The sequence below is a fragment of the Martes martes genome (genome assembly GCF_963455335.1).
Source record: "Martes martes genome assembly, chromosome: 10".
NCBI lineage: Eukaryota > Metazoa > Chordata > Mammalia > Carnivora > Mustelidae > Martes > Martes martes.
The window spans coordinates 61,224,667-61,295,845 of record NC_137898.1 but is presented as its reverse complement, the minus strand read 5'-3'; the positions used below and the strand labels follow the sequence as shown (position 1 = coordinate 61,295,845).

The following is a 71,179-nucleotide window of genomic DNA, read 5'->3' as shown; positions in this document are numbered from 1 at the left end:
TAAAATCTTTAAAAAAAGAGAGATGGAGAGGGAGAGTGCATGTGCACACAAGTCAGAGGGGCAGGGAGAAGGAAAGAGAATAATCTCAAATGGATTCTCCTGAGTGCGGAGTCTGACACAGGGCTGATCTCACCACCCCAAGATCAGGACCTGAGCTGAAACCAAGATTCAGATGCTCAACCAACCACCAAAGCGCCCCTATACTACTGAAAATTCCAATGTCAACTTTTTCATTCTCCATGTGTTCCTCTAGCTGTATAATCTAAGTACACAACTAGTATATAATTCAAGACATCAGAAAAATTTAACTCTTCCTGAGACATTATTGATGTCATTATATATATAACATATATATATATAACTATAACAAAGTATAAAACCTAAAATGTTTTAATTCCTCCCTTAACATAGACCTGTCTTTAATTTATCTAAAATACCCCCTAGTTTCTTGCTGCACTCATTCAAGTACATCAAAAATGACAAATATTCCTCCTCTTCCCCTACCCAGTGGTAATAAGTCTGACAGGTAAAAACACAAAGATATCAAAAGCACACATTTGGAAACAATGAAAACCTTTTTTTTTTTTTTCATTTTACCATATACTTCAGGCCCAACTTATTAGTTTCAATTCTGCTCTTGCTCTATTTCCAGTCAGTTTCACTTCTGAATTTTCTGCCACAAAGTTAAGAATTGTGACCCTGTGGAGAAATTTTAAAGTAAACACTAAATAAGAACATAGCTTTTCCTTTCAAAGGAGAAAACATTTTCACAGGAAAAACAAAGAAACAAACAAAAATTCTTACATTCCTAATGGCATGTTGTCACATAAAAATGATTTAAGGTTGTTGATTTTTTTTTCAAGTTTCTGAAGCTTCCTCATACAGTTTTGTTTACAAGAGCCAAAGCAGCCCAAAAATTGCTATCATTCTATCTTATACGTATTGGATGTTTTAAATCTGAGTCACAAGTAAGTGGCTCAATAAATATTTGCGGAAGGAATGAATGTGATAGCACAGTGCGTGCTGCATGAAGCATACATTCCCAGTAAGACACAACTTTCTCTCTGCCTTCAGTGGCCTTACCGACAAAACAGACTTTTTTGAAAATATAATAAAAAGATAATTAAATCAGATTAGCAAAAGTAAGGTATCTAATAAACATATAAGGGGAAAATATATATCATGTACAGCTAAATTAAGCTTTATAAAGCTTTTTGGTGTTACGCTATCATTTTTTTTCTTGTATGTGTTTCAATCCCATTTCCTTCTCTTTAGGCTGTAAAGTTGTTTAAAGGAAATTTTCATATAGAAATAAAATTTAAAAATAAAAATACAGGCACGCCTGGGTGGCTCAGTCAGGTGAACATCCGACTCTTGGTTTCAGCTCAGGCCATGATTTCAGGTGACTGAGATCCAGCCCTGCACTGGGCTCCACACTCAGCGGGGAGTCTGCTTGCGATGTTCTCTCTCCCTCTCCCCTCCCCCACCCCCCCCACCACAAGCACAGCCACTCACTCCCTAAAATAAATAAATAAATCCTTAAAAAATAAGTAAATAATGTACCAATAAATAAAAATATACAGCTCCTACTACATCAGCAGCAGTGCTTGTACGTGCTGTGGGAAATAAACTACACAAACCATGATGGTCCCGAACCTTAAGGTAACTTAAAACTTCTCTGCTTCTCCAGCAATTTGCAAAGAGTAGCTGCCCACGGCAACTCAGGATCAAAGACCTTGACTGCAGTCCCTGCGTTGGCACTGTGTGACTTTGAAAAAGTTACCCAGACCTTAGATTCCTCATCTGTAAAAGAAAGTGGTTACTGATATAAACCTCCCATGCAGAATTCCAAAAATTTATGTAGATATTCTGCCGTCAAGGAGAGGGAACAGGAATCCCCACTCCGTAAGTGTGGGCTGTGCATACTGACTACCTTCCAAAGAGGACAGCACAGAAGGGTGGGTGGGAAAGAGTAAACTTATAGCAGAGAAACCCCGGTCTAATCATAGAGGAAAAAAAAAAAAAAACATAAGACTAATTCCAACACAGGTACAGCCCACAAAATACCTAACCAGTACTCAAAACTGCCACAGTCATCAAGAGGAAGGAAAATCTGAAGAACTGTCACAGCCAAGAGACTAAGGAGATAGGACAAATATAATGTGCTTTCAGGATGGTATCCTGGCACAGAAAAAAGGTCATTGTCAGATGAATGGATATACAAACACAGAGGATCCCTGCTGACTCAGTCGGTTGAGCACGGACTCTTGATCTCGGGGTTCTGAGTTCGAGTCCAATGCAGGGCATACAGTTTACTTAAAAAAAGAAATGCAGCATATACATACAATAGAGTATTATTTAGCCATATAAGGAATGAAATTCTGATACATGATCCAACACAGAAAAACAATGAAAACATTATGCTGAAAATAAGCCATACACAAAAGGACGAATATTATATCATTCCACTTATATCAAGTACTTAGAACAAGCAAATTCATAAGGACAGAGGGCAGAACAGAGTTTACCTGGGGTTGGAGGAAGAGGAAAATGGGGAATTACTGTTTAATGGGTACAGTATCTGTTTGGGATGATGAAAATGTCTGGAAATAGATACTGATAATGACTGCACACAGAACACTGAGAATATACTTAATGCCCCTGAGTTGTACACTTAAAAATTATTAAAATTGCAAATTTTATGTTATGTGTATTTTACCCCAACTTTTTTAACTAAGGAAATCTGAATAAACTGTGGACTTAGTTAATAATAATACATCAATATTGGTTCATGAATCACAACAAATGTATCATACTACTGAAAGACATTAAGAATGGGGGAAATGGGTGTAGAGTATATGGGAGTTTTCTGTACTATCTTTTCATCTCAATTTTTCTGTATATCTAAAACTATTCTGAAAAATAAGGTCTACATAAAAAATTTCAGGGGACAGGGCACCTGGGTGGCTCATTGGGTTAAAGCCTCTGCCTTCAGCTCAGGTCATGATCCCAGGGTCCTGGGATCAAGCCCCGCATCGGGCTCTCTGCTCAGCAGGGAGCCTGCTTCCCCCCTCTCTCTCTGCCTGCCTCTCTGCCTACTTGTGATCTCTATCAAATAAATAAATAAAATCTTAAAAAAAAAATTCAGGGGAGATAAAGGCTAATAGCACTTAATACAGTCCACCTGTTCCAAAAATAGGACAAGAGGGGTGCTTGGGTGGCTCAGTTGGTTAAGAGGCTGCCTTCTGCTCAGGTCATGATCCCAGGGTCCTGGGATGGAGCCCTACATCAACTCCCACACAAGGGAGCCTTTTTCTCCCTCTCCTCTACCACTGCCTCTGCCTGTGCTCTCCCACTCTCTCTCTCTCTGTCAAATAAATAAATAAATCTCTTAATTAAAAAAAAAAAGAACAAAAAACAAAAGCAGGACAAGAAAAATGCTCAAGTCGATGAAAAACATGAGCAAGCAATCAGAAAAATTAATGCCAAGGATATAAATAAACCTGCAATTTACAAAAGAAATTAAAATGCTACATAAAGCTATGCAAAGATGAAATTCATAGGTTTGTGTAAGGACAAATGAGATCATGTACTTAACGTAATGTTTTATATACCATAAATTAAAATACAACTAATAAGTAAGTAAAGAAATACAAATTTAAATAACAGAAATATATACATATATACACATATGAAGGTTATACATATTCATATATTTATAACTTATGTGATTATATTCTATATATATTAACACATACAGATAACATCTGTATACATAAAACCATTTTTTAAAACACTGAGAAAACTTTTGAGCCCGAAGTTGACAAAATATGGAGAAAGACCTTCTGTCATAATTTGGTAGTAGTACTGTAGTGGGTATGTCCTTTTAGGGAAACACTCTGCTGGTACCTTCTAAAGTTAAAAAAAAAAAATTGTATCAATCTAAGTTTACATATATCTCCTTTGAGTGAGTGATTTCACTGCTCAAAATTCATCCTACAGAATTATCAGCACAAGTGTAGAAAGATAACCATACATGGATATTTACTGCAACAATGTAAAAGAGAAAACTGGAAATAATCCAAAAGGCTACCAAGAGTTAAACAAAGGTAACTGAACATTATTAGGCAAAATGTGGTAGATGTATATACCCTGAACATGGATAACTGTCTGAAAGAATAATAAATTGTAAATCTAAAAAAAAATTGTTAAGGAGGGGAATAAACCAGTTTAGGACTATTTAATCTGGGGTCTTCCATGTACACATGGCTCAAGAGAACCAAAACTGCATGTAAAATTGTCTATGTATGTAAATGCATTTTCTAAGGAAAGTGTCTGTAGCTTTTATCAAATTCTTAAAGGAATATGTAGCCCCCTGGAAAGGCTCACTAAACAATCAGGAAAAAGCATCCAGCTCTGAGTATCTAAGAAATGTAATTAAGTCATACTCAAGTGAGGAAGACTTTGGGGAGGAAAGAAATGCTCTCACTTAAACTTTTAAGGATATATTAAATGCCTCTACCACAAAAAACAACATTTTATTTCAAAACTGCTAAATCTAAGGGTGTGAAGGAAGTTATTCATCAGATGAGCTTATATTCACTAATTATAAACCTAAACCAAAAATTAAAGATCAAAAACAGTCTTCAAAATGTGTGACTAGTTCATGCTTAAATTACAGTTAAAGTAAGATCATACAGAAGCAATAGGAGCCAAAGATGAAGTGGGAGTACCATTTGACACAGTCAGGTTGGTAATTATGGACCAGTTACTCATACAAACAAAGATTCAGGAGTTACGCAGCCTTAAATAAACTTTATTTTTTATCTTTTTTTAAAGATTTTATTTATTTGTCAGAGAAAGAGAGAGATTGAGAGAGAGAGAGAGAGAGAGCGCACGTACAAGCAGGGGGAGCAGCAGAGGCCCAGAGAGAGAAGGCGGCTCCCCGCTGAGCAAGGAGACCAAAGGGGGACTTGATCCCAGAATCCTAAGATCATGACCTGAGGGGAAGGCAAATGCTTAACTGACTGAGCTACCTAGGCTTCCCTAAACTTTATTTCTTAAGAACAAGTCGATTAAAATAAGACAAAAGTAAGTTAGGTCTTCTACATAGTTTTGTGAACTTTCTTTGAGCAGAATAAATAAGTCTTTTCCCCAGGAGGCAGTTTAGGAGGAAGATTCCAATAGCTTTAGAACTAATTTAATAAATTAACATTTTAAACATTATAGCCACTAGAATGAATGGTACTTAATGAAGACTGAAATAAATGAGTAGAAAATAGCAGGAATACTCTATATCCTAAAATGAAAATATATCTTAGAACAGTGGTTCTCAACCAGGAGTAACTATGACCCCCTAAGGGACATTTGACACCACCTGAAAATATTTTTGACTGTCAGAACTGGATGGGTACTCCTGGTATATCGTGGGTAGAAGCTATGGATGTGGCTCAACATCTCACAGACTCACCCACCCACTCAAATGTTGACAATGCCAAGAAGTGGGCTGAAGGAACCACTGAATCTGTGCTTTGAGATAATCAACTTTACAACAGAAATCCTAAAACAAGGTTTACTTATTTGTTTTGAAACACTGACACCCTATCAAATAGCATAGATCTTATTAAAATGACCTAATTCTCAAAGGTTATTTAAAAGAAAGATATTAATTGAATTTCCAATTTATCTAAACCTTTTAAATGACGTAAAAGCCATAGGCAAGAAAAAAAAAAAAGAACAATGAATTAATGCTAAAAGAAAAAAGTTTTATACACACATGCATCCTATGATGCTCACAAACAATACTGAGCAAAGGAAACCAGACACAAAAAGCTGTATTTTGCATGATTCCATTTATACACGGTTCAAGAATAGGCAAAAACTGATCTCTTGTTAGAAATCAGAATTGTGGTTCCTCTGGAGAGAAAGAAAAGGTAGAGATGGGAGAGAACATAAGGGGGGCTGCTGGAATGCTAATAATTTTGTATTTCTTAATCTGGGTAATGGTTATATAACTGTGTTCACTCTGGGACAATCATCATGCCGTGTACTAAGCAATCCAAGTGCAGTTTATACAGTTAACACTTGCACCAAAAAATGTTTATTTTTTCACAAAAATGTTTATTTTTTAAATGTTATTTATTCATACCCTAAAAAGCTGAACACTTTGACCCACAGAGCTAAATGAATGTCAATTGCAAAAGTAAAAGTATTTTAGTTACATAGGCTACCTTCCAAGAATTCAAGAAGGATGACACCCCCAGAAAGCTGTAAATACCATACTCAGAGCTCATACAGCCTTCAGTTGAACGCTTAAGCCACCATATATCCCTCCGCACAAATCCAAAAATCTGACAAAGGCTTACAAATGCAGTTAAATTTATTCCATGGACAGTTTGAATTATTGCTCCTAATTTTAAACTGTGAACTGTTATTAGAGAATGCATTCTATGAAACAAACGATGCTCTCTTTCTTAATCCCGCATTTTCCCAAAACTCCCCCAAACTAAACCCCTCTTGGCCCTCACCTCCTTAGGATTTCTCCAGGCTGCTTGCAACAGTGCCCATCATCGTCTCTTTCAGTATCCATCCTTACAATCCACCTCTCCCAACACATGAAAATTCATGCTCATTCCAGAGGCTGGTCTCCCATACCAGACTCCTACTCCCTCCCAGGACCTCATAAATACAATCCACACTTCACTACCCTCAAACTCCTAATATTCTCCAACAACTAGCTTCCCAACAGCACCATAAAACTAGGGCACACGCAAACCCCTTCTTTAAATCCTCTTCTACCACATAAAAAAGGCCTGCTTCTTCACACAATTCAGCTCACTGGCCACTGTAGCTACCATCCCCGGTCCAGCTCTCTGCTTTAGGATCCCCTCTACTGCATTCACATCCATCCCATTTCCCACCCACTTCCTGCCCCAAACGCTGCTTTCTTATTGAAAAACCTTTCCTAAGTACTAAAGCAAGGATATAAAGTTTAAGGAAGGATAAAGGAAGGGGCTCCATTCTGCATGAAGGTAGCTGCTCCAGGGTCAAACACACCAACCATGGGCATGGGCTACAGGGTCAGAGGCAGGAGTGTGAAACCCAGCCACAGTCCTTCCTAACTAACTGCAAGGCTCTGGGCGATTTTACATCTTTAAGCCTCAGTCTGCTGAACTACAAAATGGGAAATCATAAAAATAGCGATCTCACAGAGTTGTCAGAATGAAATAAACTACCGGCTGTCGAGCACTTTGCACAAATCCTACGCTGTAAACTCTCAGTGGCTGATGGTTCCTCCTAGGTCCTCTCCTTGGAGGAATATAAGAGGGTGATAGGTACTTCAAGGGCAAGGGAGTGGTGGAGGGAAGAAGTACCGTACACACATATGGCTGATACAAAGAATTGTGTCAGATCCCCAGTGTTCTCTATTATCCCCTTACAATGTGGACCCCGAGAAGCCCTCAAAGCCCCCGCTAAAGGATTGGGGAAGACACAAATAGATACATCAAATCCTGCTTTCACGGAGAGTTATTTGAGGGAATGAAGTAGGAAAGTGCCGCCCCTAAATTGCTCTAATGCGATCCTTGGCGGGGGAGGGGGGGCTGAGAATTAGGACGAAAACCCCAAAGTCCCAAAGGATTTCTCCTGGGAAGCTGAGGGGAGTACTTCATAACAAGGAGATTAAAACTAAACGCTAGAAACCATAGACTCCTCAAGTTCTCCCCTAAGAAAGAGTACTAACTGGTTTCTCCGCAAATGGCTTGAGAAAGGAAATGCGCTTTCCGCGTCTCTCATGGGACACCCGGGCTTCCCCGGGTCCCTTCCCCGGAGGGATAAGGAGGACGGTCCGCGCAGGGGAATCCCCAGCCTCCCCCCACCCCCGGCGGGGGAGAGGCGGACTCAGGCCGGGGCCCCCAGGGAGTTCCACTGGGACTCTTCCAGTCTCTTTGCAGCCGGTCTCCCGTAACGGGATCTCTCCGGGGGCTCGGGGACCTCCCAGAGCTTCGGCCATCGCTGGCTCCCTCCCCTCACAAGCTTTAGGTCCTCGGTCCCCCGAGCTCTCCCCGGGCACTTCTCCGGGTCTCCTGGCTGGCACAGGGTCCCCCCGCCGCCCACGGGCTCTCCTCCTCGACCTCCTCCGCCCCCCCCCCCCGCCCCGCCGAGCGCCGCGAGCCTGCGGGGTTACCTGCTGAGAGGGCAGCTCCACATGCAGGGCCCGCGCGGCAGAACCGGGAGGCAGCGAAGCGGCCGGGCCCGGGGGCGGCTGGGGGACCGGGCCCCCGACCGACGCCGAGGCGCTCATCTTGACCCAGGGGCCGCCAAGCGGCGGGGCCCGCGTTCCTCCGGCATCCGCCACCACCACCTATCCTCGACCCGCCGAGTCCCTGCAGCCCAGAAACCCGCCACCGGAGAGGCAGAAGTGTTCTACCCAACCTCCGGCCGCCACCGCCGCTGGCTAAGGAAGAGCCATATTACCGCAGTGCAACCCCACCACCCCGCCGAGACCTGGCTTGTTCATTGGTTCGGCTGCTACGGGGGCGGGACCCAAAGCCAGACAAGGGACGTACTATTGGGTAAAAGGTCTGTCCATCGTCGGCCGGAATGGGCTCGGGGCGGAGGGACCCGGGGATGGCCTAAATCGCGTCTGTCAAACCCGGGAGAAACCTGGGGCGTTGCTTCTTTTTTTCCCCAGTCTAATTGGTTCTCTCAGTACTATAGGGCGGGGTCTCCTGGCCGATCCGCAAAGGCCATTGCTCTAGGTGGGTGTCAGTTGTCAGTAAGGGGACAGAGGGGCGGGGTCTGATTAGGTAGAGAGCGCGCCTGGGCTCTGTTGTCACGTGCAGGAGGCAGGAGAGTCACCTGATTAGTGAGAGTCAGTCTTCCGAGCCACTTCCGCCCGAACGTAGTTGCCATGGTAACCGGCCTCAGTCGGAGGGCGGGGACCCGTTTGGCGCCAGCTGGGTGGTGATGGCTGATCTAATGTTGCAGGCTGCCTGAGCAGCCTTTTCCTGAGGGGCTCCCAGCAACATGCGGGGATTGAAAAGGAATATTTTGTGGTTCGACAGAAGGCATGCACGGAGACCAGAAACCTGTCGGGCAGTCCCACCTGCTCTTCGGCGACCAATGCCAACCCACAAGTCCACGCCCCTCTTCACACTGCTCTAACTAGTGCGCTGAGCTGCAAGGTGTACCAGGCACCCAGGACGCAGTTTCACCTCTTGCTTATGCTGTCCTTAGAAAGCCTTTGCCGCTTTTTTCCTCCCTAGTGTTTACTTACCATCAAATCTCATCCGGGGGTGGGGTCCCTTCTTCCCTGATCTATTCTAGGACCCTGAGTTAGGAACATTGCCTCTACCATATTTCTGATTATTTTATGGCATTGTCTTTCAATAAGTGTGTAATACACACACACGTATTGAATTCCTCAAATAAAGGATCTTGTCATTCATATCTGGACTTCCAGGACCTGCTGGATAATCAATACATGTTTGCTTTTTAAGTGAAGACCCAGCTCAATTGCCACCTCTTCCATGAAGACTTCCTTGACCATAATATAGCATATATAGCAAATGCATCTATAATAAATAGCACTGAATCATTCTGCAGGATATCAATCTGCCTCCCCCCCCACCCCCAGACTGTGAATTTCTCCACCACCTGGACTGACAGAGCTGAAAGAACACAATGTTTTAGAATCAGACACAACAGGAATCAGGCAGTTTGGGAATCTTGGCTCTGCCACTTTCTAGCTATGTGTTCCTGGGCAAACCAGTTTCCCTCTCTCAGCTTTGGTTTTCCCATCTGTAAAATAATTATAAGGTTGTGTAGGGATTAAGTAAATCAACATAAGTAAAGTGCCAGGGAAAGCCTCACATATAATAATTGCACTAAAAATAGTTGAATAAAAGGTAAGCATACTATCTTTCCAAGGTGTTCAGAACCCTGAAGACACTTTGGATCTGACCCCAGGGCTAGCTAACATGGATGTCACCCTGTCCTCTTTTCTGAGACATCGAGTGGTTCCTCATGGGTGTGTGGTCAGGTGTTTGTTGAGAAGGGATTAGTTAAGAAATCCCAAATCTCATGTTGTTCAATTCATGTCGTGCCAAGATCTGGTGGAATTTCACAGAAAACACTTTTCTGTTTCCAAGCTGTATTAGTTCCCTGAGGCTGCTGTATTACATTACCACAAACTAGGTAGCTTATAGCAACAGCAACAGAAATTTGTTCTTTAACAGTTCTGGAGGCCAGTAGCCCAAAGTGAAGGTGTTGGCAGGGCCTCACTCTCTCAGCAGGCTCTCAGGGAGAACATTTCCTTGCCTCTCTCATCTTCTGGTGGCTTCAGGTAGTCCTTATCCTGGGGCTGCATAATTCCAGTCTCTCCCTCCATCTTTTCATGGTCTTTTCTTCTTGTTGTGTATTTTTTTCTTTTTCTTACCAGAACACTCGTCTTTGGACTTAGGGCCCACCCAGACAACCCAGATCTCATTTTGAGATCCTTAACTACAAAGACTCTTTATCCAAGTAAGACGACATTCCCAGGTTCCAGGGATTAGAGTATGAACTCAGTCGAGGGGGAGCGGGATATCATTCAACCCACTACATAAGTTAAGAAAATAGACCTCTAGAGACAGAACCCAGAATCACTTCATTCCCCTTTGGTGGGCAGCTCTGGATATTAGCTAACTTTATTAGTTTGTTCATTTAACAAATGTTCATTGACACAGAGATGTCAAGCCCTTTGATGGGTGCTGGGAAATCAGACCCAGACTCATCCCCGGAGGAGCTGCCCTCTTTATCGGGTAGTCCAGTAAGAAAACAAAGAGTGAAAATCCAGTTGCTCAGTCTGAGGAAAGTTCAGGAGCTGTGGAAGCCAGAGGAGAGAGTCCGATTTCAGTCACAGTAGAGGTGACATTTAAACTGGGTATTGAAGGACCAATAAGAGTTTACCAGGCAGGAAGGGAGGAAAGGATGTTTTAGCAGAGACAGCAGGACCCATTCTTTCTACAAGTTTCTAATGAGATTCAACACTGTACCAGGCTGATTACTAGACACTGGAAATACACAGTTCAACTAAACAACCCTTCTCAGACTTTTCCAGTCACATGCCACTAATACCAGGAGAGCTGGAATGCTCACCCCTAGGGACAGGAAAGAGAACCGAAATAAGTGCAAAATATTCAAGGTATTGAGCGTAAAATGTTTTGTACCGTGCCTTGGGGACGGTAAGTGTTCATTAAATTCTAGCATTATTTTTATATGTCCTATTTCATTCTAAAAAGTCTTGTATTATCTTAGATCCTTTTCCATAATATAGTTATATTTTTTCAATGTAAAAATATTTCTAATCACTTTGAATTAAAATACTATAATATGTATACAGTGCTATACACCCCCTAAGGAGACTTTATCCAAGTGTGGGAAACATGGATTCTAGGCGGCCAAATACAATATGCATGCAATGATAGAAGAAAGATCAAGGTCAAATGGTAATGGAATGACTGACTCTACAGGAGCTGGTGGGCAAAGTCAGAGAAGGCCTCACAAAAGTCTTTAAAAAATGATTAAGAGCATGATAGATGAACACGAAGGGTTAGATCTGTTTGGTTCAGGGATGACTGGTGTTTTAAAAGCTAACTAGAGCCATGTTGGATATTAAAACCAAGCATTGTTTACAGGGTCAAAAATCTGAAGCCACTCCAATCCATTTTACCTCTTCTTCTTCCTCCCCCCTCATTTTCTAGATCTCACGAGTGTGATGCATTAAGTAAGAGCAAGACAGGCCAGGTTGGTCTTTCAGTGTCTCAAATTTAATTAAATTAGATCTATCCCGTTCCGTTCAACAGTGTCCTCTTTCTTCCGCTTACTTACTCACTAAGTCAAACAGCATTCAGACCTGTACCAGGTACCCAGCCAGGGCACTACATTTACAGAAATCATGCAGATGGAATCCCTGATTGCAAGGAGGTCATGGATAATTTCACTACAACGTGGCCAATGCAGTCACTGGGACAATATATAAAGTATAATAGGAGCACGGAAGAGGGAGTTGCTAACGGCTGTGTGTTGTACCAGAAGGCTTTCCAGAGAAGAAAGAGTATTCTAGGCAGAACCATGAGTTTTGCATGAGCAAAGACCCCGAGGCAGAAGACATGACATTAGCATTGTTCAAGGTGTTTGAAGCAAAGGTTGCACGGGAGCAACAGGCAAAGAGGTCAAAAAAGGAAGAGGGGGCCTGGTAAGAGAACCTGGCTGCTAGGCGGAAGAACTCAGGCTTCATTTTAGGCAATAGGAAGTCAGTTAGAAAGAGCCTCAGGCAGCCCTGGAGCGGCAGCTTTCAAGAGGTAGGATTTAAAGAGCCAGACTCTTGCAGAAAACCAGGTGAGAATCGTAAAACAAGGAGACAATTCCGCAAAGAGCCTACGCCCAACAAAGGTGGATCCCTGGGCTGCGTTTCTCCTTCTCTCAACCCTTTCTCTTTCTCCTCAACCCTTCAAGGTCCTTTTTTTGAAAAAGGCTTCCTAGAGGTGAGCTAATGGCTACCTTCTCTGGGCTTCCACTCTGGCTGCCTGACCTCTCTTTAGTACCTGTATCCACGTGCCTAGTCATATGGTTCGTGTTAGTCTCACCCACTCTACTTTGAACTCTTGCTTTTCATTTCATGCCAATCCCACAGAAAGCAGGCTGCAGGAGCTTCAACGCATCAATGAATGAAATCAGTGAATGAGTAGATGAACGCTGGAGGAAGGGAATGTTTAGACGACACTGGAACCTCCATGCCTCTTCCACTGGACACAGCCCCAGAAAGAGGAGGTGAGCTTGTCCAGGGTCACACAAAGTTTGTAGCAAAGCTGAGACAAACACTTAGGCTTCTTGCCCGTGGGAGCAGCACTCCTTACTCAATTCCAGTGGTTTTCACACTATCGTGGACTATAAATGGGCCAACGTGGGCACCTGAGCTTATGAATTCACGGGCCAGCCAGGGAGACAAGCGTTAGACAGAAGGACATCTAACCCATGGGGCTGGTTTAGTGGGAGCCCCCAGAGAAAGCTTTCCTTGGGGACTGCCTTTTACAATGAGGTCTTAAGGGTGAGGAGGGGGTAACCGGACAAAGGGGGCTAGTGAGAGCCAGAGGAAAATTCGGGCAGAAGAAAGAGCTGAAGAAGGAGCCTGGAGCATTGAAGGAACTGAAAGAGAAAGCCAGGCGGGAGTAGGCAGGAGAGGCAGCCGGCATGGAGGAGGAGGAGGGGGAGGAGAACAGTGTTTGAAAGAAATTGATATTTCAAAAATAAAATGAAAGACTTCCTTCAATCTCTCTTACAGTTTTAGTGTTGCTTTCATTTGTCATTTCATAGAGCGGCAGCTGCATTGTTTTTTCAGGGCGTAGAGCTTCTGCAGTTTTAGTCCAGCTCTGATGGCACAGAATGAAGTGTGGGTCCAGCTCCCGCCAGGGACGGTTGCCCCTGGGGAGTCTGACCTTGAAGTGTATGGACCACACACCACAGAAGGGTTTAAGTAGGGGAGCTACATGATCTGATTCAGGTTTTAAAAATGTCACTCTGGGGGTGCCGGGTGGCTCAGTTGGTTAGGCGGCTGCCTTCGGCTCAGGTTGTGATCCCAGGGTCTTGGGATCAAGCCGTGTATCAGGCTCCCTGCTCAGCAGAGAGCCTGCTTCTCCCTCTCTCTGCCTGCTGCTCTACCTAATTGTGCTCTCTCTCTCTGTCAAATAAATAAATAAAATCTTTATTTAACACTCTGGGAGCGCATGACTGGCTCAGTCTGTTAAGCATCCGACTCTTGATCTCCGCTCAGGTCTCGATCTCAGGGTACTAAGTATAAGCCCTGTGTTGGCCCCATGTTGGTCATGGAGTCTGCTTAAAATAAATAAATAAAAATGTCACTCTGGCAGTTGTGTCACAAGCAGATGCAAGGGTGGAGGGAGTGGTGAAAATGGCAATGAGAAATTGTGACATTCCTTCATTGAGTTAGAGGACTGTTAGAATACAGAAATGTGGCTGAGTTCCTGGGAAGAGAGCAGATCAACGGATACACGATTTCCCTCGTTCCCTGCCGGAAGCAGGCGTGATTTCACAGGGTTCCTGAGAAGGAGCATGCTGGATGCAGGGTGGGGTGTCTGAGAGCTCCAAGCCAGGGGTCAGAAAAAACATGGGTCTGGGCCCACAGCTAACTGGCTGCAGGATTTGAGGCAAATTCATTCCCCTCCCTCACAGATTTCCCTGGGGCCTAGAAAGAACTAACATTTGACTAGTACCCTATATACATTACTATGGACAATCCCCACAGGACCCTGTGAAGGTATTGTTGTCCCAGTTTCACAGAAGCTTAAAAAGCAGCTCTGGAAATGGAAATGAGCTGCCCAAAGCCCCATGGTTCTTAGTGGCAGATTGACTTGTGAACCCAGGTCTCTTGCTTCCTGGGGGGGGGGGGGTGTCTGTCCCCCCATAACACACTGCCAGCATTAAGTAAACTACACTATATAAGACTAAATTTTCCCGAAAGAACAAGAATCTTACTTCCATCGAGAACAAAGGATAGACGCAAAAAATCCAAAGGCTAAAACTCTCCACACAGTTTTTCTCTCTTGTTCTCTTCCTAAAGGATGTAGTTCAAAAGCCCTTAGGGTGGGGCTGAGGAGGAGATCAGCAAGGGGGAGGGGTTAGCATGGAGGCCCAGGGCAGGGAGTCAGTCAGAGCAAGGTGAGGAGGGTGTCCACACAGGACCAGCAGTGGGTGCAGAAGAGATCCTAGCACAAGGCTAGGAATTGACCAGAGCCGGTGAACAGGATATCCACAGTGAGGCCTGTCTAAAGCAAGATGTCAGAGCTGAAACACGGCTAAGTGAGGACTGGCTCCATAATTAGTGGGCCCTGGTGCGAAATGAAAATGCAGAGTCCCGTGTTCAAAATTATTAAGAATTCCAAAAAGCAACAGCATCAAGGGGCCCTTCTAAGCCTTAGGCCTGGGGCAACTGCATAGGTCGCATTGGTGAAGCTGGCCTTGATGAAAAAGGCTTCGGTATTAGGTTCAGGGTTGGAGGAGAAAGTGATGACAATGGAAGATTGGTTATGTACAGAGGGATTGGTCAAATAAATAAATATATTAAGGATAATGGGAGTCAGTTTCTATCAGGAAAAGGAGTTACAAATATAAGAGAGGAAACTCGGATGAACTCTGTGATGATAGCCCGTAATTGCCCAGATCTTGGTTTCTAAATATCATCCTCCACTAAGAGGAATCAAGATTCTCCAAAGAAATGGCTGACTCTCAGGATTGGGCCAGAAAAAGTACAAGATGATCGATTGTAGGACACCTAGTTGTGCTGGAAAGTAAGGAAGTACTCCTTCCCCCTGCCCCCCCAAAAAAAGAGGGAGATGTGTCAAAAGGACACAGAAGCCAGTTTGATGAGTCTCCCACTGGCCAAATCTGGAGCAGTTTGAACATCAAGATAAATAACAATAGAATAATGGATAGCCCACTGAAAAAAATAGGGACCCATGATTCTTAACTGATATAAAAAGACTGGGAAAGAGAGATTTTCAAAGTATGGAGAAAGAGTAACTTCACAATATGAAAGCTTGACAGTTCCCACCTTAATCAAGTGATCAAATGAGCATCACCCCATAGGACAGACTGAAATCATGACTACCTGCTGGGAGGCGGTAGGAAGAGCCCATCATTACATCTGCGATATTTCAGCTAAACATGGGTGGTTGGAATCGATCACAAGGAAAAGCTAGATATAACAAAACATGTTCTACTGAAGACTAGACTCATAATCTCTAAGGCTGTCAAGGTCATGAGAGTCAAGGAGAGACAGAGGAACTGTCTCGGAGAAAAGGAGTGTGATACTGTGATTTATAGTAAGTAATAGTAGAATAGTAAGTAACCCTGGGATCATGACCTGAGCTGAAGGCAGACGCTTAACTGACTGAGCCACCCAGGTGCCTGGGATTTGATCTTTGTTCACTGTTCCTGGCACACAGCTCTTAAAACTCCTGTAATTTCCTATATGAGCCATAGGAATGCAAGTTGGTGCAGCCACTTTGGAAAACAGGGTGGAGATTCCTTAAGAAATTAAAAATAGAGCTACCCTATGACCCTGCAATTGCACTACTGGGTATTTAGCCCAAAGATACAGACAAAGTGAAAAGAAGGGCCATCTGTACCCCAATGTTCATAGCAGCAATGGCGACAGTCGCCAAACTGTGGAAAGAACCAAGATGCCCTTCAACAGACAAATGGATAAAGAAGATATGGTCCATATATACAATGGAGTATTATGCCTCCATCAGAAAGGATGAATACCCAACTTTTTTATCAACATGGACGGGAGTGGAGGAGATTATGCTGAGTGGAATAAGTCAAGCAGAGTTAGTTATCATATGGCTTCACTTACTTGTGGAGCATAAGGAATAACACTGAGGACACTGGGAGATGGAGAGGAGAAGTGAGTTGGGGGAAATCAGAGAGGGAGACAAACTATGAGAGACTGTGAACTCTGAGAAACAAACAGTTTTGGAGGGGAAGGAGGTGGGGGGTTGGGTGAGCCTGGTGGTGGGTATTAGGGAGGGCATGTATTGCATGGAGCACTGGGTGTGGTGCATAAACAATGAATTTTGGAACACACACACACAAATAAGAGCCATACGGGCATTTTTTGTTTGTTTATTTTTTAAAATTTGAGAGAGAGAGCAGGAGGTAGCATACGGACGTCTTCGTTATATTTCGTTTTGTCCTCAGTTCCTGAAAGCTTCAGGGAGGGAAATGAGTATCTTTTGTTTCTGTAACAAGTCACTTTCAACTACATCTGAGTTTATGTTCATGAGGTGACATTTGGAAAGCCCCAGATAACTTAAGGACGGGGGCTGGTTGCCAGGGAAACTAACCCTGATTAGAAGGTTGAAACCTTCAGCACCCTCCCTCTGTATAAGGTTGGGACTGGGAAGCAGTCTTACTCCAATGTTATCTACCCTACATTTTACTGCCTTTAGTGAAACAGTATTATAGCATTTTTTTTTTTTTTTAAAGCAAGCTCTACGCCCAATGCAGAGCTTGAACTCATGACCTGGAGATCAAGAGTCACATGCTCCACTGACTGAGTCAGCCTGAGGCCCCAAATTTTATTTGTATGGTTAAGTCATATTTATTTTCAGAATATGTTTTAATGTGTAGGATTACACATTAACAATACACCTCTGTTTTTAGAGGATAAATATTTCATATCAGTTTTCATCAAAACTAATTAGAAATCTCAAAAATCGTTGCTATTTTAGCCTTGAGAAAAGGAACTTTCTAAATGTGTGCCAGTGGAACTCAATGTTATGTAAAAAATGTAGATAAAATTGTGTGTCTGCATGACACAAATGTTAGATGAAGATACACAAAGCAATACTCCCTAAGCAGGAAGTGGTGAAAAATATCTTGAAAAAGAGTTTACAAGGAAAGAGAAACAGGATTGTGAAAAAAAGAAGTTTGCAATACATATGGGAGAGAGATTGGTTATAAAAATTATGGGTGAAGCCGAGGGATGGGAGGAATTCCTAATTTTTCTCCTAGCAATCCTATTCATTACCATTACAGGGGAATTTTTTTTTTTAAGATTTTTTATTTATTTATTTGACAGACAGAGATCACAAGTGGGCAGAGAGGCAGGCAGAGAGAGAGGAAGGGAAGCAGGCTTCCCACTGAGCAGAGAGCCCGATGCGGGACTCGATCCCAGGACTCTGGGATCATGACCTGAGCCGAAGGCAGAGGCTTTAACCCACTGAGCCACCCAGGCGCCCCTACAGGGGAATTTCTTCCACCTCTCAGAAGTATCAGGAAAAAAAGTGCCTTCCAAAACTGCAGCCCGCCCCGTTTAAAGAAAAGTGAAAAACGGTTGACTTTTAAACATGGGTGTTAGGGATGCTGATCCCTGGACATAAAATCAAAAATTCTAGTATAACTCCCCCAAAACTTAGCGGCTAATAGCCTTCTCTTGACCAGAAGCCTTACCGATGACATAAACAGTCAATTAACAATATTTTGTATGTTATTTGTATTATAGACTGTGTACTTACAATAAAGTAAGCTAGAGAAAAGAAAATCAGAAGAGAAAATATATTTCCAGCACTATACCACATTTATCAAAAACAATCCATGTGTAAGTGAACCTGGGCAGTTCAAACCCATGTTGTTCAATATTTTATTGATGAGAAGACCAGACTCTGCATCCACGGGTACAATTCCTCAATTAGGTGATAGAAATATATTGAAGGTCACTGTTTGTATTAGATTAAGCCATAAACGAGCTGACTGAAAACAAAAATTCATTCTGTTCCAGTTCTGCATGCCAGAAATCCAAAATCAGGGTGTTGGGAAGTCTTTGCTCCCTCAAAGACTCTAGGGGAGAATCCTTCCTCACCTCTTCCAGCTGCTGGTGGCTGTGGTGTGCCTGGGCTGCCTTCTCCATGGTCTTCTCCCGTTACCCTGTGTCTTTCTCCTAGGACGACACTTGTCATTGCATTTACAGCCCACCTACATAATCTAAGATTATCTCGTTTTGAGATCCTTGACCTAATTATATCTGCCAAGGCCCTTTTTCCAAATAAAGTCACATTCCTTCACCAATTGCAGGGTTTAAGATACGAACACATACGTTGTAGGCCACTATTCAACCTGCCACATCATTCGTGGGTGTGGCCTGCCCCTTTTGCCTCTCAGGCAGCCAAACAAAAGATGGAGAAATTAAGTTTTTATTAATCTGAATTAGAATGTTTTAAATTAAGATGTGAATTTTAATCTCCAGGGTAACCACTAAGAAAATAACTTAAAAACGTAGAGCAACTGAAATTTGACACATGTAATTATTTAGTACAAAAATATTGCCAGTCTCAGGAGAAGTTTCTTAAGTATTATGAATCTGTCAAATATCATGGCAGATACAAGCTTTATAGAATTATATTATTCCTCAAATATTAGATTTTACAATTGGGAGCAAATACTGTCGGGTTTCTTGAAGTGGGTGGCTTACTTTGTTCATTTTTAAGAAATCGCCTAACACTCAAATCTGATAGCTATATTTGTCACTCGTTCTTTCAAATAAAACTAGTAGTTTGCGGGGAAAAAATACAGAACAAAACATAGGGCAGGGGCGCCTGGGTGGCTCAGTGGGTTGAGGCCTCTGCCTTCGGCTCGGGTCATGATCCTGGGGTCCTGGGATCCAGTCCCGCATCAGGCTCTCTGCTCGGCGGGGAGCCTGCTTCCCCCTCTCTCTCTGCCTGCCTCTCTGCCTACTTGCAATCTCTGTCTGTCAAATAAATAAATAAAATCTTTAAAAAAAAACAAAACAAAACATAGGGCAAAAGACTCAACAAGAGAATTAAAACAGTTTTTAATAGACATTTAACAGAAAAGAAGTCAGGAATGGAGGGAGAGAGGAACAAGAAAGACATAAGAAAATGGCAAAATGGCACATGTAAATCCTACATTATCAGCAATTCTATTAAATGTAAATAGACTTAACACTCCAATGAGAAAGGCAGAAAGTAGAAGTATGGACGAAAGGAAAAAAGATTCAACACTATTCTGCCTACAAAAGATATACTTCATATTCAAAGACACAAACATGTTTGAAAGGAAAAGGATGGAAGAAGATGTTTCATGTAAATAGTAACTAAAAGACAGCTGGATGGGTATATGTCTACAGGCTAAATAAAATAGATTTTAAGACAAAAAGTGTTACTAGAGACCAAGGTTATTTTATGATGACAAAGAGGTGACTCCATCAGCAAGAAGTAACAATTGTGGACACAGACATATATAACAGCAGACTCCTAAAATATAAGAAGCAAAACTTACAGAATTGAAGGGGAAAATAAACAATGTAATGACAATAGTTAGAGGCTTCAATACCCCATTTTCGATAAAGAATAGAAAAACTAGACGATCAACAAGATCAACAAGGAAACAGGAGACTTGAACAACCGTATGGACTAACTTGACCTAACAGACATCTGGAAAATACTGCTACTGTAACACTAATAGTATCTAGAAAATACTTCAAAAGCAGGAGTGGAATGCACATTTTTCTCAAATGCACATGGAACATCCTCTAGGACAGACCATCTATTAGGTCGTAAGAGAATTCTCAATAAATTCAAAGAGACTGAAATCATACAAAGTATGTTCTCTGAAATAAAATTTGAAATAAACGACAAAAGAAAATTTGGGATAATAGCAAATATGTGTTAATTAAGCAACATTCTCTTAAGTAACCGAACAGGTCGATGGAAAAATCAGAAGAGAAATTAGGAAAAACTTTAGGATTAATGAAATAAGAACACAAGACACCAAAACCTATGGGATGTGGCAAAAGCAGTTTTAGAGCGAATCTTATATATGCAAGCATATTAAAAAAGAAAAAAAGACCTCTTAACTTTCCACCTTAAGACCCTGGAAAAAGAAGAGTTCCTGGTTAGCTCTGAGCATCTGTGAGTCTGAGTTTTACTCTCTCTGGCTTCCAGTCCAGGGTAGGAGCGCTGAAGTAACACACACCTCAGTGACTAGAACACCATCCCCCGCGGCCCCACCCCCCTGCCCGCTGTGGGAATTTTGCCTCAGAACTAGCCCCACTGCCCTCTAGTGGCCATATCTGTGAACCACAAGTAGAATCAGGGAACTGACGACTTAGACTACAGCCCCACCTCCGCAGTCCAAAAGCCCATGATCAGCTGGTAAAGGAGGATCCTATCCTGTTCCCTCTCGGAAATAATAACTCCCAATCAGAGACAATGACCGCAGCATTTACCTAGAGCCCCCCACCCATTGCTTAGAGCAGAAAGGCCTCTGCTCTGCGCAGGCTGCTGCTAGACATATTGCCCTAGGTGAGGTCCCCCTCTGGGATTTGGGAGCCTGCAGATTGTTGCTGTTCGTATTCAGAGATGGTGGAGTTCCCATGCGCACAGTAGATGTTTAATCTTCACAAAATCCATGCTGAGAATAAGGGTCTACCTTTGTAAGTAGTCCTAGGTTAGGTCCAGTTCTTAGCCTGGAGCCAGAGGCTGACGATCATGGCTAACCTCAGACGGGGGCCGGAAAGGGGTTGAGACCATCATCAAAAAACAGGCCTTTCCTCCATCCTAAAGGAAATATCTGTCCTCCACTGGAGTTCTGCGGGCCTGAAGCCCCTCCAGGGCGCCTCCTGTTGCTGCCTGCTCTCCTGCCCACCTAGAAACTCTGGAGAAGTCCACTCTCCTGCCCTTCCAAGCCAAGCCCCATTGCGGACCTATCTACCACCACATCCTCCTTCAAACCAGCTGTGCTGTCTTCCCTGTCTTGGTACTTGTTGCTCTGGCTCTGCCTTTCATTTCCTTCCTGCCAAACTTCCAGTCACCCTTCGAGTCCCAAGTTAGGCATCGAGGTCCCAGCTCAATGAGGCATCCAACACTGGATACACAGAGGAGTGGTCCTTGAAGTGGATGAATGAATGGCAAGAGTGGGCACTTAGGCAGTAGGAAAGTTGGAATGGAGTCCCTTGCATCTAATGGAGAGAATATGGCAGAAGGATAGGACAGCACATCTGAGATTAAGTTATAAAATAATGTGACTTCACCTTGCACATTCTTTCTGGCTCCTCCTCCTTACTTTCTCTGATGAAGACAGCTGCCACGTCGTGAGCTAGTCCACAGAAAGGCCCATGTGGTAAGCAACTAAGAGTGGCCTCTGGTTAATAGCCAGTGAGGAAGCGAACCCTGGAAACCACCACAGGAATGACCTCGGAAGTAGAGCCTCCTCCAGTCAAGCCTTACAATGACGGCAGCCCTGCTGACACCTTGACTGTGGCCTCGAGAGAGCACCTGAAGTCGAGGGCTCAGCTAAGCGGCACCTCAGCTACGGGCTCTCAGATTGTGTGGTGGACATGATGTTGTTTGGAGCTACGGCATTCTGGAGGATTCTGTCACACAGCACTGGATAACGGATACCACACAGGATCACATAGCCCAAAGGAGCAAGGGGGGAAAGCTTGGCAGGCAGCCCCGTTGGGGCCAGGGTTTCCCTGTGTCAGTAGCAAGGTACAGTTGTGGCCCCAGCAAGAACTCACAGAGGACTCTCATTTTTATTTATTCATTTTGGAAAATACAAAAGTCTGACACGGTAAAATAATCTCCATCAAAAGAAAACAGAACATGCAGAGGAAGGGCTGGATTTCTTCCCTGGCCCCTAACCTCTCAGAAAGGCACAAATATGCGAGGCTTGGGTTCAGGGGCCTCCTGACCTGAAGGCCAATCTGCTGCTCAGAAGGCCAGGCCCCTCTGTGAATGGGAAGAAGGACTCTTTCCTCAAATCCACACTGGGGGGTATGGGTTAAACAAATTGAGGGCACGGGGAAGTATGTGATTCAGGCCAAGTCCATGTCAATCTGGGTCTGTGTCAGCACCCTGTGGGGGACCAGTCACTCCAACCAGACATGGTGGCTGAATGATCCCAGAGATAGTGCATTTGGGCACAGGGTCATTGTCACCCCCTATTCTTGCTCTGGAGGCCTCAGATTTAAAAGACTGGCTGGACACAAGTGTAACATTCCAGATGCTTGTCACGGCACTCTTCAAGATGGAGACAACTGTGCTCTCCAAGTCTTCCCCTTGGTAAGAGGGACAAGTCCTGCGGCTAAGTGTGGGGTAGGTAGTTTGGAATAGAGGTGTTTGTATTACAAGTGGCTTCTGCGGTGGGAAAAAGCAAATAATCCAACCAGCCTGAGCCGCAGATGGCTGTCCTTCTTTCCCAGTCAACCAGGACTGAGTTTTCTCTGTGATTTTGGGAAAGGAAGAAGGGTTAGCCCAAATGTGTTAGCCACCACCTAGAGCAGGTCAAACTGGAAGTGAAAGAGCTTGAGATATTCTTTTTCCTTCTTAAAAAAGACCTAACATTTGTAATGGTTTAACAAAATTATTATAATTTCTTTTAAATAACCCACAGACACCCATGACGCTTCCAAATTTACAGAACAAAAAAGCATTCGAGAACTTGGTAGAAAAGGATTTGTAGCTGATTCCTCCCAGGAGCTGACCCCTGCTGGTGGGCTCAGTTCACCTCGAGAACCTCGGTCTCCGGGAGGCCGAACTTGGTCTTGTGCTTGTTGAAGAGGTTCACCAGGGCCTCCATGTACATGCTGTGGTACAGGTCTATGTCCTGCTGGGTCGGGTGCTCCAGCTTGGGGATGGTGATGGGCTCACCCACTGCGGGGATGGGGCAGAGGCCTCTGGTTAGTCAGCCCACTCAGGCCACCCTCCCTGAGAACCTCCTGCGACGCTGACAGCAGTGACCCCATGCCAAGTGCCAGCCACGTGCTGGGAACTGTGCTAAATATGCTCCAGCTCAGGTTGTCCCCACTGCCCTTGACAGGCAGCTCCTGAGAGGGCTCTGGGAGCAAGTAATGGCGTTGCTCTTGCTCCACTCTGGGCAAGTCACGTTGCCTCTCTGAGCCTCAGTTCCCTCACCTGTCCCAAGGAATCCTTCCTCCTAGGGGCGGCAACATTCATCCACACACACATTGCTCGATTTCCTGCATCTCCACACCCAACTCACCCTGAAGCCCTGGCAAAGACATTTTGGAAATTTCTCCCCAGTTCACGCCTTTTCCTTCCATCGCTGCGGTCGCCACCTCGGTCCCCGACGGCTGCCAGAGAGGCATCTGCACGTGTTTTCGGGGGCTTCCATTTTGACCCTTGTAACCCACTGGCTATCCAGCAGCCCAAGAATCACTTGAAAGTGCAGTCGTGAACCTCTCCTCCCCCAAACCCTCAAGCATTCTAAAGGATTCCATTCTTAAGGATCCCCTTTCTTAAGAGGAAGCGTAAACTCCTTCACACTGCCCACAGGACCTGTCCCTCTCCAGCCACATCTGCATGTGGAAATGTCCCTGCTGCCTCAGAGCGATCAGGCCTGGAATAGGATTTGTGTGTAATGAGAACAGACAGTGAGTTTGGGTCTGGGACCCAAGGTACAGGAAGTTAGACTTTGTAAAGATACAAAGCAAAACACCTGACTAGTATCTATGTGAACTTTGAGCCTGAAAGTCCACGCCTGGTAGCCTACACACTTGTGTGTGATCTCTGGCTTGTGAACACCCCCCCCACACACACACCCAGAACAACACGGCTGAGGGACAAGCGCAGCCAGTTTTCTTGCTATACTACTCAGAAGCCTATGCTCCATTCACGTTGATGTTTTTCTTCCCGTTCCTCAAAAATCTACACAGTTTTGCTGTGGGAAGTCCACGCAGGCTCATGCTTCTGACAAATCTCTCCTCCTCTCTTTTGCTAGGTAATCCCTCTTCAGCTAGGGGTGTAAGAGTCACCTCTTCTCTGGGGTCCACTATAACCCCCCAGAGCACCCTGCACATTCCCCACACACACCCTCTTGGTCCTTGCTTAACAGACTGGTCTTCCCGGTCTTCCCTCATAGACTTGCAGGCTCTGCACACACGGACTGCTGGGTCCGGTTTTCTCACCTGGCACTGCTTGACTCATAGTAATGGAACTCATTCCCCACCGCCCACTCCCCGCCCCCCACTCGCCATTCCCATCAGCACCCAAACAGGTCCACATCCACGAGGTTTACAGCATGGACATCAGAGGGCTGCAGAGCCTGGGTCTCTTAACTCTAGAATCCTGTGAATCTTAAATCTACCACAAACCAGCAGAGGGGTGCCCCGAGGTCAGGGGCTGCAGGCAGGGGGAGCTCACCAACGGTGGTGATGGGTTTGGAGTAGGGCACCAGCCCCCATGTGTCAGAGGAGAAGAGACCTCGGCCATGGAAGATGCACGGGGCAAAGCCAATGTACTTCTGGAACTTCTTCTGGACCCATCGGCCCCAAGAGCCCTCCTCAAAGATCACCTGCTTGTAGACTTCATTCTCCCCGAAGGAGTAGGTGGGAACAAGGTCAGCTCTGGAAAGGAGAAGCCAGGGTCCGTCACACCCTAACTGTGGGCCTTGTGCTTGCTCTCCTAGCTGCGTGACACATGTTGGCCTGAGGGTACACAGTCCCGCACAGAAGCCTGGCCTCTCCACCCATCTGCAAGGGCTCAGGGTGCACAGGCTGAATTTCTGCTTGGCTCAGACACTCGGGCTGCACTTGGGCAAACTTGGTCTGCAGCTCGGGCCTCCCACCTCCCCCCTCCACAGGACAGCAAACTCTTATCGAGGTCTTCCTAGGGTCTGGGTCTTGCCTCCAGGAGCCAAGGAGTTGCTCTGCTGGAGCCAAACAAAGCCTTGGAGGGCCATGTGTGCAGTGCACGCTGGTGCACGCATGCATGTGTGTGCGTGCACATGGAGGGGGTACTTACCCGTGACGTAGGGCCAGTTTTACAAAGCCCTTGCGATTGCGCAGGGTGACCGCATTCTTGCCAGGCATGGAGCTCAGGGACTCGGCTGCGCCCCCCACCACGATGATGATAGCATTGCCACTCCCGTTCTTTGAAAGCAAGTAGTCTATGGTGTCCCTGTTGACAGGGCAGATGCCTGGCAGGGAGAAAGACAGAGTCAGGGCTGCCCACAGGTGTACTTCCTACCCCCTGCTTATAGCCAGGCATGAACAGAATGAGCCCTGGACTTGGGCTCCAGACCTGAGCCAGCCCCTAGACGTTATACAGCCCTGCCTGAGCTATTTCTTTTTCTTATATATATATATATATATTTTTTTTTTTTTGACAGACAGATCACAAGCAGGCAGAGAGGCAGGCAGAGAGGGAGGAGGAAGCAGGCTCCCTGCTGAGCAGAGAGCCCGATGTGGGGCTCGATCCCAGGACCCTGAGATTATGACCTGAGCCGAAGGCAGAGTCTTTAACCCACTGAGCCACCCAGGTGCCCCGCTATTTCTTTTTCTGAGCCTTGGCTTGCTTATCTGTAAAATGGGGATAACGATACAAAAGGAACTCATTCATTTGGGCAAACATTCCTTGAGATCCTAGCTCTGCCAGGCTCTTTCAAGGTGCTGGCGGATACTGGGGAGTCAGGGTGGCAGGGGTCACAGCAGGTGGATAAGGACAGCACCATCGGCAGCAATGTGGCTGTGCAAAGGGCAGCACGGGGGCTGGGGGCAGAGAAGGCTTCCTAGGGACTTTGTTATTCAAGCTAAATCCTGAAGACCATATGGACAGCTCTCCTGCTCAGACTTGGTCCACCATGCCTGGGGCCCTCTATGTCTCTCCACACACAACCAGCCACTGGGACATGGTGTATTCGCCTCCTGCTCCCTCTATCCCCTCGCTCAGTGGAGAGGTTCAGGTCTGGACAGCAGAGCCAGGCAGGAGAAGGCAGAGGAGGGCCCTCACCTCCAGACATTAGGTATTCCCTCAGCACAGGCATCCGGAAGTTGCCAGCCAGCGTGGCCAGGTAGGGCCTTATGCCAGGGAACTTCTTGCTCACTTCTGTGGCCTCGGTGCTGAAGTTACAGAAGGCACCCAGGCCCATGATGCCGTGCGGGTGGTACCCGAAGATGTAGTTCCTGGTGGTCAGCAAATTGTGCGTCTTCACCAGCTGCAGGGAAAAAGCTCAGGTCAGAGGAAATGCTGGGAGACAGGTGCTGGGATGAGCCCAGAAGATGGGGGAAGGACCAGGTGCGCTGCATACCCCATGCAACTCTGCATACCTGAGACTCATGGCAACTACCACTGAGACTGAGAGTCCCTGGGAAGGGAGTGAGAAACTTGCTCTCTCACTCCCTCACCTCTCCAGCCAGACACACCAGGTCCTCTCACCTGCACCCTGCTAGCCTCCTGCCTGCCCTCCTCCTGGGCTCATTCTCCTCATCCAACCCCTGCCGCTCTCAGATAAAGAGGGGGTTCCGGTTTTTGTCAAGGTAAAGTCCACATCCCTTAGTTTGGCCAGAGAAGAGACACTGCAGCGGGTCTGAATGGAAACTTCCTTCCAGGCAGCCAGGCTCGGCTCGTGCTCTATTTAGGAAGGACAAGGGCAAGCCACAGGCCTGTGCCAGCCCTAGCAGGGGCAGGGGGCCAGCCAGGCAGCTGACCTGTGGTACTATCAACAAAGCTGTCCTGGGATGCTCTAAAGAATGATTGGCTTTCTCCGGGGGCTGGTCCCTGCCCTGGGGTTGGTGGCTTGGCGGGGGTGGGAGTAGTGTAAAGTTGCCCTAGACTCTGAGGCTCCTGCCCAGCATTGCCTGGGATGTGGTGGGGGTAGAGGGTGCTGAGAACACTGGACAGCAAGGTTTATTTTGTTCAGAAACATCACTTCTTTTCTGATTAGAAAAATAGTGAATAACCAAAGAGTATTTTTAAAAATACAAGAAAGTCAAAAAATAATCCAGAGCACCTGTCCTATCTCTATCTTGATAAACCACTCTGATGTGGTGAGTTCTTTGGTTACTCAAATATACATGTGCTTTTTTTTAAAAACCACAAAATTAAGGGCACATGGTTGCTATCATTTTTACATGATTTTCTTTTTTTAAAATATTTATTTATTTATTTATTTGACAGAGATAGAGCAAGCACGAGCAGGGGGAGCAGCAGAGGGAGAGGGAGCAGCAGACTCCCTACTGAGCAGGGAGCCTGACATGGGGCTTAATCCCGGGACCCCAGGACCATGACCTGAAGGCAGACAGTTAACTGACTGAGCCACCCAAGCACCCCTCATTTTTACATAATTTTCTACCAAGCCTATAATAACTATTTTTCCTATCACAATCCACCAGTCACGTCTCTCTTGGCTTCATTATCCTGTTGCATAGCTATGTTGCATGCACTAGAATTTTAATCAAATTCCAACGGATGGATCTTTAAAAACCTTCCAAAATTCCCTTCAGAAATAACGCTTCCACAAATACCTTATTGTCATCTGCGTATCTGATTGTTTGACACACTTCTAGAAATCACAACTCCTGGGGCCAGGCATATGAACATTTTGGTCTTGTGGGCTGCCCTGCCTCTAGGGGGTGCTGTCGATAACACCCCCGACTTCCCGTGCTGGAAAGTGCCCGTGTCCTTGCACGCGTGCCAGCTGGAGGCAGAGCCGCTAGCCACTGCCGGAATGTCAACAGCCTGGGTTTTCCATGACTCCCAATTTGGGAACCCCAGGCTAGGGAAAGGACCTGGTGCTCAATTTGGGGGAGGGGTGCTGGTGGCTGGCCCCAGGAAACGGAAATCTGAAGCTTCAGGTGACAGAGGCCAGAGGTGGATGGAGCAGATGGTGGCCGACACCATTCCCAGGGCTATGACTGAAGGGACATGTGGAAGCAAGATCCCCTGAGTTCCACCCCCTGCTGCTCAGGCCCTTGGTACTCCCTTCCCCCACCTTGCCTTTGGCAAGGCACCTTAAAGCTGCTCAAAACCCAGCTCATGCTTTGCTGCCCACTACATAAACGGCAGCAGTGTAAGCCACGATTATTGGGGAGGGGGCAGAGAGGGAGTTTCTAAAAGCAGGCCCGGCTATACATGAGCGTGGCAAGGAGACTGTTCTGAGAGTTCACCTCCTGAAGAGCAGGTGTGCCCACCACACTAGCTTGCCGTAAAGCTGGAACCTGGAGCTGGCTTCTGCACAGTAGGATTGTGTCAAGGGAAGAGTGGAGGTAGCCGGCAGTGCCCTTGTTACCGCTCTGGAACTGAAGGCTGGGTCTGGGAGTCCCAAGCACAAAACGCACCGGGAGAGCCCTGATCTAGGCTGTTGCTTTGATTGCAAGGTGGAGAAACGCCTAGAGAAAGGAGCTGCCCATCCTCTTCCCTCTCTAGATGGAGTCACCCAGTGGGCTTTTCTCTAAGTCGCTGGGATGAAAATATGTTACCTGGCGCAAGGTCAGCTGGCTCTTTTTCTTTTCTTTGCAGTTTTCTTTTTTTTTTTTTTTTTTTAAGAGAATGTGCAAGTGAGCAGGGTGGGGAGGGGCAGAGAAAGTGAGAGAATCTCATGCAGGCTTCAAGTTCTATGGGGGACTCGATCTCATGACCCTGCAATCAGACCTGAGCCCAAATCAAGAGTGGGATGCCCAACCAATGAGCCACTCAGGTTCCCCCCCAGCTGCCTTTTTCACTCCCACCCCCCACCTCACGCATCTGTCTGGTGGGACATTTGACTAAGTGAGCTGCCTTGGGACACGCTGCAGGTTAATGGCCCTTGGGGCTGTCCCCAGAAGAAAGGAGGCTGATACAGCTTTGATCTGTCTTCAAGCCATACTCCCCTGCCACCAGGGCTGGACAGAGTGTCCATTCTGGAGGGAGAAGGAAGGCACTGTTGATGAAGTCTCTGTTGACATGCTTGCTCTCATGTCCCCTGTTTCCCATGGCAAAGTCTCAGCCCAATGAGGTGCCCAGGCCGGGCCCCGTGGCTAACATGAGCCTGGGATACACTACCAGCAAGTTCTTCTTCCCACCCTGCCTCCTAAGGGCAGGAAAGGTACTCAGATAAGCTTGTCCTACCCTGGCACCAAACAGAAAAGAAATTCAGAACCAGAGAGGAGCAGAGACTTGCTTAAGCTCATACCGCAGGACACACAGCAGAGGAAGAGAGAAATGAGAACACGGGTCCTGAAGCAGATAGCTTCGGTGCCAATACCAGCCCCGCTACTGACTTGCTTTGGGACCTCGGGACAGTCCCTCCTCTCTGGGCTTCAGTACGACCATGCAGGAAATGAAGCAGATGGACAGAGAGATCACTCTAAGCTCAGTCTTTCCTAGTCTCCTCTCCAGAAATCCTGCCGGTAATTCAGGGATAGGTGACCCAGGCATTGGCTCTCCTCTTTCAGGGAGCCAGTGGTCCTGGTGGCAGCTGCTAATGCATGAGCCCTCCTGTGCTGAGTGGAGGGGTGCTCTCAGGGCTTGCTGAGCGGCTCTGGCAGCAGGGAGCTATACAAAGGAGGAAGCAGGGGAAGGGTGGGCAGATGGTTATAGCTAGAGATCATTACATAACCCCTGGCAAGAGGCTGAGAGAAGGGGAAGGGCCGGGAGGCCACACAGAACATCCCAAAGCGTCAGCTTCGGTCATCAGGTCACCGAGGCCCAACGCTCCCTGCACAGAAGAGCAGCCTGAGGCTCTGAGGATCAGAGGCTTGGCCAAGCTCACCTGTGGGCAAGAGCAGCCCAGGCCAAGGCTCCAGGCCCTGGCCGGCCTCACACCCAGGCTGGCTTGGGTCCTGGTGCCCAGGGGCCCTCCCAGGGCCAACCCACATGTGTTCTGTAGCTCCAGTTCCCAGCTGACTTCTTGGAATAGAGGGGCAAAAAGGGACACAGGGTTTTGTTTTGGTTCTTTTAGAAATGTGGACGTCAGTGAGGAAGGGCACCTGCTTATCCCAGCTCTGGCCAACGGTCATTGAGTCGTCCCATTTTGGGTGGGTGAGTGGGGCTACTGGACTCGAGGAATCTTCCAGAGGGGCAGGCTGCTCAGATCACTGTGGCCTGATCCCTGAAGTAAGGGTCCCAGCAGAGAGAAGAGAGTCCGTAATCCCTCATCTCCACCCATAATTTACCACTCCTTATCAGTATGAACAGCTCCATTTTGCAAGTAAGGCTAATGAGGCTCAGTGAGCTTGAGAAAGCGTGTCTGTGGTCCTTTGGGCAAAAAGTGACAAAGTCTAGCAGAATCAGCTGGATGGCGAGCCTACCTGAGGGGGACCAGGGCTGACCCTTCCATGTCCCTGTGTCTAGCACAGAGCCCAGCAACTGCTGGTCAGAGAATAGAGCAACAGAGCAAGAACCCAACCCAGGTCTCTAACCACAAAACAGATGGAGGGAGACCCAGGAAGTGGGGCTCAATCCAATGAGGAAATCTGGGATGGAATCTCTCCCAGAGAAACAGGCAGCAGGAATTCACTGGGGAAAGAGCCTGGGGCTGGGACTCCAGTACTAATGCTGGCATGGACTTGCCATGCAACCTGGACCAGACCATGCCCATCTTTGGGACTGAGTCTCCTCACTTTCAGAATGACAGGGTCAGGTCTGATGATGTATCACTGTTGCAGCAACAGCAGCCTTGACTTCCTTGCAGCCAGAGAGATGGGGTCAGGGAGCAGGAAGAGCAGCAGTCCTGACCCCAAGGATCCTGGGAAAACTGGCGCAGGCTGTGGTGAGCAGAGGGAGCTTCCTCCCAATACTGAGAGCAGTGGAGGAATGTAGGGTTACCCAGCCACCTCCTCTGGGCAGCACGCCAGGATGTCTCAGTCGCTGACTCACAGCAGCAAACATACACCACCCTGCCCCGTGCTCACATTCCCTCTCACACATGCCGTCTTGGCTCTTCAGACCCCACTGCCTTCTGCTGGGTCACCCTCAGCAGCTAGGGTGTGCCAGTGCTGGGGTGCTCAGTGAGCTGGCCAGACAGGTCTTTCCCCTGCAGGAAAAACCTTCCTGAGTTAGCCAGAGTTAGCCACAAACCCCCAGCACTGCCCACATGGTCTCTGCCTTGCCAGCCTGGCTTGTAGACCTCTGGAAGGGGGTCAATAAAAAGATGAGAAAAAGTCCCGACTAAGCCACCACTTATCTTGTCAGGACCTGGATGCTGGTCCCAGAGAAGACAGGTCCTTAGAAGACCAGCATGGGGGTCCCAGAGCAGCCAACGGTGGTGCCGCAGGAGGGAAACCCAGAGACCAGCTAAACTTGCTTCATATGGGGAGACTGTAGGCTGGAAGGGATGGGACCTCACTCAGGGTCATACTGGGCGCTTCCTCCAAACCCGAGGGAAGCTGGAGTCCCGGAGCTTGTTTCCTACAACTCATGCTGCATAGGGAGGCAGCATGCTGGGGTGGGGAAGGCTCCAGAATTCTGAGACAAGGCAGCAAGTGGAATTTCAGCTCAAAATACTACTAGCCTCCTTCAGCTTTACTCCTCTCTGACCTTCAGTTTTTCTTCTGTGAAAAAGGGATACAATGAATACCTGCCTCACAGGATACTGCGAAGGTTAACGGGAACTCCTTGAGGAAAGGCGTGAGTTTTTAGAAGGCTCCAGATAAATGGAAATCCTCCTTCCCCACTCTACCTCCTCAACTTCCCCTGCACCACAGGCTTCTTATCAAACTCAGGTGCCTCAGTGTTCCTCTTTCGCATGCCTCTTTAGTGCTGCTCATCTTGAAGATGGAGTTCTAGGAGCATGTCCTCCAGAAGCCTTCCCTGCGCACTTCAGAACTAGGGTCTCACTTGTCTTTCATGGCACATCTAATTTCCTGGGCCCTAATTCCCTGGTCAGGAGCCCCAGTGGGCGACCCGCAGCTGGCTGAGAGAAGCAATATTCTGTCAGCTTCAGAAGGAAGAAAAAGCCCCTCACACCTATGGCTTGAAGTATCCGTGGTTCAGGTCAGATGGACTTGGAACTACTTTGGTATTGCCCTTGGTAAATTGCTGCCCTTTTCACTTATGTCTTTAATATTCACTGAAAGGCAGATAAGCATAATATCTGCTATTGTAACATGCTCCGTATATCACTAAGGATCTCAGAGTCGGAAACTTCTTTTAGCTCCAAATGCTAGAACAAGCCTTGTTTCCCTGAGAAACTAGCATGCTTTGTCCTTCCCAAAAGAAAAACCAACAACCATCATGTTTCCCTTTTTGCCTTGGTGGCCAGGAAGCAAACTCAACTACTGCAACTCTGTTGACCCTGACGGCTAAACCACTAGCAGCTTTTCCTTCAGGTCTTGATTTTGGTCTTTACCTGGCATGACACCGAATGTACCCTACATCGCCTCAAATCCTGCATAAGGTGGGGTAGAACATGAACAGTCACAGTGGAAGGGGTCGCGGGGTTGAACTCTGCACAGGGTAACCGCAGATGGTGAGGTAAAGCTCTCACTCAGATTCCCGGCCTGTCCCCCCCTCCCAGGTTAACACCCACGAGACTTTACCTGGATGGGAAAGTAGTCTCGAAAGTAGCGCCACACAGCCCAGTTTCGGACCCACTGTGACCTCCTGCCACCTTCCAGGGAACAAAACACAGTGTTGGGAAGGAGCGGGAATAGGACGGGGGACACTCAGGTAAGGCAGAGAAGATGGAGTCGGCGTAGGACACTGAATTAGGGGACTGTCACCCTGCGGAGCATCTTCTCCCCCCACCGCTCCCCACTGGGCCCTGTCCCACCTTTGTCCCCTCCAGGCAGGCAAACCCTTGACTGAGTGTGAGCCCCTGGGAGGGCACTGTGAGCTCCTCTGAGCTCCTCTAGGGACCAGGACTGTGCCCTCCGAGGGGCTTTCCACCCCCCCCCCCGCCCAGAAACCACAGCCTGGCCTAGCTCCCCACTTCCCACGGAGCAGGTGCTGAGTAAAAAGGGGCGGCCCCCACGCTGGGGAACTTCAGCTCACGCTGGGGAACTTCAGCTGCATTGGGGGGGGGGTTCCAAGGGCAAGGCGGTTGTGCGCCTACCTTTCTTGGGCGTGTTCCAGTCAAACACCAGCCAGGTGAAGTAGAGCACGGCGATGAGCCAGCAGTCGGTGCAGAATGTGTACATGAGGATGGCGCTGCAGGCCACTCCTGGTGGGGAAACCGAGGGTCTTAGGTCAGGCCCCGTCCTCGCTGGGGGGGTGTTGCTCAGTCTTCCACTGGGCAAGGCTCACCAAGGGACATGGCTTTGGCGCGGCCCTGGTCATGGGCAGGGGAGGCCTACAGCTGCAGCCTGGGGAGGATGAGGCTCACGGGGACAAGAACCTCAGCTCCTCGATTCTGATGGGCATTCCCAGCTTTGAGCAGCTCGTGAGCTCTGCGTGGGGTGGGCAGTTGCACTGGGAAAGCCGTCCTTAGATCTATTCTTTCTGGCCCCTCCTTGCATGTTCTCCCCACCCCAGGGCCCCGCCCCAGTTACTGTGGCCTTGGGGAGGGACCTGCTGAGTGTCTCTGCATCTCAGGACTTGGGCTGAGCCACCCCCTCAAGTGTGAGGTAGGGGGACTTCATCCCATTTTGGAGATGAGAACACCGAGGCTCCAGGAGGAGGTAATATGCCCAAGGTCACTCAGCAGTAGCAGAGCCAGGATTCATAAAGATTTTATTGTATTTGTCAGAGATGGGGGAGAGGGGGAGAGAGAGAGAGAAAGAACACAAGCAGGGGGAGCAGCAGGCAGAGAGAAGCAGACTCCCTGCTGAGCAAGGAGCAGGATGTGGGACTCAATCCTAGGACCCTAGGATCATGATCTGAGCAGAAGGCACTCAGTTTAACTGACTGAGCCACCCTGGTGTCTCGGCAGACTAGGGCTGGGCCAGTGAATCCATAATCTGCACCAGATTCACCAGAAGTTCACCAAAAATGAGAAGGCCCAGACTGCCACCAGAGGGACCTAACAGGTAGCTTCCTGCCCTGGGAGGAGGGCTGGCCCCTTCCAACATAAAGAATGCCACAGGCAGGCCCAGGCCAAAGCCCAGAGCCCATCAGGCCCCCTCGCAAAAACCCCAGCAAGGCCCTCAGAAGACCCCAGCTTCCGTGTGGTCACTCCTTTCTGGGTCTTTGGGCCCTAACGTTGAAAAACCTGGGGCAGCAAGGAAGGAAAGTCTATGCCAGAGCTGGCTCACTTCAGGGCTAGCCCCCAAAAGTCCTCATCAGGGCCTCTCTCCTTCCCATTTTTACCCAGCACACCAGGTCCAGCTCAGAGCAGATCTCCCCAAGAACCGTTCTCCAGGATCACACTGCCCTCCCACACGGATCTCTTACCCCTGAATTCTCCACTCTAGGGGAGGGGGAGGGGGCCATCTTCTTTGCCTCATGGCACGTAGCACAGGGCCAGAGCAGCAGGGGCTCATGTTGGTAGGAGCGTGGCTCCCACCCAGCACCTTCCCCACCGCTCAGGGAGGGAGTCAACGCTTGCTGTATGCCTACTGTCTGCTGGGCCCTGCTGGTCATGGGTCTCTGGGGTTGTCCGGCTCTGGACCCCATACTCTCTCATCTTCCTGCTATGCTGAGCTTCCTCTGGCTTCCCCAGGGAGGGCGGAGGGCCAGAGGGACTCTCCCTGAGCCTTAGAGCAGGAAAATGGCGCTCCCTTGTCGTCCATAATACAGTCCTGTTCTCCTCTCAAGCTAACCTCTCCCAAGGTAGCTAAACATAGTACAACTATCTCGGGAGGGACAGGAACACAGAGTGACCAGGCACATCCAGCTTTTCAGGAGCAGCTTAGGAGTGTGACATCACAGACAGGGAAGGGGGGGTCTCAAGGGAAGCATTTGCAATCTACAAAACCCCGTTAAAGGCCAACTGGGGAGTACTTGAGGCAGCTTGGTGAATGGCTATGTCTAAGTTAAGGCCACTTACAAAGTCGCTCACACTGTTGAGCAGTTTGCCTCTGACCCCCCTTTTTCAGGACTGGGGAAAGGCCCATTCCAGCCCCCTAGAGGCCACAGGTATCCCAGCTGGATTCCCTGGGTGTGCCATGAGGTTCAGGTGAGGGTTCGAGGAGCCTGGAAATCTAGCTGCCATCAGAACCCCAGCTCTCCTAAGGCGCACAGGGAACAACCAGGGCTGAGCCGCAGGCCCCACTGCCTCGAAGTCTGGGCTCTCTGGGAAAGTGGGACTCCCTACCTTGCGTGTGCTAAGGCAGCCCAGATGGAGGAGGAGAGAAGTCACTGTGAGTCCAGAGCCTGTATTCCAGTTCTGGACTTTCACGGCCCGGGTGACCTGCTCCCCCCTTGCCCCCGTGTGCCCGCAGCCCCTCTCTCACAACACGCGCCTGACTCCCTCCTGCACACAGCCCTTCAGCCCCCCGGCTCCCTGAGAGCTGGAGCTCTGATTCAGTTCTCCAGCCCCGGCAGCAGACCCAGGAAAGGTTTATTGAGCAAAAAATGAGCTGAACCCACCAAATGGCCTCCTTTCTCTGAGCCTCCAGTCCTCTGAACAAGGGGCTCCCTGCTTCCTCCTCGTGGGCCATGGGGCTGCAGCTGGCACCCCCACTACAGGCCCCAGGAGGGGTCAACAACCACTGAAAGACCCTGCGGGCTCCCTGCACGGAAGGCCTAGGGCCACCTTCACCAGTGTCACCTCCCCACACCTTGGTGAAACTGGGGATTCAAAACTCTGGTCACCAAGGCCCGTGAGTCCGGCAGCTCGTGGCAGCTTGGGGCAGGGAGGCAACATGATGGGCTCTGCCAGGAAGCCTCAGCCCTGCCCCTCACAGTCTGCAGCCCCTCCCGGAGCCTCTGTGTCCTCACAGGGTGCTGGGAAGGTTACATGACGTGATGTGAAAGAGAACAGAACACACAGCCAAGCGTTTCACCTGGAGACCCATGCGCTGGGATGGGGAACAAAATGACACCTTAATTTTTGCCCCTCTCTTAGGGAAATGGAGTATTGCTTCTCTTTACCCATGTAACAGACCACAGCAGTGTTGGCAGCCGACCTGTCAACAGGGACACCGGGAGAAAGCAAAGGTGTTTTCATACCACATTTAGAGCTGCGGCAGACATCTTAAAAAAAATCATTTATTCTCTGAAATGATTAAGAATTAGAGCAATGATTTCGTCTGCCGCTAGATCTTTTTGTTTCATGTAATAGTAAAGAAGCACACGTGTTACTCTATGTCTAATTTGACTTCTTAAATGCATGTATATATATCTATACTTCAATATCACTGGTTTTCTCTGAAGCCCAGTATACTTTGTAGTTAGTACACATCTGAAAACTCTGAGGAAGGTTTACAGCCTTTACCAGGACGCCAGAGGGGTCCACTGCACAAAAGTGGTAGCGTCTGTCTGTTTGGAGGTAGGCCGGTGGGGCCATGGCAGCCTTTGCAACACCAGGAGGGCCACTGCCAGCAGATCTGGGTGGGAGCGGGAAGGAGCAGCTGGGGCCGCTCGAGGGCAATAATTAGCAGCAGCTCTGCACACCTGCCCGTTGGAGCAGGCTTGGCTCCCACCTACACAAGCGTGTGGAGAAGACGCTGGGCCGGTTTCTGGGCCACGTCGGACTTGATCGATTGCTGACCTACACCTTGAGGCCAGTCCCTGTTGCGGACTGCACAGGCTGGGGTTCTGGCTGCGGCTCAGCTCTCCGGCGGCCAAGCTAAGACAGGGATGGTTGCAGCTTCTTGGTGCATACAGGGGCCAACGGAGCGGGTGCAGCACACTGCACAGGTGCCTGGAAGGCTCTGGTCCATGGGGTCTTGTCCTGGTCCTACTACTTTCTTCTCATTCTAGGCAAGGCTCGGCTCCTCCGAGCTCTCTACTCTAGGATCCTAAGTAGTAGCCAAATGTAGGCCAGGGTGGAGTTCTGAGTTCTAAGGGAACCAGTTTAATTTCCTCGGCTTGCCAGACCAGCGTTTATCTCATTGAGGCCAGAGATCTCTTTAAGAATGTGAGGATGATAATTGCCCCTCACCCCAGAAAAAGGTACACATACTCACACATACAATTTTTCACCTAATTTGGGGGGTTCATGGCCCTCTCCCTAAAACCTACCCTTGGGCCTAAAAGTGAAAATTGGTTGTTTTAGACCAGGTCCACTGATTCTGAGCTCTCCAGTAAGGTGGGCTCCCTGGCGAGTGCTCTGGGCTTCCCCCCAAATCCCAACTATGCCACTCAAGGAGCCTCACAGTCTCAGGGAGTCACTGAAGCTCAGTAAGTTTCCACTTCTTCACCTGTGACGTAGAAATCAAGGGAAGGTGCATCAGGTGCCTGGGGCACCGTGCAGGCTTGACAAACAGCACCCCTGTCCTGTCCCCCTGCCCTGCAAAGGCAGGCAGGGACAGCATGGAAGTGCCCTGGAAATGTGGTCTCAGAGGCCCGCATGCTTCCTGGAAGGATGGGGGCTCAGCACTGAATGGGTAGCTCCTGACCATCCCCATCAGCCAGGGGCTTGGCACTGAAAGGGTAGCTCCTGACCATTCCCATCAGCCAGGACCGTCCTAAAGAGTGCTGTGCCCAGAAGGACCCTCCCACAGGCGCCAGAATGTGCTCTGTGTTGCTTTGCTAGGATGTGCTGGGAGGCCACTCTAGGTGCTGAGAACACGGGGGGCCTGGAAAAGAGGTGAGGCTAAGAGAGTGAGGGCTGGCCCATGAATGGGCCCTACCCTCCTCCCAGACAATCTGTCATGGCCTGACCCTGGTCTGGGGGGCAAGCCAGAGAATGAGAGCACCAAGCTGGCCCTGCAGAAGTAGCCAGAGCCCTGGCAGGGGAGGGGGTGAGAGAGAGAAAGGGAGGAAGCTTTTAATGGCTCAGCAGGAGCCACTGGGGACTGGCAGCTGGGAGTGGGGTCTGAGGGCACGTCCCCCCAGCGACTCCCTTATAATGGGCACCCACTGTGACCAGGTCCTGTGCTGCAAGCTCTCATCCCACAAAGGTGCTGTGAAGAAGGCAGTGTTTTCGCCCCAGCTGAAATGAGGAAATGAACTTCCAGAGAGTTCCAGGTCACAGAGCTTGTCTCTGTAGGGTCAGGACTCAAGCCGGCACCACAGCACACTAAGGCAAAGCAACATGCCTGCTGGGAAATGGTTGTTGGCAGGCAGGGTAGCACGTGGGAGAAGCACGGCCTTTGGGGAGCCTATAGACCTGAATTCAAATCTCCGTGACTTGGGACAATTACTTACCTCAGGTGAGAGTTGGGTCTCCTCTCCGTAAAATGGGAAGGGTACCACCACCACCTCCCACTGCAGCGCCAAGTCCTCGTGCGTGCCCGGGGCCAGAGCACTTGATCAGGCACCCGAAAGGTGATAAGGGGGAGGGTGCTCTCTCCCGTCACCCCTGCAGAGTAGAGCTCCAGGTCTCAGCTCTGCTGGGGAGAACCCTGCCTGCCCTCACCCTCTAAGCCCCAGCTTACCAAGCACGAGGAAGGACAGGACCCATTGTAGCACCGAGATGACCTGCAGCTGCTTTTCCACCTTGGATCTGTTGAGCCAAGTGATGGAGAAGAGGTCCTGGAGGGCGGAGAGGATGCTGGAGCCAGTGCCTGTAGCAGAGGGAAGAGGCCTGCTTGTTACCACCCTTCCCTCTAGGCGCAGAGCCCCCAACACCAACGTCTCCACGGACACCTTCCTGGACAACTTCCTAGACAGTGATGGGAGCTGGGCTGCAACGTCAGACTGATGCAGGTTCTGATTATAGCCCTGCCACCCAGGAACTCTGTGATTCTGGTCTGTTCACATCCTTCCCTGTGCCCCAGTGTCTACATATACCCGTTGGGAATGGTGTTCCCCTCATGGGGTCATTCTGGAGACCAAATGAAGTATCCCAAGGGGCTGGAGTGGGGGGAGACTCTCCCTAATTGCCAATTCTCTTCCCTCCCCTCCAGCCCAATCCTACTCCTGTCCTTATCCTTTATCTGGATCTAGTACAAATATTTAATCTTTGCTACCTGTGCCTGGGAGGCCAAGGACAGAGGTTCAATATCCAATTTGCAATGTTTTTTTTTCTCCAAATGTACTCTGAGTGCCCCAGTCCCTGCCCCCTCTCATCTCCAGGACCCCTTTCCCAGCAGACTGAGCCCTCTAGTTCCCACCCCCCCCCATCACCATTACTGCCTTTAGAGGGATTTACACTTCCAGCTTCATCTCGGGGCCCAGAGCTGGGGGCCCAGAAAGGAATCAGGTGGAAGTTTTTGCTTCCCCAAAGGCATCCGGTGGCCAGTGAGCTTTGGGAAGCTTGGCATAGCGACAGCTGCAATTATGTCTGCTACCAAGCGGCCACCAAGCTTAGAAGTTAGACTGAAATGTGCCTACTTAATTGGCTCTTTGGCTGTGCCCCCAGGATGATGTCCTGGACTCCAGTGGCTGGGAGGCCATGGGACCTGAAAGCCTGCTGATGGCAGGAGAGGCAGCACTGGGGAGAGCACGGGAGAGGTTCCTAGTCCATAGCCCACTCCTTCCAGGGGCTGGACTAAAGGAAGTGAGCCATTTCCAACCCCCATTGCCCACCGAGCCCCAGCTGCATGCTCTTCACTCTACACATCTTCAGTGAGTGCTTGCTGGGTGCTGGCTTCACACCAGTCACTCAGCAGGGCCCAAGGACTGTGTCACAGTGTTGTCCTTGAGGGTCACATGAACTTTCACCCTGGCCTACTGCTGGGAGAGGGGGTTAGGGACTTATGCTTCAGCCTTTGCATTTCTTCAAAATCTGGAGAGCAACAAGGTCACAGCAGAGTTTAGAAAGGGACAAAAACCACATCAGCTGAAAGTTAACTTTTAGGAGACATACAGATAACACTGGACCTTAAGGCAGACACGCCAGTCCTGTCTCCTGTACCTGGTCTGGCAGATCGGAGGAACGGGGCACGATCCAGCAGAAGAGCCTGATGCCAGCAGAACCTTGAGCCCAGGCAAGACCACAAGGGCTCCCTGCCATACCCCCAGGGCACAGCACCTACGGGCTCTTGGTAGCATCTACTACTCCACAGGCCTAACTGGGTAGAGGCGGTAGTAGGGGAACTCACAGAAGCAAATGAGGCTGGGAACAGAGACATGGTAGAGGTTTCGGGATAACGATCCTTGGTTCTCTAGATGAAAATTCTACTGCCACAGGTCCTTCCCATCTCCATACCTTCCCAAAACCCATGCCGGGGCCTGAGGCCCCCTGGGGTCATCTGGTAGGGCCCAACAGGCCCCTCCAGTGACTTAGGGGCACTGACTTGCCAGGCTCACCCAGGCAGTGGGAGGCAGAGCCAGGGCTAGAACCCAGGATTCCTGCTGCCTGCTCAGGGTACCTCCCTTTTCCCCACAGCAGGTGCCAAGGACAAAGGGCTCTTGTGCATGGGACACAGCAGAGCTGAAGTGTGTTATGCTCAGGGCCCAGTCAACCCATCCAGAAGTGGGGAAAGGCCTGTGGAGGTTCGTGGCGGAGCGAAGTGAGGCCCAAGCACCAGTCTGAACCCCTGATCCCAGGCCCGGCCTGCTCAAGTCATGGCTTCCCAGCTGGCTCAGCCTCCAGAACTGTGCTGGAGGAAGTGAGGCAGGAGCCATGGCAGCTAAGGGGAGGCAAGTCCCTGCTCGGGGGCTGGGGCAGACCGCATGGCCTGGCTGCAGAGAAGACAGAATGTACTCCCACAATTTCCCATTCAAAGTGGGACCTGAAGAGCCCCACTTTGGGCTCTCTGCTCAGTGGGGAACCTGCTTCTCCCTCTTCCTCCACCTGCTACTCCCCCTGGTTGTGCATGTTCTTTCCCTCCCTCTGTCAAATAAATAAATCTTAAAAAAAAAAAAAAAAAAAAAAAACAACTCCTAAGACAGACTTGGGAGCTGTTTAGAAATGCAGGATCTGGGGCTCTAGCCTGGATCTACCAAATCGAAATCTGCATTTTATTAATTTTTTTTTTAAATTTTTTATTTGACAGAGAGAGAAATCACAAGTAGGCAGAGAGGCAGGCAGATAGGAAGGGAGAAGCAGGCTCCCTGCCGAGCAGAGAGCCCGATGCGGGGCTCGATCCCAGGACCCTGGGATCATGACCTGAGCCGAAGGCAGAGGCTTAACCCACTGAGCCACCCAGGTGCCCCCAAAATCTGCATTTTAAAAAGATCCTCAGTCAAAGTCTCAGGGAGGGCCAGTCTGGGGCAGGGAAGGAGGTAGGGGGAGGAGCTGAGGACCTCCACCTTCTAGGCAGGGAGTAAAAGGCAATGGAGGGAAGGGCATCACACATTGCTTGATGTGATCAATTCCTACAGCAGACAGGAACCCCGAGGCCAGCAGCTTGAGGCGCTTAAGGAAAGGGCTCGCTGTGCAGCCCCTGTTCCAGGTCAGGGCCAGCTGACTGGTCCCACTCACCCTACGGAAGTCTCCTGCTTGGGGAGGAACTGCGCAGTAATTCCACACTGGCAGCATAGATCCCATCAAAACCACTGAAAAGATGCATTCTTGCTAATGTCTAATCCAAATCCATCTGCTAGGCTTATTAGTGGTCTCTCAGGATCAGATACAGTCAGAGCCCGGGAAGGTGTGCAGCCCTCACCCTATTAACCAGACAGAAAGAAGGGGCCTGAGGGATTTGCACCAGCCCCATGGCAAGCAGCCAGAGCCAGGCCTTTTCTACACTGCCCAGACTGTTCTCTCCCTGCCTTACTCCAACCACCACCCACAGCCCACTCTACAACAACGTAGGAAACGCCAAGGCCACAGAGGCATGATAGGCACTTCTGTGGGAGTCAGAGTGAGAGGCTGCCTAGAGGGGATTCCGGGGGAAGCTGTGACTCTATGTTCCTCGTTCCTCAGGCCTGGCCCACTAAGCTGCCTCGGGGCCAAACCATCCGAACCTGACTGACCTCAGAGCCCAGCCCTGGAGCTGACCTGTGAGGGAGGCTGAGCCCTAGCCCCAGGGAAAACCCCATGTGGACCTGAGAGGTGTCGAGTCACAGCTCCTCTGCCCAGAAAACCCCTCCTTGCTGTGCCCACCTGATGAGACCCTGAAAATAAGATGAAACAGCTCGTTGTTCGAAACCCAGAAAGGGCAGGTCTTTGGAGAGAGGTCGTCATTCTTTCTCTGGGATTGTAAACTCTAAAGTCTGTGCAAACCAAGAACTGTCAGAAGCATGGAGAGAACCTGTCTGAAATGAAGTCAGGAGAGGCCCACAGAACAGAGAAATAAGGGAGAGAAAAGATGACCCCCTCTGGGTCCCAAAGCTCCTCACCTTGCCCTAGCTGCTGATTACACATCCATTCCCCCATGACCGAGCCAGGCCCGTCCACATCTGGGTTTCCAGCAGCCTGCCAGGCCCTGGCCCCGAGCAAACACAGGGAAGGTTTGCTGAGTGAGAAGAAGAGTGGGTCTCTGTTCTGGCTGTTCCTCAGCACCGTCCTCCCCACCCCCGATTCTTCTCTTCACAGCTGTGCAACAGGTGTGCTGCCCACACGGCCCACAGAGCACTTTCACGGGCACTCGGGTTCCTCACTAGGTCAGGGAGCTTGGCACCATCACTCCCATTTTGATGGTGATAAAAAAGTGACACGGTCAAGGTCAGTCAACCAGAGGGTGGTCAATTCACTTGGCCAGAGTCAGACTCAATTCAGGCCCAACGTCCAGGGTTAGATTCTGTTCCCAGGCCGCAGGTCTCCCCGAGTTCCTTTTCTCTTCTCTCCACAGCAAAGTAGGGGGGAGCAAGAGGGGATGGTGTTTTCCCTCACAGGTCAGGCCAGGCCAGGAGCAGGCATCTCATGGAGTAGGCGAAGTGGCAACACGCTTTGAGGTTTCAGTACCAGTTCTGCCACCGAAACCTGTGTGACCTTGGCCATGTCACTTTGCCTCTCTGGGCTTCGGTTCCCCCATCTATACCATGCGGTTGGGGGGTATGAACTCTACAGTCTCTTCGACTGCTGGACTCTGGTGTCTGCCCTCCTGGGGACATGACCTAGAGCCTCACCTCCCGGCCACAGCCCCCATATGGTTGCCCGGCTGATGGGAAGTGAGGTTCAGCTGGGTACCCATAGGCCACAGCCAGCCCTGACACCCAGCTGTCATTGTCTCCTCTGCCCAGGCTGTGGCAGAAGCAGGCATGGATGTCAGTGCTGCCATCAGACGCCACACTGCCACCGTCGTCACACTGAGCCCAACGGTCCGCCGGTCTTGGGTGGGGCCGGCAGGGAGCTGGTTGCATCTTGTCTGTTCCCACGCCGCCCTCCCCGGTCTCCCTCAACCCAGAGGCCCCTCCATGCCCTCTCAACACCATTCCCACCAGCCACCCTCCTCGGCCAGTGTCTCCTGGGCACCAGGGCTCACACTGAGGCATCTATGTACCCAGGGCCTCGCACAGGGCCCAGTGACAGCAGGTGCTCAGAGAGGGCTACTCATGAATGGACAGATCCCTGAGCCACAGAGGCAGTGGGAGGCCCAGGTGTCAGAGTCAGACTGAGCGGCCTGACTGGAAGAACCCTGACTGGGGTTGGGGTGAGGGAGGGAGCCTCTCTCGCCCTCCCTGAGCATGAGTTTCCCACTGTGATGGGAACAGAACCCACTACCTACTTTTCTCTATTTTTTTCATGGAGGGAGACAAGACAGGTTGTAGCATCACTTCACTAGTCCTGTGAAGAAATGTCCCCAACAGCTCATTCAAGCGGCCACTCCCAGGCACCATCTGTCTCACCACTTGCTTTACACAGCTCACGTACTCCTAGATTTGTGGAGGGCAGAGGGGGTGGAGCTGCCAGAGAAGCCCAGAGCAGTTCTCTTATTCTCTGAAAGGAAGGCCCCCTGCCATCTATCTGGGGGCTCGGTGTCCCACAGCCTTCCCCAAGAAGGCAGACAAGGCAGGAATGGGCAACTCCATTTCATAGAGATGGAAACTGAGGTGAAGTGAAGCCAAAAGAGGTCAAACCAGTAGCTTGAGGTCAGGGTACTGGGGAGCTAGGACTTAAGTCTGGAATCTGGGCTCTGCGTCCCTCATCATTCCCGTGATGCCAAGCTATTGAGGGCTGGTCCCCACTTTGCACGCCAGTGCACATCCAGACTTCAGGAACACACCCCTGTCTAAGGGAGGGCCACCTGCTCAGCCCCAGACCGTGCCCCAGTCTACCGGGGACGTCCTCCCATGGACTGGCTGTGCAAGGGACACGAGTCCCCCACCCGTGAGCTCCGACAAGTTGGGCTGCTGCCACAGGGCTGAGCCAAAACTGCCTGTAGCAGTGGGGCCCAAACACCCCTCGGTCCCAGAGCTGAGGCTGGGGTGGCCATGGGAATGGCTGTGAGAACACCTTCTTGCCCAACATCTGATAGCAGAGTGACCACGGAAGCCGCTCCCAGGCTGACGAAACCAGGGTTTCCTGGGCTTCCTCTTCCACACACCTGAGGTGGGCAGGGTCTGAGCAACAATCCCCTTAATCTGAGGAAGGCCCCTTGGCCACTCTGCCCCCACAGGGCTCTGTGACCTGAGGGAAGTGTCCCAGCCTCCCTCAGGCCCGGAGTCTTCATCTGTAAAATGAGAATAATCTCCCCCCAACAGGGTCGTTGGGACGATGAAATGAAAAAAGAACCAAGTGTGTGAGGTGCATTTGGCATTTCCTAGCCATTGCTTCACCACAGACCACGGTGGCCAGGGGTAGGAGAAGTGAGCAGACACAAAGTTTGTCAGGAAGTCCGTGTGCTGGCAGGAGAGGCCCTGAGGGGGCGGCGAGGCCTCGGCTGGGCCTTGAAGACAAGATCTGGGATGTAAAGGGAAGGAAAGCAGGTACTGTTACCGGGGGCGGCGTTGGGAATAAAGGCTCAGGGGTAGTTAGAAAGGGCTGGCTTAATGACCCAGGAATGGGGCGGGGGGCTGGGGGCTCACAGTTACCGAAAACGGAAGCTGAAAATAGAGAAGCTGGAAAGAACCTGAGGAGCCAAAAGTGGCTTCCTGGAGAAGGTAGGTGGGACAGAGGCCAGGCCTGAAGCCTGGGGCACTTAAGAGGTGCCAGGCACGGTACTGGGCACTGGGGTGGGGGGTGGAGGGAAGAGCAGTGAACACAGCAGATAAAGTCTCACCTGTTCGGGAGCTTGAATCCTGCTCAGGGAGAGATAAAGCACCTACACGTAAATGTGCGACGTAACGCCAGATGAGAGCTTGGGAGAAAAATAATTTGGGGTGATGAGCTACAGAGGGGGCAGGAGGATCCTCTGACCTGTGGAGGGGAGGCATTGAGCGAGGCCAACCTCCCTGAGGAGGCAGGAGCACACATGAAGGGCCACAGGTCATGCTGCGGGACGTCCCCCTGCTTCCTCCACTCACCTCTACTCCCGGCACCGGGAGCGGGGGGAGCAGGCGTGCCAGCCTGGGGAAGGAAGGTACAGAGGAGACAGGAGGCTAGGTGTCAGGAAACCCTGGCCCCTAACCAGCAGGCAGTGTAGCCTTGGTGAGCCACTTCCTGTGCGAGCCTCAGTTTCCTCATCTGTGCAGTGGAGCTGACACCCACCTTGACAGATTCTTGTGAGACTTAAATGAGATGGTGTGTGGGCAAGAGCTTCATAAATAGTCAAGAGCTGTGTGAATGCTAGGTAATTATCAAGTGAGCCTTGGTCTCCGCTCTTGCCTAATGGGTGTGCCAAGCTTGGCCCCACCTCGAAGCAGAGGCGTTGGCACCAGAACGCCTGGGATTCAAACCCTGGCTCTGACTCTGGCCCGCTGTGAGACCCTGAGAGCCACTTCCCGGCCAGAGACTCAGTGTTCTCCTTAGTTATGATCCAGGATTGCTGTGACGAATCTAAACAATGCATGTCACAGAGATGTGAAGAGCCCCCAAGGGCTTCTGGAGGAAGGAAGGCAGCTTGCTCATGTCCTCAGCCTCAAAGGTGTCCCACCTGGGCCTAAGCTCTGCCCTCAGACATCAGCTGCCAAGTGGAGAGTGAGGAAGTCACCTCAAACTACTCCAAAGGGCTGGGTACAAGCCCGTATCGAGGCAGAGGGATGGACATACTGACCCTGGCAGACCCTTCTGGCCCCAGGTTTGGGCCAAGAAGCAAAGCCAAGTGCCTAACAGGTGCTACTGCTTCAAGGCCAGATGCCAGCTCTCCTCTATGGCCCCCCACGAGCGCCTTCCAGCAGGAATCACACACATGGTGATGGGAAGGCCAGTCCAGGCTCTGGGGGGGACGTGCTTCTGGATTTGAGTCCCAGGCCGTGCCTGGGCTCCCGGAAACCTTGCACACAAAGCACCTCACCACCTTCTTGGCTAGATACTCCTTGCTTCCAGGCAGACTCTCCACACTCTTGGCCCCACCTGCAGTCCATCCCCAGCTAAAGTCCTGTCACCTTCAGGTCCAATCTGCTCAGTCGTTTGGCTCATACTTGGTGGACACCTGCCAGGCACTGGGCGCTGACCCCCCAGAGTCTTTCCTCAACCTCCCTGGCTGGCTCTTCCTTGGGGAAGCCAAACTTCTCATCAGAGGAAAGAGTGCACACTTGTTTGCAGGGACCACATCTTGTTCATCTGGGTCCCTGTGCCCAGCAGGGAATCAGGCACAGAGCAGGTACTTGGTCAAGTGTTTCCTGAATGACTGTGGTGGCGGGGACTGCACTGAATAGACAGGGTCCAGGCCCCAAAGAGAGAGACCCCGTCCACAGCTGACTGACCTGGGCCACAGCAGAGGGTCAAGTGGAGCTTTCTGGGACATCAGGAGGGACGGGTCTCCTCCATCTGGACAGGCTGGGTTTAAAGGCAAGGGCAACGATGGAAGGCTCCAGAGTGAGGGAGAGAAGGATGGAGCCCAAACATTACCATTCATTCAACAAGTGCTCTCTAAGTACCCTTTCCACGTCAGGTGCAGGTGCGGCAGCCCGAGGGTGAGAGCTCCCGGACCCTGCTTCTCCTCTGCTTCTTGGCCACCTGTTGGAGGCTGAGCTCTGCCTCTGAGCAGCACCTCCCAAATATGGCTGGGGAGACAAGGCTGTGAACAATTAGGCCCAGATGGTAAGTCTGGGCCGGGAAATCTGGGGAGGCCCCCAATCTGGAGGATTGGGGGATATTCTGGAGGATATTCTGGAGGATATTCTCTGGAGGATATTCTCACAGATGCCTTCCTGGAGGAAGTAATGGGACAGGTGAGGTGCAACTGATGAGTAAAGGGTGGCCAGGCTAGCGGGAGGGAGGGGGAGGGCACGAACCCAGGTGCCGGAGTCCTGCAAATGGCATTTGTAAATGCCTCGAAGGAAGAGAGAGCACATGTTGGAGGAATTAATGGCAAGGAGTTCAGCCAGGTTGGAGCATAGCCATTGTGTAAGTGGATGAGTCCAGTTGGGAAAGTGGATAGGGAGCCAGGAAGGACTGGGAATGTCAGGCCAAGAAGTCCTGGGGTCCAACTCAGGGGCCGAGAACACTGTTGCCCACCCCTCACATTCCTTTCCCCAGCTTCAGACGGTGCCTCTGGATCCCTTGGCAACAAGCTGGCCATTCACTTGGTAGCTGGTACGAGCGCCCTCGTGAATTTTTTCCTGGGAAGACTAATAGTCTCCCCTTTGAGGGGTAGGTGTCCTTAAAGTAGGGCCATTTAGGACGTCTGGCCCAAAGGGGAAGGCGACACACAGGAGTGGTGGGCGTGCTGGCTGTGAAGCTCCCGGCATGGCCATCAGGACTCTGGGGGGCTCAGTGGTCCTCAGGGCCTCCCATGCTGGATCTTGGCAGGAAGCTAGGTGTCCTCAGTATCCATAGATAGGCTGGAACCCTGGGCCTCCCCCTTCTGTAGGTCTCAGACTCCTGAACCCTGGAGGTGATGGCCGAGGACCCCAATGGCCCGCTTTCCCCACCCCCCACATTCTGGTGCATTAAAAAAAATAGCTACAGAAGTAGGAGGAGTTGCCATGGCAACACCACCAGCTTGTTGGGGTATCACTAAGGAGTCTCCAAATAGGCCGCTCTCATAATCCATGAACAAGTATGGAGAGCTACGGTCTTTGGGGACCCCAAACAGGACATGAGCCCATTTTCATAGACCGAGAACGGGAATGAGGAAGAGGTTGGGCCCTGGGTTTCCACAGCTGTCAGGGGGCAGAACTGCAATCCCATTTCCACAGCAGAGCTGGAATGAACCCGAGAGCACTTGCTCTTCCAGCTCTCCTCACTGTACAGATGAGGAGGCTGACATCCCAAGAGGGCAGGGTCTGGCCAAGGTTACATGAGAAGCAGATGCAGAATTAGGCTCCTGGCCCTTTACTCAGGACCCTTAAATCTGCTTTAATAATAAAAGGAATTCATGCTTCCTACGTCTGTTGATTTGCCCAAAGGGTTTGTGGGTTCGGCTTCCTTGGGTCTGCACCATAGCCTGGGCAGCTACTCCTCTCATGCTTTCGCCCATTTTACAGATGAGGACACTGAGAGTCAGGAAGAGACAGTGGTTTTCTGAGGTTACAGAGCAGTTCAGGGGTGGCATTGGGGCCGGACAGACCCCAGACCTGACTCCTAGCCCCAAGCCCTCAGCTCTGCCAGTAGAAGCTCTGTCCCCAGGAGACCCCAAGAAGCTCTGAGAGCACCTTTCTCAGGAGACCTCAAATCTTTCCCCCAGGTGAGCTGCCCAGGGCCTAGATATGGCATCCTCTGTCTCCCTTGTCTCTGCCTTGCGGCACATCAGGGCCTCAGCCCACATTCATCGCTCAGGAGCCCTGTAGTCAAACTGCCGATTCCACCCAAATCTCACGCCTCTGTTGATGCTATTCCCCGTACCTGAATGTTCTTGCCTGCCTTGCTAACAACTTATTCATCTTTCAATATCCAGATGGAATGTCGTCTCTTCCGGAAAGCCTTTCCTGACCCCAGCCGAGATGACTGAGCTATCCCACCCTCACCTTTGGGCCTCTGCAGCCCCCCATGCACCCTTCCCTGATGCTGTGTGCTTCCCCATGCACAGCCACCCTGTGTACATCCCCCTCAAAGGCAAGGACCAGGGCAGATCGACCCAGGGACAGTACAGAGCCTGACACACAGAAGTGGCTCCAGCAGCAAACCCAAAGGCCCACACCCCAAGTCCCCATTGTGGCAAAGCCTTCCTGGATCCCTCAGAGCAGAGGCTGCCACTCTCCACAGTGTGGGGAGCCTGCTGAGTGCATCATATAGGACAAGTGACAAGGATGAACTTGAGTGTCACAAGTTCATTTACAAAGCACTTTCCATTCATGTTCACTCAAACCCTCACGTTCTTGAGAGTTTGAGATTTCTGACCCGGTTTTCCATACAGGGCAGTGAGATCCCTAGAGGGTAAGTGAGCTACCCAGCCATGTCCCAGAGGGAAGGCAGGGCTGGCACCCTGGCTCTCTGGCTTCGAAAGCTCTGGAAGTGATGAGGGGGACCATGGAGAGCCCAGCTCCCCCTTCTTGGCACTCTGCCCCAGAACCAGTTCCTCAGGAGACTGAGGGTATCTCCGCAGCAGGGAACAGCTGCAGCCCCCACACCCAGCACAAGCAGGCATAGAGGAGGCCTGAGGAAGGACCGAGGAACCACCCTGAAGCTACAAGCAGGACTTCCTCCCAAGAGGAACAGGGCAGTTCTCAGGAGGGCTGAGGCTCCATTAATGAGTCACTCATTCAACAAATATTTACTGAGCACCTACTACATGCCATACATTATACTAGACACCAGGGACACAGCCCTGAGAAAGACAAGGTCTCAGCTTCCAAGGGGCCGACAATCTTATGCGGGAGACAATTACTAAACAAGTAAGGACCCATGATAATTTAGGTAATGAGAAGGGCTATAAACAATAAAACAAGATGTGGTAATTGGAGGGCAATTCTACACATGGCATGTCAGAAAAGCTCTCTGAGAGGAGACTGAAGGATCCAGAGCAGCCATGCGAAGATCTCGACAGAGAGGCAGCATGTGAAAGGGCCCTGAGTAGGGCAGAACTGGTGGGCATGCTGGAGGAACAGGAAGACCAGTGGCAGTTCTGGAGCTCGGCAGGGTAGGAGATGAGGTTGTGAGGTGGTGGGGGCTGCTCACATAGGGCTTCATGGCCTCATGGAAGGTCTGACATATGATAAGGGGCAACTGACAGTTCATCACCTGGCATCAGAGCTCTGGGGGTCTGTGGTGTCTCTACCTATCAGGGCAGCTGGGGTAGCTTTTGCAGAAAAGCTTGGGAAGCAGTGATCTACCAGCCCATCCTGGAGGCTGGGAGCAACCTTTACTCATTCAGAGTAAATTGCTGAGCTTCTGCAACAGCCAGAGCCCCATGCTCAGCCCTACACCTCCTCTCTTGGGTAAGGAGGCAAGTCACAGACTAGGACCCTACGAGGGTTCTGACCCTCGCTTTGATAACTCTGAACCAGTCCCTTCTCTCTGGGGCCCTCAGTATCCCATAGGTAACAAGAGGGTTGGGCCAGATCCAGCACTAATAGATAGCTTTGATTTTATGACTCAAGCACTTGCTGCTGAATTTGAAGTGGGAGGCTGGGGGTGGGGCAGGATTTCCACATTGGCTATTGAGTCACCCAGCCTGTCAATCAAATATTACTCTTGACCCTCCTTTCCCAGCACAGAAGAGCCCTTGGAAGCACAGATAACCTCAAAGGAATCTCTGTGCAGTTGGAGAAGGAGTGCAGGGAAAGGGAGACAGCTACATAGAAATGGGGGAGAAGGGAACAGGAGAGCGACATTTGCATCCTATGATTTAGGACATCCTATGATTTAGTAACTGTCAACCCACAGTTCCAGAGTTTCCCAACAATCTAGCTTCTTAGTTTCACTCCCTACTAAGCTCCTGCTTGCATACCCCCAGTAACAGGGAGCTCCATCCCTACCCACACCAGGATTTCTCCATTACATCAAAACCTACCCCCTGTAATCCCACCCCTGTTCCTGGCCTTGGGACAAACAAGAACAGAACAAACAAATCAGCTCAGAATTTTACTGGAGTTGCCACCATTTTGTTCTGGATCTCGTACTAAACCCGGAGGCTCTAGGCGGCTTCAGAGGCCTCTGATCTGAAGAGCCTCTGGTCCAGGGGCAAAGATAGGAAGGCAAACATGACTAACTCAGCAGCCTCCCCACCAGGGACAGGATAGTCCTTCAAATATCAGAAGTTACCAACACAGACTCCCATCTCCCCCAACAGACACCCACTTACCCATGTTCCTACAGCTGCCTTTTTCTTTTAGATAAGAAACCAGTCACCGAGGTATCTATTTCAATCTCTCACCCAACACAGGACTTCCTTTCACAGAATCCATGGTCTCTCCTTGAATATTGCCACTGACAAGGGGCTCACCACCTCACAAAAGTGGACACTTATCCAGAGAGGCAAACCAGGCCACTGAGGAGTGTCTTCAAAGACCAAGGATGTAAGAAGCCAGTCTAATGGAGATGCCTAGATAACCTAAAATCTGCTTCAGCACCCTCCCCTACCCCACCCAGTCTTTCACCAAAGTAAATCCAGAGAGCTAACACGTGACTGGTTTGGATTTCATACCAGCCCATGATGGAATTCCTTGCAGCCAGTTTGAAAAAAAAAAAAGGCAAGGGTAGTTCTTAAGATCTGAAAACAACATTGGGAAATGCTCCTGATAGGATATTAAGTGACTTGGTCAAAATCATTCACTAAAAGTCCTCCTGAAATACAAACTTGAGGTCAAAAACATGAGCTGACAGCTCCTGGTAGGTATAACTCACAGCCGGTGGACAGCAGAGACGAGGGAAGGGGATCTCTGGGAAGGACTATAACAGAGAGCACCGCTATCCTGTTCCCTGGAGACAAAAGCATGTTTTAAAAGCACAAACATGGGTAAGTCCCTTCCTTCCCTTGTCATGGGCATCAAAGGGTACAATGAACAGAAAAGCACTCTTAAGTGAGAGAAGAGGCTGTCATAGGCTATTGGGCCGGAGTCATAGGGCGGCTCAGGCTGCTTGCCTCCAAAATGGCAACAGCAGTTCGGTAGCTCTCCAAGGGCAATGAGCAGCACTCCAAGGGCAATGCCAATGCCAATGCCCAGGACACAGTTAAACTGTGATACAGCTCCAGGGTGGTTACTCTGCAACCACTAGAATACTCTAAGTGATTCTGAGCAAGAGAGGAAGTCCTCCGGGAAACCAGAATTCAGAACTATAGCTGTAGCATGCCTTCAACTTTATATAATGTGTATAAATAAACTTGCAAAGAAATACACTAACACGGCAATAGGAAGCTATTTTTATTTTTGGTTGGTTGATGGGCCAGCAGTGGTTATTTTCCTCCCGTTTTTCTCAATTTTTCAAAATTCCAATAATTAGTATGTTTTATTTTTATAATGAAGATGGGGAGAGTAGGCGACTGTCAGTTACTGAAGAAAAAAGGCTAAGTAAGAGAGGTTCAGCAAGCAGAATAAAGACTTAGGAGGAGAGAGGGAAATTTCAAGACACACACAGACCTAGGACAGCTGTGCTGGACTTCTCAGGGTCTCCCTCGGCCAAGGCATCTGTTAAGGAAACCTCAGGAAGGTCATGCCTCTTCCCATCAATTTCTCCGACCACAGGTGTATAACTATATAGTCAGCAAGGACCTCAGTTCCACACTGGTGGAAGAGGGTCCTGGGCCACATGGAGGGTCCTCTGTCCCATCTTCTGTGGCTGAGTTGCTGCCGCCCAGTGGGCTCCCTATCCTGGGCTCCAGGATGGGAGGAGGGCAGAGTGCAGTGTGGGCACACCTCTCCCAGCCAGGCATGTTCTCTGGCTGGTGGCTCTTTCAGGGGATTGCAAAACCCTGCCATTCTGCCCCATCCAGTCTCTCCTGGCTTGCTCCACCTGGTGAGGAGTGAGGGGAAGGAGATGCCAGGGGCCAAGGCCCCCAGTGCTGGGGTTGGGGAGCTCTTGTTAAATATCAACCTCCTCTCACGGATGGGGAAAAACAAGCTGGGAGAAGAAAAGTGATGTAACAGAGGTGACACAAGCTGATGAAGGGCAGGAGTGGAGCATGAACTCAGACTTGACTACCACGCTGACGAGGTCCCCAGGATCCTGCTCTCTTCCCAAACATAGATGGGCGGCGGGGAGGCGGCGGCACGCTTTCAGAAAAGCAGAGAAAGGGGTTGGAACCTCAACCTGCACGCTGGCCAGTTCCCCAGCAACGTAGCCTCGTTATAAGGACACAGTCCTACCTGCCTTCGAGTCCTAGCCCCGTCCTTTCCGAAAACCCTCTTGCGGCTTCCCAGCCCGGGATGAAAGCCACGGAGGCCCCGCAGACCCCGGGCCCACCGCCGCGCCACCCCCCCACCCCCACCCACGGCGGGGCAGCCGGGGCCCCCGGCTCACCTCGCAGGACCCCGGAGTAGGCGGCTATGAGGGTCTTCATGCTGAAGCCGCTGCAGCTCACCGCCCTGCGGGAAGCCGGCTCGCCCCGCGCCCCTGGCCCATGCCCCGGCCGCCGGGGCCAGGGCTTCGCGCCGAGCTCTGGGGGCCGGGGGGTGGAGGGGGGGCGGACGGCGCCGACGCTGGAGCGGCTACGGCGCTGGGAGCTGGGGGCGCACCGCCCGTCGCGGCCCAAGCAGCAGCCGAAAGCGGGCCGTCGGCGGCGGCCACTGCGCTCGGCGCTCGGAGCGCGGCGCTTTATCACCTCACAACCGGGCGGCCCTACGCGGGCCGGGGCGGGGCCGGCGATTCCACCCGGCCCGCCCCTCGTCCCCGGGGAGCTGGAGAGCCGCGGGGTGCGGGCGGGGCCGGGGGCCCGGGGCCGGGGGCCCGGGGCCGGGGGCCCGGGGCCGGGGGCCCGGGGCCGGGGACAGGGCAGATGGGGCGGGCGCGGGCTCCTGGGCTCCGCACGGTGACCCGCGGCTCCTGGGCCCGGACGCAGAGCACGTGCAGTTGTCTTAGAGGTGTCTCGGCCCGCGGCGGGGCAAGCACTTGGCCAAGAGCAAAAGTCGGGCGTCGGGGCGTTGGGTCTCGTTGGTGCCCAGATTAGTTAGGGTAAGCCTGGGCTCCTAAACCACCCAAGCTGCCTCTACTTTTCCATCTGGTTCTCAAGAAAGCCCACAGAGTATCTCTGCACCGCGGGGTGCTGAGGACCCAGCTCAGCCAGCCCAGTCCCTGCCCGTGGGATGCTGACGAGGATGAGGGGTGAGGGTCCAGGACACAGGAGACAGCGAAACACAGATGCTGTTGGCAGTGCTGGGGCAGGAATCAGAGAAGAGAGTCCCCTGCCTGGGCTGGGGCTGGACGCACTTCCCGGAGGGGTTTAGTGCACAGCAGCTTTGCACTCAGAGCTGGAGTCTGATTCTGGCCCTGCCTTCCTTGAACCTTAGTTTCCGCATCTGTAAAATGGGAATAATAATTATTTTTATGAAACCCTTTGAGAACTGAATGAAGTAAGATACAAAAAAGCCTAGCATAGTGCCAGGCACATGTTGCAAGATTATCTTCCTTGCCCATTGATGAGTGGTTTTGCAGATGGAGTCTGTGGGTGCAAGGCAGGACAGATATGATGTCTTAAACTGGGAAGATGGAGAGGAGATGGCATTCGCCACTGGACAGGAGATCATCAGTATGTTTCTGCCAGGCTGAGAGAAAGGTAAGGGCCTTCAGGCAGAGGCCACAGCATGGGGGGAGGCCTGGAGATGAGCCCTGGGAGCACCCTGGTATGGCTGGAAGAAGGATGCAGGCAGGGGAGGAGTAAAAGAGGAGACTGCACAGGTGGTGAGGGACCAGATCTGAAGGGCCTTGTAATCCTACTGAGAAAATTGGACTTTATCCTGTGGGGGATGGAGCAAAGGAGGGGTGTGAAGAGCAGGGCACCTTGAGTAGATTGGAGGGTTAGGAAGAGCAGGTGGGTTAATGGTACGGAGGTGGGGCTTGGGGAATAGGGCAATAACACGTGCCTTGGGTTTGGCCCTTCACACACATGTGGCAGCTTTCTTTGTCCTGGGACTGTGGTCTCCTGCATGAGGTGAGCATGGGGGACTCACACTGGCACTGGCTTCTCCTGGCCCCCTCCTCGCACCTCTGAACATCCCTGCATTCCTGTCTGTAATGGTCTGCCCAGCTCCTCCTTCAGCTACGTGAGTAGGATGGCCCTGGGACCAGTCACATTTCCTTTATCTTTCTCCTAACCGGCCCTGGGTGCTTTGACCAAACCAGGGGGAGAGAGGCCAAGTCAAGCGACCAAGCAGGAACTGACCAGGATGGGCTTCACCAAGGATGGTGTGTCCCACTGCCCCCCGGCCCAGTCACCAGTGTTGTGCTGGGAATTATGGGTGCCGTTCTTTAGTTTTGGGGGTTTGGACACTTGCGCACCTGAGACTCCTTACTGTGACAGCAGCCTTGGCCTCTCTGTTGCACATGGCCAGACCGAAAGGCAGAGAGAATGCTTGCCTTAAGAGAGGCCCAGGGGGAAAAGCAAAAACAAACATTTATCAAGTACCCTGCTCCATGCCAGGCTCCAGTCTGTGTGCACTTACCCAATCCTCAAGGCTGCCCTGCCAGGGGTGAGTATCACCCCACCTTGCAAGAGGGGCACAGAGAGGCAAAGTGATTTGCCAAGGACTACAAAGTGAGGAAGTAGTAAACCTGGGATTTGCCTTCAGGCCTTCCCGAACCTTCAGCCCATCTGCTTTCCCTGACTCATGAGATTGGGGAGAGGGACCAGCCCCCAGTACTGGAACTACTTGACAAGAGCAAATTCCCATTCATTTATTACCTTCTTTAAACTTCCCCCATAGCCCTGCGTGATTATTCCCATTTTGTAGTTGGGAAAAGTGAGGTTCAGTGAATCAAAGAGCTTGCCAGATGTCATGTTGGGGCTAGGATTTGAACGAGTTCTTATGCCCCATGGCTAGGGCTTGTCTGGGTCAAACTCATTGCCAGTGCTCAGGTCACTCAGAGGGGGGTGAGGAGAGCCTGGCATGGCCCTGTGGTCCAGAACCTCACCTACCTCCTCCGTCATCCAGGAATTTGCCTGGGACCCCTGAAGGGACTGCTTCCCTTCCCTCCAAGCCCCCAGTGTCCTTCTGTCTACATGCTGCTTGGTCAGCAAGAGCCAAATGGTGTAGTCTTAGGTGCCAGGCGAAGGGGTCTAGACTTTATCCTCAGAGCAATGGGGAGCCATAAAGGGCTTTAGCAGGGGTGACATAGGGTCTAGAAAGATCATGGTCCAAAAAAGAACATGTTCAGCTGTCACCTCCATAGCATCCTTCCTGATTACCTATGGCCTGTATCAGCCAGGGTCCCAGCAGGAGACAATCTCTCTGGAATTGGGTAACTGAAAGAAATTTTAATACAAAAACTTTGCAAAAATATAGGCCAAATATAGAGAAAACTCAAGGATGGTGCAGTACCCCAAAGCTAGTGATATGGGGGCATGCGGCCTAAAGGTCCAAAGGAAGGAAGACAAGCAGAGGGGGAGCTGTGTAGAGCAGGCCCCCTGATAGTCCCAGCCTTCACTGAAGGGGAACAGGCCAACATGGTGACCTGGCAGGGTCACGCTCTCTCCCTCCCTCCGGTCTTCTGCTGGGCTTCCCATTGGCCAGAGGGTAAGGGAGCCCAATAATGCAGTCCATACAGAGAATTCAGGAAGTACGCAGGATAGAGAAAGGTAGAGAGTGGGCCTAGGAGGGCAAATGGAAGATACACAGCACATGGCCCCAGGAGGACCCTCTCTTTGCTCTGTGTCCCCATCAGACCCCTGGCTTCTCTCGTTCAGAGCACCTTTATTCTTAACGTTTACACAGCTGTCTTGCCCAGGAGAGGCTACTTGAGGTAGAATCAGAGGGCTCTCTGTGTCCCAGTGCCCAGTGCTGGACCTGGCCCATAGGTGGGTAATACTGGACGGAAGAAAGGAAGGAAGAAGGGAAAGAAGGGAGAGGGGAGAGATGAGGATAACACAGCCTGCACTAAAGTGATGGGTTTGGCCAGCTGGAGAGGAACGGGGCTGAGAACCTTGGGATCAAGCCATCAGCACAGCCCCGGCCCCGTTTTAGAATGCTCTGTTGCAATGTGTAACGAAAGTTCCCCTTGCATCATTCTGTCTGCAAGGTTCTTACTCAATTTCTCCAAAGACCGTTCCCCTGCAGAGAAAGAGGGCAAACCTTATTTTGCCAGGGAGCTCCTGGTGCATTCTGAGACCCTCCCAGCCCTGTGCTGGCCCGGGGTGCAGTCCGGGCTCTCCAGGAGCCTGCGTGCTCAAGGCAGAAACAGACATGTTAAAACAAACCGTGAATATGTGTGAGGATGGATGTTAACTAGAATTACCGTGGTGATCGTTTTGCAATATATACGTATAGTGGGTCATCTTATACACCCAAATCTAATGTTACAGTTCAATTATGTTTTTAAAAAGACCATAACTATTCAGCAGTTGTTTTCCCAGCTTTCTTTAGCAGTGCAGCCCTTGCTTCAAATCCACCCTTGTTCAGAAGCCCATGAGGCAACAATAGATGACAAGGGCCACTCTGTTTTGGCAGGGCTGGGCCCAGGATCCAGATGGTCAGCCTCTTACTTGGGTAGCCCCCATAGTCCAGGTTCCAGGACTCTGGGAACACAGCTGGAAACTCAGTGCAGAGTAGTAAGTGCTGGGACAGGGGACTCAACCCACTGAGGATGGCATGGCTCATGCCTCCCCATGCCAGGAGCAAAGGACTGCCCCTCGAGAGCTGGGACCGGGTCACATCCATCACACTGAGCAGGTGCTCAGGACAGGTCTGAATGCATCATTCTTATAGGAACTATAGTAAGTCTACCCAGACAAGGCTCTTCTCCTAATCCATATGCACCTTGACCCTGACTCGGGCTGCAGACTGAATCAGCCCTAACCTCACCACCTGGTAATGTTGCTTACTGTGTTTGAGCCGCAGTTTCCCGGTGCTCCATCCAAATGGGAGTAAAAGTATCTCCTTCCTAGGATTGTAAGGACTAGAATAACGAACGGAAAGTGCTGAGTACAGAGCCTGGCATGTAGCATTCGACAAATGTTATCAATAGAACGTATTATGATTGCCACTAAGAATTGGGAGGACAGGTTTACTTGGAAATGAGGCAAACTGTCCAAAAGCCTATGAAAAAACATAATGGAGGAGGAAAGAGTGAAATGCCCAGAGAAACTAGGGAAACCAGAGGGCAGTGGAAAAGACTAATAGCACCTCAGCGGGACCACAGCTCCCAAAGGAAAATCGCAATGAGACCGAGGGTCCTGGAAGGAGCAGAGGCCTGATCAGAGGAGACTAGGAATGTGTGTGAAGATTGAGTTCCGCTGGAGAAGCATTGGGAGACTGCTAGAGCAGTTCAGATCTTTCCAAAGGGAGAAGAGGAGGGATCGTGGACGAGAGCAGGTCTGTGCTAAACTTGAATGAGCATTTACTAACCAAGTTACTCTTCCAGCTACTTTACATGTGTGGGTTTCTTTCAGCCTCATGACAGCCCTATGGAGTACAAATTACCAGAATTAGCCCCATTTCACAGATGAAGACATTTAGGCACAAAGAGTTAAAAAGATGTGTCCAGGGCCACGTAGCTAAGAAGTGGCAGAGCCAGGGTTTAAACCCAGGTAAGTCTGGTTCAGGAGTCTAGGCTGTATAGTAGACACAAAATCCTGGGCCCTTCTCAGGCCAATGGAACAAACTGTTTATTTTATTATTATTTTTTTTTTTAGATTTTATCTATTTATTTGACAGAGAGAGAGAGAGATCACAAGTTGGCAGGCAGGGAGGTGGGGGAAGGAGGCCCCCCACTGAGCAGAGAGCCTAATGTGATCCAGGGCTCCATCCCAGGACCCTGAGATCAAGACCTGAGCTGAAGGCAGAGGCTTAACCCACTGAGCCACCCAGGTGCCCCAAAAGTGCTTATTTTAAAGGCTGTTTGGTGTCTCTTGAGAGAAGGAAGTGTTGGTTATCAGGGGCTGTTGCTGAGTCACCTAGAGAGGCTGGTATGAACGTGCCAGTTCCCTCTGTGGTGGCCTTACTGGATTCCCCAGCCAGCCTATGTGTAGGCCCATGACCCTGAGCAGAGTCCCTGAGTGGGCCAGGTGACCAACAGCCATGCACGGGCCCTGCTAGGGAAGAAGAGCTAGCTGTCTTAGACAGAAGCTCCTCTTAGAGTGAGGAGTCCTGATGAGCCCAGACTCCACTCCCTCACAGCCTGGCCTTGTGGAGTTTTTCAATCAGCAATCTGTACAAGGATTTTGACGCAAGGCATGCAGGACACACAAAGAAGGGCAGGAAAGGAAATATTTTAGATGAGACACCCAAGATTAGAAGACCCTGAAAGCCTGTAAAGGAGATTTGAATCTCTCTTTATAAGAAATATAAAGTCAGATGCTAGATAGATGTGTTTCAGCCTCTTTCTTTAGTATCCTTGGCCTCCGCCAGGCTTTGGATATGATGGGTTGTAAAACTGAGTGGATTTGAAATTTTTGATTAGGCTGACCCTCGGGGAAAGAATACATGTCTAGAAACATACACACAGACACCTCCACCCTTGATAAGCACAACAAAGCTCTTTCCATCTCTTCTCGGCCATACCACCTTCCTTTGCAGGACAACTATACTAGCCTCTTCACGGGACCCCTGTCTCCAACCTTGTGTTCCACGCTGACCCCCAGAATGATCTCTGGAACACACAATCCAACCATTTTCATGTATGGCTCCCACAGCTTTAGGATGAGGCCTGAGCTCTTCAACATGGCATTCAAGGCTTCGTGTAATTCTGCCCCTACTACTCCCTCCAGCCTTTCTCCATGCCTCTCTCTGATATGGATTCAGCTCTCTGGTCACATCAGGTCACTTGCTGGGTCCATGAATACACTTTCTCCCTCTGGGTCCTTGCTCACACTGTGCTCTTGAACTTAGGTGCCCTTGAGCTGAGATGCCCTTCTCCCTTCTTGAACTGAAAAGTGTCTCTTTTTTCTGCACCCTGCCCAGCCTTCCTATCTTTACACATTTTCCTCCAAGAAGCCTTCTCTACAACCAAACCCACTTTTTGTTTGTTTGCGGTTTTCTTGTTTAACGTTCATTTGAACTTTAACACTAGGACCAGGGCTAGGAATATGGAGGGATATAGGGCAGGGTCCCTGCCTTCTGGAAGTTCAGAGCTTGGAGAAGTACATAGTTCAGAGAAGTCCACATTTTGGAGAAAGAGTTTATATAATTTGTCTGTCTAGATTCCTCCCTGTCTGACTGTAGGCAAATCAGACAAAGCTGATTCAAAGATCCCAGCACCTAGGATGAGACCTGATTGATATAGGGAAGACACCAGAAAAGAATGTATTGACTTCCTTGAGGGTAAGGACTGGATCTTATTTCATTGCCCACTTCCTTCTTCTGCAATCACATGCACTCATGGGACCTAGAAAATACAGTGTGGGATTCTGTATTACATCTCATGTCACCCAGAATAAATTTTGTCATCATTCATTCATTCACTTATTCACTCATTCAATACATTTATCACATATATACTCTTTGCCAGACCTGTGCAGGTACTAGAGATATAATAGTGAGGAGAAGTCTGACTCAGTCTCAAACCTCCTGGAACTTTTGAAGTTCAAGATCAAATTGAGAAAAGGAAGTAATAGTCCTCATTAGAGTTTTCAGGTCATTTAGGGAAGAGACCAAAGATTGAAATGAATTTAGCCCTGACCTTGTGCGTAACACTGGGTATGCAAACTTCAGAACCCTGGAGATATGAATTCACGGCAAACTTAAAATAAAGATGGAAAAAACTGAGGATTAGAGAGGTGACAGTGAGAAAAGGGGCTGAGACTGGTATACTACTTGGTCTGATGCCAAAGCACTCACTTGCTCTAATTCACCCGGGCCTGGATGGAAGGGAGGAAGGGAGGAAGGGAAAGAGGGGAAAGAGAGGAGCTGAACTACCCCGTCAGTCCTGTATTGGGATGGTGCTGTGGAGCTGGCTTGGACAGGAAGGACAGACAAAATCTGGGGATTTTCCAACACTGCCATTGGGCAATCCCCAGAATTAAGTCATGGTTGTCACTTCTGATGTACCTGGTGTTGAGGAAGAGGTTCAGGCCTGAAAATAAATTCAGGGGAATTTGAACCAGGGCAACTCGCCCAGTGTGGCCCCTGCCAGGCTAACCCTTTGAGTCTGGAGGATTGTTCTCTACGGCAGTTCGGACACTCTGTGGTCTGCACTTCCCTTCTTGTCTACACAAATCTCAGTATTATGCCAGGCACAGATGGGGTGGGGGGAATGGCCACTCTGAGACCTCTCTGTTAGGACATTTCAACTAAGATATCAAATATATTGGCACATAGTCGTTGATAATATTCACTCATTGTCCTTTTAATATCTACAGGATCTGTAGTGATATCTCTTTCGTTCCTAATATTGACAATTTTTTCTTTTTCTTTTTCTGTGGACCAGTTTGACTACAGGTTTATGATATTATTTATTTTTCCAACAACAATCTGTGGTTTCAAATATTTTCTGTTTTCAATTTCATTGTATCTACTCTTATCTTCGTCATCTTTATTTTTATCATTATCTTGTCTTTATCAGGCTGTTATCTTTATCGTTATCTTATCATTATTATTTCCTTCCTTTGGCTTGCTTTGAATATAATTTTTTCTTTTTCTTAAACTTAGATTATTGATTCCAAGCCTTTCTTATTTTCTAACATAAGCATTTAATGCTATAAATTTCCCTTTGTTAACTATTCTAGTTGCATCCCATAAATTTTGATGTGTTTTCATTTCCATTCTGTTCAAAATATTTTAAGATTTCCTTTGTACTTTCTTCTTGACCCATTGTTTGTTTGGAAGTGTGCTGTTTCCAAAAATTTGGGATTTTTCAGATATCTTTTAATTATTGATTAATAATTTGATTCCATTTTTTTAAAAGCTGTTTTTTTTAAATTTTATTTATTTATTTGGCAGAGGGAGAGAGAGAGAGAGATCACAAATAGGCAGAGAGGCAGGCAGAGAGGGAGGGGGAAGCAGGCTCCCTGCTGAGCAGAGAGCCCCATGCGGGGCTTGATCCCAGGACCCCGAGATCATGACCTGAGCCGAAGGTAGAGGCTTAACCTGCTGAGCCACCCAGGCTCCCCTGATTCCATTTTTATTAGAAAACATACTTCATGTGACTTTCTTTTAAAATTGTTGAGGTTTCTTTCAGGGGCAGAATGTGGGAATATGGGCTGTCTTGGCAAATCTCTTTTTCTCCCCCCAAATATTTAATGTACACTGGAAATAAGTGCTTATTCTGCCGATGATGTGGAGTGTTCTGTAAAGATCAGGTCAAGTCATTTGATAGTTATTTGGGTTTTCTAAATCCTTGTGGTTTTCTGTCTACTTGTTCTATTAGTAGTGGAGAGAGGAAATTTGAAGTCTCCAACTATAATTGCAGATGTATTTATTTTTTCTTTCAATTCTATCAGGTTTTGCTTCATATATTTTGAAGATCTGTTATCAGGTTTTATTTATTTAGGATCATTATGTTTTCTTGACAAATTGGTCTCTTTATCATTATATGATATCACTATTATATGATATCACTATTTCTGGTAATATTCCTCGTTCTGAAATCTGCTTTGTCTGATATTAACATATCAGGCATGATATATTAGTTGATTAGTGTTTGCATGGTGTAACTTATTCCACCCCTTTTTAACCTATATGTTTTTATACTTAAAGCAAAGTCCTTAATATACAGATGGTCAACAGACACTTGAAAAGATGTCCAGCTTCACTCATCATCAGGGAAATGCAAATCAAAACCACAATTAGATATCACCTTCTGAGGCGCCTGGGTGGCTCAGTGGGTTAAAGCCTCTGCCTTCGGCTCAGGTCATGATCCCAGGGTCCTGGGATCGAGCCCCACATCGGGCTCTCTGCTCAGTGGGGAGTCTGCTTCTCCCTCTCTCTCTGCCTGCCTCTCTGCCTGCTTGTGATCTCTGTCAAATAAATAAATAAAATCTTTAAAAAAAAAAGATATCACCTTCCACCTGTCAGAATGGTTGAAATAAAAAAGACAAGAAATAACAAGTGTTGGTGAGGATGTGGGGGGAAAGGAACTCGTGTGTACTATTGGTGGGAATGTAAATTGATATGGCCACTGTGGAAAACAGTATAGAGGTTCGTCAAAAAATTAAAAATAAAAATACTATGTGATCCAATCATAGCACTACTGGGTATTTACCCAAAGAATATGAAAACACTAATCTGAAAAGATAGCTGCAACCCTATGTTTATTGCAACATTAACAGGTGCCAAGATACAGAAGCAACCTAAGTGTCCGTTGATAAACAAATGGATAAGGAAAACATGGTGTGTGTATAAACAATGCACTATTACCCAGCCATAAAAAAGGATGAGACTGTGTCATCTGCAGCAACATGGATGGAACTAAAGGGTATTATACTAGGTAAAATAAGTCAGACTGAGAAAGCCAGATGCCATATGATTTTACTCATATGTGGAATCTAAAAAAATGAATAAACAAAAAGCAGAATCAGAGCCATAAATTTAAAGAACAAACATGGTTGCAGAGGGGTGGGAAAATGGGCAAAATGGGTGAAGAGGAGGGGGAGATACAGGCTTCCAGTTAAGGGATGAATAAGACATGGGAATAAAAGGCACAGCATGAGAAATATAGTCAGTGACATTGTAATAGTGTTGTATGGTGACAGATGGTAGCTACACTTGTGATGATCACAGCCTGGTGTATGAACTTGTCCAATCACTATGTGGATGCCTGAAACACCTGTAACAGTGTGAGTCAGCTACCCTCAAAAATAAACACATGAAGTGAGGTTCTTAAAATAATAAATAAATGAAAGTGCGGGTCTTTTTTTTTTTTTAAGATTTTATTCATTTATTTGAGTGAGAGAGAGAGATCGAGCATGAGAGGAAAGAGACAGGGGGAGAAGCAGACTCCCTGGCAAGCAGAGAGCCTGATGTGGGACTCGATCTCGGGACTCCAGGATCATGACCTGAGCTGAAGGCAGTCGCCCAACCAACTGAGCCACCCAGGCGCCCCAAAAGTGTGGGTCTTATACACAGCATATAATTGAGTCTTTAAAAAAAAAAGTCTGACAATCTCTTCCTTTCAACTGGGTGTTTGTTTTTTTTTTTTTTTTAAGATTTTATTTATTTATTTGACAGACAGAGATCACAAGTAGGCAGAGAGGCAGGCAGAGAGAGAGGGAGAAGCAGGCTCCCCGCTGAGCAGAGAGCCCAATGTGGGGCTCAATCCCAGGACCCCGGGATCACGACCTGAGCCGAAGGCAGAGGCTTTAACCCACTGAGCCACCCAGGTGCCCCTCAACTGGGTGTTTAACAAGGTCATTCACCATCTATATAATTACAGATATGGTGGGATTTAAATGTACTATCTCACTAGCTTTCTATTTTTGAGACGTGATCCTATATCCTTTTTTCTCTTTTCAAGACAAAGTTTACTTTGGATAAATTCAGTATTTTATTGTGATTCCATTAGATTCCACTACTGAGTTATTGATTACACCACTTTAAAAAGTCTTTAGTGGTCGACTTGGGGTTCACAATATACATCTTGAACTTAATCAGGGTCTACCTTTGAAGAATAGTGTACCATTTCGTGTACAGGCGAATGAGCCTTATTAAGAGTATACTTCCATTTCCTCGCACCTATTCTGTGTGCTCTTTTTGTTATACATTTTTTTAAAGATTTTATTTATTTATTTATTGGACAGACAGAGATCACAAGTAGGCAGAGAGGCAGGCAGAGAGAGGAGGAAGCAGGCTCCCCGCTGAGCAGAGAGCCCGATGCGGGGCTCGATCCCAGGACGGCGAGATCATGACCTGAGCCGAAGGCAGAGGCCCAACCCACTGAGCCGGCCAGGCGCCCCTTTGTTATACATTTTATTTCCACAGATGTTATAAAACTCTATATGTTGGGCACCTGGGTGGTTCAGTGGGTTAAGCCTCTGCCTTCGGCTCGGGTCATGATCTCAGGGTCCTGGGATCGAGTCTCGCATTGGGCTCTCTGTTCGGCAGGGAGCCTGCTTCCTCCTCTCTCTCTGCCTGTCTCTCTGCCTACTCGTGATCTCTGTCTGTCAAGTAAATAAAATCTTAAAAAAAAAAAAAAACTTTATGTTATGACTATTTTTGCTTTGGATAATACATTATCTTTTAAAGTGATTAAAAATAAGAATAAAGGTTTGTGTATTTACCTTCTTTTTGTTGTTGTTTAAGATTTATTTATTTGACAGAGAGAGCACAAGCAGGGGGAGTGGCGGAGGGAGAAGCCCGCTCTCCACTGAGCAGGGAGCCAGATACGGGGCTGGATTCCAGGACCCTGAGACCATGACTTGAGCCAAAGGCAGAAGCTTAACCGACTGGGCTACCCAGGTGCCCCATGTTGCTGTGTTTGTTTGTTTCTTTCTTTTATAATTTCTTTTATAATTTCTTCCAGTCTTCACTGTGTAAATCCAGGTTTCCGTCTGCTGTCAAGTGCACTCCGCCTAGAGAATGTTGCTTGTTGTGCAGGTCTACAGACAATGTTGTCTCAGAGACTTTAAAATAACTGTGATTACTAAGTGAAGGATCAAGAGGAGATCATAGACAGCCTGTAGAAACAGATGGGGGTGGTTAGCATAGAGACAACACTATAAAAAAGAAGAATCAGGGGCACCTGCATGGCTCAGTCAGTTGAGTGGTGGACTTTTGGTTTCTGCTCAGGTCATGATCTCTGGGTCGTGGGATCGAGCCCCATGTTGGGCTCCAGGCTCACCGCAGAGTCTGCTTCTCTCCCTCTCCCTCTGTCCCTCCACCTGGCCACACTCCATCTCTCTCTCTTTGTGTCTCTAAAATAAATAAATCTTTAAAAAAAAAAAGAAGAGTAAAATGAAGTGTTAGAAATTTAAAAATATATATATACATATATATATGTGTGTGTGTGTGTGTGTGTGTGTATATATGTATATATATATATATATATATATATATATATATATATGAGAGATAAAGAACTCCCAGCAAACTGGAAACAACCAGGAAAGAACCAGTGAACTTGAATCTAGGGCAGTGAAAATTATCCAAAATGAAACATAAAGAGAAAAAATAATGTAGGTGGGGAGGGGAGAACACAGCATCCAAGAGCTCTGGGACAATATCAGATGGTCAAAAGATGCATATAATTGGAGTCTCGGTAGTTTAAAAGAGAGAGAGGAAGGAAGAGAAAATATTCGGAGAGACAACGACTGAGTCTTGCAATAATGAAAGATAACAAATCACAGATGCAGGAATTCCAGAGACTCTGGAGCAGGACAAACATAAAGCACATACACACCTAGATGCACCGATCAACCACCGAAAACCAAAAATAGAAAGTCAATGTCAAAGCAGCCAGAGAAAAAAGAAATATCATATAAAAAGGGACAAAAAAAAAAAAAGGGACAAAAACCCTGTAGTTGCCAGGGCAACTGGAGGGAAGGGAGAACAGGCACAGAGTTTGTTTGGGGGATGAAAAAGTTCTGGGAACTAGATAGTGGTGTTGGTTACGCGATACTGTGAATGTACTTAATCCCACTGAATAGTAGACTTTAAAATAGCGACCATGAGGGGCACATGCATGGCTCAGTCAGTCTTGATTTTGGCTCAGGTCATGACCTCAGGGTTGCCATACGTTGGGCTCCATGCTGGGTGCGGAGCCCACTTAAGATTTCCTCTCTTCCTCTCCCTTTGCCAGGCCCTCTCTAAAAAATAATAATAATAATAATAATAATAAACAAATAACATGGTTACAATGGTAAATTTTATGTTATATGTATTTTATCACAATTAACTTTTTAAAAAAGAAACCTCCACGCTTCAGCTCTCACTCCCCAGTCCCCCATCCCTCCCAACCCTAAGCAACCACTCCTCTATTTTCTATCTCTGTATATTTGCCTCTTCTTGACATCACATATAAATGGAATGTTGTAATATGGGATCCTTTGTGTTTGGCTTCTTTCACTTAACACGTTTTCAAGGTTCATCCTTGCCATAGATTAAGTGTTTGTGTTCTTTCAAAACTCTTACATTAAAAACCTAACACCCAAGGTGATCATAGTAGGTAGAGTTTAGGGGAAGTGAGTAAGTTGTGAGGGTGGAGCCCTTGTTGGGATTAATGTCCTTATAAAAGAGACCCCACAGAACTAGCTGCTCCCTTCTCCCTTGTGAGGACACCACGAGAAGCCGTTGGTCTGCAACCTGGAAGGGGGCTCTCACCAGAACCTAATCAACACTGGCACCCTAATCTTGGACCAGTGTCCAGAACTGTGAGAAAGAAACTTGCTGTTTATAAGTTAGCCAGTCTGTAGTGTTTTGTTGTAGCAACCTGAGTGGATTAAGACAGTCCTTGTGCAAGAATCGGTATTTTTTATGGTCAAATGATATCCCATTGCATGAGCAGTGGTACTTTGTTTTTCCCCTCAGTAGTTGATATGGGCGTATGGGCTATTTCCACCCTTTGGCTATTATGGATAATGCTGCTATCGCCATCAGCATTCATGTACAGATTTTCCATAAACATGTTTTCCTTTCTCTTGGTCAATACCCAGGAGTGGAACTGCTGAGTCCAAGGATAAATCTGTTTAACTTTTTGAAGAACCACCGGACTGTTTTGCAGAATGCCTGCTCCATCTTCCACCCCCACTAGGAGTATTTGACGGCTCCAATCTCTCTACATCCTCACCAACTCTTATTTTCTGACTATTTGATTTTAGTCCTTCTAGGGGGTGTGAGGGGGTACCTCACTGGATTTTGATTTTCATTTCCCTGATGGCTGGAGATGTCGAGCATCTTTTCACATGCTTGTTGGCCACTTCTAATCTTCTCTGGAGAAATGTCTATTCACATCCTTTGCCCTTAGTCCTTTAATTGGGTTGTCTTCTTATTGAGCTCTAAGTGTTCTTTATAGATATTATATATTATGGATACCAATCTCTTATCATATACATGCTCTGTGAATATTTTCTCCCATTCTGTGGGTTGACTATTCAGTTTCTTTATAGTGATCTTTCAAGCAAATTTTAAAATGTGGATGAAGGCTTTCCCAGTTTTCATAGTCCTATGCCATGGCAGACAACTCTCTTCATGCCCTTGTACCCCTGAGTGGTACGCTACTGTTGCCTTGTTACTCTGTGCTAGGGTCATGGTGCGTTCAATGAGTTCTCTATCATGCAGGTTCAGCTGGATCTTGAGCAGGCCCTGTACACCTTGGTCTTGCGGGGAGGGGAGGGTTATCTCAGCATTCCTGAGCCTCGTCCCCTTGACAACTATCTGTTGCCTTCTATCTGCAGTTGGACTTGTAGGAGAAAGACCACTGGTAGCCCACCTCTGCTTGGTATCATTGCAGGATCCTAGGCTAGAGACATTTCCTGTCTGTCTCCCTGAGTTTTTCTATCTTTTCTATAACACCGGTGGCTCTTGGCCTGTGTTTTAGGGACAGAAAGAAGAGTCAGATGAATTTCGATTCTACTCTTTGCCCAGAGGCAATGTATTTTTACCTAGACCCTGGGAACAAAATGATTTCTGTCCCTCCCCTAGAGGTTTAGGCTTTTGCTTGGTCAGAAGGGAGTCAGAACAGGGGATTAAGGTTTTATTTAACTGCCCAAAGCTATGGAGGGCAGTTCTCTCTAGTGCTTCACCAAATCTTTCTTGCAAGTGTTAGGTAGAAGCCTGCAGAGAAGAACTTGCAAGCCCAGTCTGAACTGCCTTTTCCAACTGACATGCAGGCCATACTAGACCTTTAAGACTCATTATGAGTTTATCTGATTTCTTCTTACCTACTTGTATAGCAGGCAGCCAGCTTTCTTCTGTGTCCTGCCAAAGGTAACAGCATTTATACGTGCTGTTTTGGAGGACTTGCTATGTGAATGCCAAGCCAAAGAGCTCCACGCATGAACTGGAGTAGAAGTAGAACAATGCTTCAGGAGGACTCATTCTTGCCATCTACAGGGACTGTATGTCAGGGCCTGAGGGGCAACTACCCCTCAGGTGTGGCCCTGAGCAAATCCCTTCAGTTTCCCCAGCTGTGCAATGCAGTCCCACAGAAGAGGGGTAAGGGTGGGGGCTGCATACCAGAGTGCCTGGAGTTGAATCCCAGCCTCACACCATAGAGCAGAGTAACCCCAAGTGAGGTACTCAACCTCTCTCTGCCTCAGTTACCTTATCTATCCGAAGTGGATAATAATAAAACCTATCTCTATGATGTCTGGCATATCACATTAAGTACTCTCATCATTAGTAGTACCAGTAGTAGTAATAGTAGTAGCAGTAATAGTACCATACTAAGAGCAGCAACATTATTAATATTACTATTCCTCTTGATGATCTCCAAGGTTCCTTCTACTACTGACTATTTGTGATATATGAAGTATTTATTCATTTATTTTGGTAAGAGGATCTACCAGGTAGGCCAGGTTTAAAAAAAAAAAAAAAGATTCCCTGGGCAAGGGGAGGTCAGGACTCAATTTGCTGTATGACCTTTGCTCAGACCCTGGCTAACTCTGGACATAAGAGTCCTTCTATAGAGTGCAGTTTGAACTGACAGGCTAGGACTAGTTGAATTTGTGTCAGAGAGCAGGGGAGAGAAGGATAACTTTGGAGCTGTCATCCCACAGACCTCATAATGCCTATTCCTCTAAATTAAAAATTGGAGAAGATAGGCAATCAGAAACCTCATGTTCACAGAGCACTTGAATCATCAAAATTCACTCATATTCATGATCTCATTTAGCTGTGACAAGAGCTGCTTTGAAGGTGTGTGTCAAGGATCGTTGATCCCAACTTGATAGTTAGCAGAGTGAGATCCAAAGAGTGATTAGGCCAAGGTCACCCAGGAAGATCAAGATAGAGCTGAGCCAGAACCCAGGAACCAGACTTGGTGCTTTCCTGTGAACTCCAGGCAGTGTAGGGCCTGCTCCCCGGCATTTTCCCAGCAGGTGTGCCTCCCTCTGTGGGATGGCAGGTAGGATCCATCGAAGCAGAGAGGCCTGAGTAGGAAAGTCTGGAAGGTCGATAGTTGGAGCTGCTCCTTGTCCCTGGTCCAGACAACAGCATCTCCAGGCCAGGGACTGGATGGCTTCCCTTGCAGCTTCCTCACCCCATGGGCCTGACCAGGTCACAAGAGTTCTGTTGAATGAAAACATGAAAAAAATTATCTTCCATTTTTGTTCAGGCTTATGGAATCCTAACCCTTCAGGGCGAGGGATGAGCCTTGAGTCCCTCCCATGTTTTAGGCCCAGCACAGGGCCAGGGAACACCGGAAACCACTAATATTTGTTAAAGGGCTCATACCACCAAACCCTCATCTTGCACAGACTCAAACAAACAAACAGAGACAAGGAGGGAGGGGGAAATGGGAAGTTACTGTTTAATGGATATAGAATTTCTGTTTTAGAAGATGAAAGAGTTCTGGGAATGGATGTTGGTATCACTGCAACAATGGGAACGTATTTAGTGCTATTGAACCATATACTTTAAAATGGTTAAGATGGCTCCCTCAGAGCCTCCAGGAGGAACCAACACTATGGACAACTTGACTTGGAACTTCTGGCTTCTAGAGCTGTGAGAGAATAAAATGTCTGTTTTAAGGAAAAAAACAAACAAAAACATTTAAGATGGTAACTTTTATGTTACTTATGTTTTACTATCATTTAAAAAAAATTGAAAAGAAAGTTTACAAAAACACATTTTCTAACCTGAAGAAACAAAACAAGAGTAAGCCTGCATTATTTCTATCCATTTCACCACATGGAAAGGAAATGCAGGTGGTCTATGCCCTTCAGCAGATCCTGTTAGACACACAGACACACACCCATCCTGGATTATTAGCCCACCCGCTGTGCATACCCACTGGGTACCCAACCCTGGTCTGGAGCTCCCAGGGGCACTGTGTCTTCTTTCTGAAGCCAGGAGAGGCATTAGAGTTCAGGCAGGCGGGACAGGGAAGAGGGAAGCCCTTG

General features: G+C 48.9%; 2 protein-coding genes across 2 annotated transcripts in view; both read right to left on the bottom strand.

Annotated features, from left to right (window-relative positions):
* UVRAG (UV radiation resistance associated) overlaps positions 1-8,497 on the bottom strand; it is a 301,274-nt gene extending 292,777 nt beyond the window's left edge. Inside the window, exon 1 of the mRNA XM_080817446.1 lies at positions 8,186-8,497. Within this exon, the coding sequence (XP_080673572.1) occupies positions 8,186-8,302 (117 nt within the window). The 5' untranslated portion in view covers positions 8,303-8,497. The remainder of the gene's footprint in view (positions 1-8,185) is intronic.
* Positions 8,498-22,106: 13,609 nt separating this feature from the next.
* DGAT2 (diacylglycerol O-acyltransferase 2) lies at positions 22,107-53,873 on the bottom strand. Its single transcript, XM_080815941.1, has 8 exons — positions 53,560-53,873; positions 38,723-38,851; positions 33,355-33,462; positions 32,840-32,910; positions 26,334-26,538; positions 25,347-25,521; positions 24,747-24,949; positions 22,107-23,237 (listed from the first exon to the last, which is right to left on the bottom strand). The coding sequence occupies exons 1-8, from the start codon at positions 53,597-53,599 to the stop codon at positions 23,083-23,085; spliced, it is 1,086 nt and encodes a 361-aa protein (XP_080672067.1). The 5' UTR covers positions 53,600-53,873; the 3' UTR covers positions 22,107-23,082.
* Positions 53,874-71,179: the final 17,306 nt, after the last annotated feature.

Bases quoted from the DNA above. Each gene is read 5' to 3' on its own strand.
- DGAT2 (XM_080815941.1), bottom strand. From the start codon at position 53,599: ATGAAGACCCTCATAGCCGCCTACTCCGGGGTCCTGCGAG. The intron at 26,539-32,839 runs GTAAAGTCTCGT...TTTTCCCTGCAG, and splicing joins GAGACTACTTTCCCATCCAG to CTGGTGAAGACGCACAATTT. The intron at 23,238-24,746 runs GTGAGCTCCCCC...CCATCCCCGCAG, and splicing joins CAAACCCATCACCACCGTTG to TGGGTGAGCCCATCACCATC.